Below are 71,725 nucleotides of genomic sequence, written 5' to 3' on the forward strand. Positions count from 1 at the left end.
CACACACTTTGACCTCACTGCCCGCTCTATGATGTCATACAGCCATGCTATGATGTCACAGCCTGCTCTCTGATGTCACACTGTCCCCTCTATCATGCCATAGCTGCTTGATGACCTCACACAACACGCTCTGTGATGTCATAGCCCAGTCTGTGACCTCACACAACCCACGCTGTGCTGTCACACAGCCCCTCTCTGACATCACAGCTGCTCTGTGCCTCCGTGACACAGCCACAGAGGCGCTGCTGTGACACAGCCCCCTCTGGGACACCCCACAGCCCCTGCCAGTGCTGAGCCCCTGTGAGCTCTGTCTGCGCCCTGCTCGTGTCCCTGCAATGCCCTGGCAGTGCCCCAGCCCTGCTGGGCTGTGCACAGGAGCTGCTCCTGGCCACAGCTGTCTCTCTTCAGCGCTGCCCTTGCCAGGAGCTGCCTCTGGGCCAGGAGCCCGGCCCAGCTCAGCAGCACAGACACAGCACCAGGACGTTAATGACCCTCTGGGGCTTTGGTGCTCTTTGCATCGGACCCAGACCTCAGAGTGTGCTCAAAGAACTTCTCAAGAACTCAAAGTCAGATTCAAAGCCCAGACTTTCTTTAACTTTTAATGGGTCCCACTGAGGGACACAACTCATGTGAAAGTGTCCCCGGGTTCCAGTTAGAGCAGAACACTGGAGGCAGTGATGACAGCTGGGGACAAACAAGGCAAAGGTGTCTCTGGTGCTGAGCAAACCTGGATATCACCATGGTGTCCTTGGACCTGCATTGTCACACTGACCCACGGTTCCATGAGGTTCCCCAGTGTCACCATGGCCACTGTCAGAGGCTGGATGAGATCAGTGTCCCGAGACACCTTGGGTTGAGCTGTCAATCAGTCCCACAGCTGGGACAGCGCTAACCCGGCTCTGAACGCCCGAGCAATCACAAATCCCAGCTGGGGGGAGGCCCACGAAGGCCCAGGGGCTTAAAACCAAGGAGCACAAGGTCAGCCCCTGCTATGGACTCTGCCTTCTCCTGGGGCTTGTGTCTCACCCACACTGGAACCCCAGGAGCTGGGAGCCACACGTGTGTCTTTCTGTGGAGCTTCTGTCTTTCTGTCTCTTTCCTCTCCTTCTAATGCTCTTTCTATGGAACATTTTTGGGTCCCTGAACAACTGAAGTGTTTAAGGCTGAGAGGTCCAGCTTGTTCTGGTGCTTTCCATGAACTGATTGAACTCTTGATTTATGAACCAATGCACTAGATGTGGAATCCTCTACACTGAACTCAGAAACACATGCCCTCTGTCAGAGCATTTTCATCTTCTAGATCACTTTCAAGATGCCCATGGGGATGTTGCAATGATTTTCACACAGCTCTCCATTTCTGGATGCAGGCTCTGCAGATTCTTTCTCTGCATTCAGTCAGGCTTGCATTCCCTGACAATTCCTGGTAGCCCGTCATGGTTTCTTAGGGCAGAACAGTAACAATGAAAACCTTACCAATGGCACAACTGCCCAGCCCACAAGGAAAAGAAAGAACAAGCTGTCAAGTTCTTCAAACATTTCTCCTGCTGTGCTGCAAGAGTTGAGCTGCACACAAGGTGTGGAAAGCCTAGAGAAGCTGCAGCTGGTGGCACATCTTGTGACAGAAGCTGCACCTCGTTCTCCAGGAAAGGTTCTTGGAAAGAGCAAACAGGAGTGTGGAGAAGATTCTGGGAAAACTGAAACAGCTTTTAAGAAATGAAATTAAAATGGAAAGAAACAACTGAAGATGTTTTTCTCTGTTTATTTTTATGCTCCTCTTTTCCATCTTGCACTACTGCTCCATCCCCTTAATCCAAATAGATCTCATCTCTAAGATCCATGACTTGGCGAATTTTAGACACTCTAAAATACCATGAGCTACACACAGTTTGCCTTCCCCGTTTGTTTTTTTGGGTTTTTTTGTGGTTTTTTTTTTTTTTTTTTAACCATTGCTGGAGATGTAAATGCAGTGCTTGGGTCAGATACAAATTCTGCACTCAGGGAATGTGCCCCGATAGGGTTTGATCCTCAGCGGGGACAATGCATGGCAGCGACCGAGGGGATTCCTGTTCCCCTGTGTAGGAGTCCAGACTCTGGGTCTGGGCTGAACAGGGCAAAGTTCCCGTGTTTGGACAGGCTCAGGGGCTGCCCCCGGGGAGCGGGGGGCTGGGCGCGGGGGGAGCGGGCAACGGAAAAACGGACACGGGGACAAACGGCCCCGGAGCTTCAGTTGCAGCGGCAGCAGCAGCGGCGGCAGTCGCAGCAGCGGCAGCGGCAGCGGCAGCTAAAGCACATACTCTATTGAGTCCCTCTTGCATCTCCTCTCCCTCTCCTGCTGTCCCGCACCCTCTCCCGCTCTCCCTTTCCCGTTGTCCCCTCCTCTCCCAGTCTCCCTCTCCCCCTGCCGGGCCATGTCCCCAGCCCGCCCCCGGCCCCCGGCGGGGCTGCCCCGTCCTCATCCCCGTCCCCGTCCCCGGCCGTCCCGCCGGGGTCTCGTCTCCGCCCGGCTCTGGCCGTGCTGGCGGTGGCGCTGCTGGGCGGGCATCAGTGCCTGGGGCTGGGGCGGCATCGCCGCCCTCTGGCTCCGCCTGGCCCGAGCCCGGCCCCGGCCCCGACGTGGGCTCCAGTCCCGGCCCCGGCCCCGGCTCCTCCCGGGCCCCGCGGAGGACACACGCGGCGCGGCCGCTCCCGCCGCCCCCGCTGCGGCTTCCCCGGCCCGAGCTCCGCCGCTGTCCCGTTCCAGGGACAGAACGCCTGGGGAGGGCCGGCCCGGGGCGCTCGGGGGGCGCTCGGGGGCCGCTCCTGGCCCCGGGCCGAGCGCTGACAGCCCCGTCCCGCCCGCAGGGAAGGCGCAGGAGGAGGCCCTGCAGGAGCGGTACCGGCTGGGTTCGCTGCTGGGCAGCGGCGGCTTCGGCAGCGTCTTCGCAGCCACGCGGCTCTCGGACGGTGCCCCGGTGAGCGGCGGGGCCGGCGGTGGGCGCAGGAGAAGGGGGCGGAGGAGGAGGAGGATTAGCAGGAGGAGGAGGGGGAAGGTGGAGGAGGAGGAGGTGGAGGGGGTGGAGGAGGAGGAGGATGGGGCCCGGCGGGGCGGGTGATGCGCTCAACCCACTGCTCTCCCTTGCTTGCAGGTGGCCATCAAAAGGGTGCCACGGAACCGCGTCCGGCACTGGGGCGAGCTGGTGAGTGAGCGGGGCCAGCGGCAGAAGCCGGGCCGTGCCGGGTGGCGAGGAGCCGGGGCCCGGCAGGGTGGGAGCCGCCGGGAGCCCTGCAGGGAGAGCGGGCATGGGCTGAGCGGGGCATGCAGAGCATCCCGGGCTGGCTGAGGGGTTCCCCAGCCCTGGCACGGCCTCAGCCCCACTGACGGCATCGCGCTCCTCCCGCAGCCCGACGGCACCAGCGCACCCCTGGAGGTCGTGCTGCTGGACAAGGTGTCCTCTGGCTGCACTGGTGTCATTCAGCTCCTGGAGTGGCTTGAGCTCCCTGACAGCGTCGTGCTGGTGCTGGAGCGTCCGGAGCGGTGCCAGGAGCTGTCGGGTTTCCTGGCGGAGCGGAGGTTCCTGCCAGAGGAGGAGGAGGCGCGGGGGCTGTTCCGCCAGGTGCTGGAGGCCGTGCGGCACTGCACCAGCTGCGGGGTCCTGCACAGGGACATCAAGCCTGAGAACATCCTGCTCGACCTGGCCACCGGGCAGCTGAAACTGATTGACTTTGGCTGTGGCGCCTTCCTCCAAGACACAGCCTACACCCAGTTTGCAGGTGAGCTCTGCCGGGGGATGCTCCTGGGCATCTCATGGCCCAGCTGGGGTGCAGCCCCAGGGCTCCCCCTATTGCAGCCGGGATGGGATTAATGCTGGAGCCAAGCTGATTTGGGTGGGGATGTGAGGGGGGCCAGCTCCAGCCCTGCCGACAGCCTTCAGCACCCACTGTGGCCTGGGCTAAGGCTGGAGCTGAGGCAGCCAGCCTGACAAAAACCCCAGTGGGGGTAGCAGAGAGGGGGGTCTGACCCTGTGCCCTGGATGGTTTGGTGTGCAGGCGAGAAGGGCTTGGACTGCTCTGCTCCCATTGTTTGCATTGACTGGTTAACATTTTTGGGGGGCCGTGCAGGCGGGGAGTAGAGCGGGCTTTCTCCACCACTGGATGAGTTTTGCTTTTGTGTGTCATGGTTGGGCCTTCCCAGGATTTCTGCTGCCCTCTTCCAACACCAGTGGCTTCTTTTCCAGCCCCAAGTCTGTACACAAGTCCCAGGTGGTGGCGAGAGGGCAGCGGTCACCCTGTGTGCCACTGGGGTGGCCCCCACACACCCAGGGATGCTGGGGCCAGGCTCTGGGAGCAGCAGCGTCCCCCTGATGAACTCTGTCTGTGTTCCACAGGAACCCTGTCCTACAGCCCACCAGAGTGGATCCACCCCCAACGCTACCACGGCGAGGCAGCAACAATCTGGTCCCTGGGCCTCCTGCTGTACCACCTGGTCATGGGGAAGCACCCGTTCAGGAGGGGCCAGGAGATCATCTGGGGGCGGATCTTGTTCCCACGACGGCTCTCTCAAGGTGGGTCCTCATCTCTGGCCATGGGGGCAATACCAGTGCTGGGAGACAGCAGCAGCTCATGAGCATCCTGCTCTGGCAGCTGCTGAGGAGGTGGCACATGTCCTGCTCTCCTGCTCTCCTCCAAACACAGAATCCATGGGGAAGTTTAGGCCCAGCTCTGGGCAAACCCAGCATGGCCTGGGCATGGGAACAGGGGGGCAACTTCTCCAACTGACTGGTGATTTCTGGTTTGTTTCCCCAGAGTGCCAGGATCTCATTAAGAGGTGTTTGTCCATGCAGCCCTTGGACAGGCCCTCCTTAGAAGAGCTTTTCCATGATCCATGGGTGCAGGGTGGTCTTCTGCCCTAGAAGATGGGAGAGATCAACGTGCACAGTTGGATCCAGGGGCCTGGCAGGTAACAGCTCCACACATGTCCTGGCAATCAGTGGCAAAGCCAACCAGACTGGTTTTGTCCTGCCTGTGTCACTGCCCAGGGGTCATCAGATGGGAACACGCAGCCCTTGTGCTGGAGCTGAGCTGCTCTGCCCAGCACTGCTGGCCACCATCCGAGCTGGTTTTGCTTGTCCTGGTTCCCTGACAGCTGGGGCCCTGGGCAGAACCCAGACAGCCTGGGCTCACCCCAGGGAAGGAGGAGGCGGCCCTGGAGAAGCTGTACCAGGTGGGGCTGCTGCTGCTGGGGACAGTGAGGACGACATCAAGGATGACAACCTCTTCCTCCACCTGGTCACCGGCAGCTGAAGATGATGGACTTTGATTCTGGCGCCTTCTCCAAAGCCAGGCTCCACAGGGAATTTGCAGGTGAGTCCACACGCAGGGGGATGCTCCCAGATTTGGGCATTGCACAGCCTGGCCGGGAACCAAAGGTTCCCCCATTGCTGGGGCAGATGCAGCTGATCCTTCAGTCGGCTGCCAGGCTGCTTTTGGCAGGGCTGGGGGGATGGGCTGGGGTGCTGATGAAATGGGAGTGGGCTCCTGGCCCTGCCAACAGCCCCAGCACCCACCGTGCCCCGGGCTGGGGCTGGGGCAGCCAGCCCGACACAAAGAAACCCCCATGGTGGGAGCAGAGGTGGGACTCCAGAACCTGTGCAGGGGCTGCTTTGCTTTGCAGGCAAGGAAGGGCTTGGGCTGCTCCACTGCCCCTGTTTGCTTTGGGATCACCGTTATTTTGGAGGGCAGTGCAGGGGGGAAGGGAGACAGCCTGGGCTTCCCTCACCTGTGGGTGGGTTTTTCCCGGGCATGCAGGGGTTGGGCCTTCCTTAAGCCCCTGACAGAGATAAGATTTTTGACCTTTTTTCTTGTTCCCCTTTTTGTCTGTAATCTATTTTCAATAATTTGTTGTGTGTTTTTCTAGAGGAAGCGTTCCAGGTGGGGTCCAGTTTGGATGGGGAAATGCTTGGGAGCAGCTGTGGCGTGGATTGGCCGTGCCTGGGAGAAGGATGAGGACATCGTTTGGGACCAGCTTTTCTTCCAGCGGAGGATCGTGTGAGGTGGGTCCTGTCTGCTTGGCATGGTGGGATCAGAGCTTTGGGGAGATGGCAGCGAGCACAGGAGCATCCTGCTCTAGGCAGCTGCTGAGGGCTGGATGTGCCGTGGCCGGCTGCAGGCTGGGCACATGTCCTGCCCTCCTGCTCTGCTCCCAAAGGCAGCAGGGATGGGCAGTTCTGGGCACAGCTCTGGGCACGGCCAGCATGGCCTGGGCACTGCGGGCGGCTGGGACAAGGGGACAGGAGCCTTCAGCTGACGGGCACTTTCTGGTTTCTCTCCTTGCAGCCAGGCTCTGCGGGTGCTGAGGCTGCTCTGGGCTCTGCCAGGGCTCTGCTGGAGCTCAGCACCGGGCTGCAATCAGCCAAAGAAGAAATGGGGTGACCTGCAGCACAGACCTGCTTGAGCATTTCAGCAACACAGCTCAAGTTTGCAGAGTGTACACCTCCAAGGGCAAACATGACACCACCCAAAAATTAAACTTTTTCAATAACTTCTGAAATGAAATCAATCTGGGATGGCCCCAAATGACATTTTGCAGCTTGCTCAAGCTGTAGCTCAGCCCTTCTCTGAACTGTTCTCTCCCCCACCTGCCTTTTACTTCCCAACTGCTCCCTCTTGTCCCCCAGTGAGTTCCCAGCCCATGGCAGTCTCCATCACACTGTTGCCTTCCTTGGTGCCCCTCACCATGAGGAAGGCCGAGCCCCAGGCTTAGGGACTCACCCTGTCACTGGCTGAGGAGCAGCAATGTCTCAGAGGTCCAGTGGGATTTTAGTGTCATTCAGAGCTCCTCTTCTGCCCTCAGCTCTCCTCACTGCTGAGTTCCCACTCCCTTTTCCTCGTCCTTGCAGCAGGATGAGCTCTGTGAATCCCCTTGAGCCTCCCACTCTTCCCAGCCCATGCACCCACCTCAGTTATGCTGAAGCTGCAGCTTCTCTGTCTCCTGTGGCACACCAGTCCAGTCCCCTGTGCGGGGAGCCCCAGCCCCAGAGCACAGCACTCAGCAGTGCACTCCGGGCTGGAGCAGCTGCCCTGCAGCCATGGCTTGGCTCTTTGTGGCAAGGGAATGCTCCCTGTTTGCAGCTGTCCCTGCAGGATGGCCCCAGGGCAGAGCCCAGCCGGGCTCCCACTGCAGCCCCTGAAGCATGGGGCAGACAGTGGTCCCAGAGCTGGGGTTCACGGGGAGCACCCGGAGCTGTGGCTTTCAGTCAGTGTTGGCAAATGTTGTGTTCTCATCTCCTGCAGCCTGTGGGGAAAGCAAGCTGTGTTGCCAGGCTTGTGTGTGCCAGGCCTGTGTGTGCCAGGGGCTCTTGGATGTCTCTGTACCCATGGACAGAAGGCTCTGTGTGTGCCAGGGGCTCTTGGATGTCTCTGTACCCATGGACAGAAGGCTCTGTGTGTGCCAGGGGCTCTTGGATGTCTCTGTACCCATGGACAGAAGGCTCTGTGTGTGCCAGGGGCTCTTGGATGTCTCTGTATCCAGGGACAGAAGGCTCTGTGTGTGCCAGGGGCTCTAGGATGTCTCTACCCATGGACAGAAGGCCCTGTCTGTGCCAGGGTTTCCATAATGTCTCTGTACCCATGGGTATGGAATAGCATGGACACTGAAAGTGTCAGTCCCGTTGCTTGCACGCTCCTTCCTTTGTGCACAAGACACATCCAGGCACACCCCCATGTACAGATACATTAAAAGGACAGGGAGGGACAGAGATTTCCCACAGTACTCTAACTTTGGCATAACTCACCTTTTAGCTGGTGGCCAGGGGATTTTTTTTCCCAGCTCTGTGTGAGAAGGTGTCCAGGAGCTGAAGCAGCAGCATTTAGAAGCAGTTTCAGGATTTCTAGGCAGGAAGTGGAGCTGACAACCATCCACGTAACTTGCCGTATTCATCAGGATGTGCTGCTGGTTCTTTGGGAATATGGCCCAATGGAGAGACGAGACTTGGAAAAATCCCAGCTCTCTGTGGGTTTGTGCAAAGGGGGAGCAGCAGAAACACTTTGTGTCTGCTTTGGGGACACAAGGTCCAAGGAGCTGCGGTGGCAGAGGGTGACCTGGGCTGGTGGCAGGTGAAGTCCTGGTTCATGGCATCCCAGAGTGGCACAGGACAAAGCTCCAAGCACTCCCAACCCCACTGATGAAGTCTTTGTGATGCTGCACATCCTATAGGAAAAGCTGCTGTCACACAATGCACTGGGATTTCTAAGTTTCATTTTAATTACTTTAGGTCCAAGTTTCAAACTGCAATGTTTTTGTTCTCAAGACACAGTCGTGCACAATCCATCTCTCATCCTCCTATTGCTTCAACACCAATTTAAAAAAATAAATCTTAATATTGGAAACAAAACCCAATGTCTTTAAAAAAAGAATGCTGGGGTCAGTCAGTAAGATGGATCCAGGCCATCAGAACAGGCACAAAGTAAATGAGTTCTCCTTTTAAAAAGATCAGTTACCTCTTAAATCCAAAGTTACAGAAGATTTCATTACACATTTGTTTCTTTTTGTTTTCTCTTTCATATTTTTCTCATTTTTAAAATTTTTTTCTATTTCTTTTTAAGTAGATAACACATCATGTAAAATAGGTAAGATTTTTCAGCAAAAATCAGATTTTTCAGCAAAAATAAGATTTACAGCAAAATAAGATACATTTCTGATAAACAATGAAAATATTTACTCCTCTGTTTAATTTTCTCTGGATACCCTGCGGTAAAAAATCTAGCAGATATGAGAAGAGGTGTCAAGTGTTTGCTTTGGACTAAGCTGGAGTTCAGCACTGCTGACATCCTGATCCAGCCAAGAGTTGCAGAATTCTTTTGCACATCCCGAATGTGTTTGCAGGCACAGCACCTGCAGTGCTGACACACCAGTGCACGTGAATAACTCTGTTACTCCCTCACAGAAGTTGGGCTCTGCCCCAGAGCGAGGTGCTCCAGCCCTTTGCTCCTGGTTCCCGTGGGGAGCAGCTCCCTTCCCTCTGGCTGAGCTGCTCAGGCAGAGCCCGGCAGCTCCTGGCCCTGCAGGGCTGAGGCTTTTCCCCGTTGCTGGGCACAGACTGATGGAGCAGCACTGCTGAACACGGGCACACACAGGGACCAGCAGCAGCTGCCTTTGGCCACCTGAGGCTCCAAGGCCCAAACTCAGAGCAGACAGGGCTGGAAGAGACTCACAGGCTCCCTGCTGGCTGTGCTGCCCCACTTGTGCCCACCTGGGAGCCCCCAGGGCCAGCAGGGACTTGAGATGGCAGCCCTGGGCTCCTGGAGCTTGTGCAAGGAGCGGGGCTGGGGACTCCCTGTCCATGGGGAGCTTCCAGATGGAAAAGGCTGCTGTGCCCAGGCAGCTCCAAGGGCACAGAAAGGAGGGTCTCAACCACGGGATCTGTGCCAGTCCCACAGTCCTGGGCAGCAGCCACCGAGCCCTCGGGGAGCAGAGGGCACAGCAAGAGGGACAAAAGCAGGCAAGGTCAGAGACTGGAGAGAGCCAGACCCGGCAGCAGGAACAGCTGCTCCATTGCACTCTTGGAGAAAGCTCTTGGCTGCTTCAAAGCGCTGAAAGGCGTGCAGGGCAGAGAGGAGGCCACACCAAACACTGCTCCTGTTTCCACAGCCTCCCCTCTCCGTGTCCCAGAAGGAATTGGATGGACTGTGCTCTTCTCTCCGAGTGTCTCGTTCAGCACGAGCGGCTGAGCGCCAGGAGCTGAAGGAGCTGAAGCCTCAGGCCTCAAGAGCTGGGCCTGAGGAGACTTTGTGAGCAAATGAATGCTGCTAACATGGACCTGGCTGAATGCAGCAGATGGAATCATGGAATCACAGAATCCTTTCTGTTGGAAAAGACCTCTGAGCTCATCCAGTCCAGCCGGTCACCCAGCAGTGTCGAGCCCAGCACTAAACCACGTCCCTGAAGTGCCAAGGCCTGGACAACAGCCCTGAGTGAGGCCCTGAGCCAAAGGTGGCCTCTGGATGAACCTTCCAACCAAAGGTTATCTTTGCATCTGCTCACTTGTCACTGTAGAGCAGGACGGGAACGAAAATGACTCCAAATCAAAGGCAAAGAGAATGAACTCCGATCTATTTCAAATGCACCGCTCCATTTATAGAGAACATCGTGTGGACTGATTTCATTGGTCTTAGAGTAAAAACATCTCACACCACTGGTGTGCAGTGAATGACGCACGGTGGCAGAACCCATCTATAAACAATGTGAACAACAAGATAGATTAGAGAATTATTTACATTCTTTCCCAACTGTCTCCCAGGCTCTCGCCTGGTTAGAAAACCTTCTCTTTTTCTCTCTGACTGAACTGAGAATATCCACACCCTGCTTTCTGGGATTTCTGGCCCTGCCTCCTGTCCCAGAGTTTGGCAATTCCCCTTGCACGGCGTGCTGAGCTCTCCATGACCAGCTCGAGAGGTTTCTCAGCTGTTGCGTCCTGTGGCATGGCACAAGAATCTGCCTCCAATTAGCTCGGGAGCGCAGCTCCAGACACATGGGTTTGGTTGAGTAAATGCTATTTGTTTGGTGGGTAATGATGTTTTTCTAAGCTTATGCTTTATTCATAGCATGAGTGACATTTCTGCAAGAGGTAGTGATGTGTCTCTGGGTCTTAGTTCTGTTCTGGTTTTGGAAAATACACTTCAAACAGCTATAGCATTACACATTAGATAACCGGCGTATGAGTAAAATTACAGTAATAACTAGGGGCTTATGAATTAAATGAAATAAATATAGACACTAGGTTTTAAAAACAACAGGCCTTTACTATGATGAAAGGAATAATTTCGATTCAAGGGTGGAATAGATCTTGGGTTTGAATTTAATTATATGTTACAGTTTTGCAATTATCATTGTTGGATTACTCATGGGATTAAAATGCACATCTTTTAAAATGAAAGGTAGAAATATAGCTTTTTAAACATTTCATTTCAAGATCATTAGGTACATTATTACCTCAGCTACAAGACAATTTCATTTTTGCTCTGATCCTCTTTGATTTCTAACAGATAGGAAACAGCCTTCAGTAGTCTCTCTTCATTGTGTTTCTTTTTCTGTATTCCCATGTCTCATCCTAAATTGCTTCTATTGAAGATCTGCAGTGGCCCAAATGACCATATTTGAGCTCTGAATTTGTTGTATCTCTCTTCCTGTTTTTTCTTTTGGCCTGTTTTCAGATTAATAATGTGAGACTAGATAAGCTTCACAAAAAAAAAAGAGTCTATTTCATCATGTTAACCCAATAATACTATCAGGCAGCATCAAACAAACAAGCTGTGTGTTTCTCCAGAGCCCTGAGATGAATACCTTTTTTGAAACATGGAGATTTATATTCCTGTGGGAATGTAAGTGATATCAAGGGCAGCAGATTTTGAGTGCAGCTGTAGTTACCATTAACAGAGGTAAGTATTTGAAGGAATTTTGATATTTCAGCCATGGTTTATTATCAAGGGTCTCTTGTGTGAAATATACCAACCAGAACATAGATGACCATTGATTGCTACATTTGGCTTCATTAAAAAAAAAAAAAAAAGGAAGAAATTTCTTAAATGCATTATGTTTTTTATATTTAAGAAGTAAGTTCATGGAAACCTGGAAACTCATACTCAGGTGCTGTGAATCACAAGAGTTTCTTGTGGAACAAAGCACAGCCATCTATACTGTGTGTGTATTTGAGTGTGCGTGGGTTACTTTTTTGTGAATCGTGAATCTTTTCTATCTTTAGATTGTTATTAATAGAAGAACTTTAAAATTCCTTTCACATTGATAGCCAGAATTTTGGATCAAATACATAGAAAGAAATACAGAAGTGTGGGCATTTCTGAGGTTCTAGAGTTCCCCATATGACCAAGCAGTAGAGTTTATAATCTCTGTATTTTAACTTTCCTTGTCCGGTAATATGGACTAGAAAAATAAGATTTGTATATAGAGTCTAAAAGCATAGAAGATTAATAGTTTGAAGTACTGCCTTCAGCTTTCACAAAATTCATGGAGAAGTGAAGACTAACAACATTAAGGAGGTGTTCAATAGCTCTGTGTGATTGACCAAAGCAGTTTCATTAGATTTTCTTTTCCCTCTTTTTTTTTTTTTAATAATTTAAGCTGTGCTTTTGCCAAATACCAGTCTCAGAACTTTGCACCCTACATTCTGACAAGAGGCAGCAGTATAAAAGAGGTGGGAAGAGAGGCTTTAGCAATATATTTTCTCCTTTTGCCATTCTCCCAAGGCAAAACCTGGAGTCTTTCTGAAGCCATTGGCCAGCATTTACTCTTAATCTCCAGCCTGTATCTACATATTAATTTTTTAAAAATTGTATTCAATGGATCATGTAAATAAGTCTGCTGTCCAGCAATTATTCATGTAAGATGCAATGCAACCAAATTGTATTGTGATTTTCCTATTGCAAAATCTTGTCCTTTTTAAAAAATTTACTAATATTTTATTTTTCTGAAGGCAGAGTGGATGCAGACAATGTACCTGCCAAAGTCAGAGAGATTGCAGACAGGGTTTCCAGCTTTTAAGTTTCCAGGGCTTTGTGTATTCAGATTCAGGCATTCTAACTTTGAACATGCAGCCATTTAATCTTGCAAAGACAAAGGTTGTATTGGCATGGAAGCAAATACAGAAATGCACTCTGTAAGGCCATGAAAGAATGTCACTGCATTACAGCAGCCTAACAAGGTATCATACATCAGCTGAAGCATTGTAATTGTCTGTCTGTGCACTTGAGCTTGCCCAGAGCGAGGTAAACATCCATATGCTCCAGGGATTACTCATTAAATGAAGCATTATGGTTTAGTACTGAGAAATCTCTGCTGTCCTTCCATTATTTTCTACTTAAATGATCATTTTCTTCTGCATAACAGTAAGTTTTAATTACGCGATTTGCTGTGTGTCTATGTTGGATGTTTTTCAGTTGCTCATGCAGACTGTAGACAAACACATACATGTGTGCAGACACAACATTTTCCCTGCTATAATTTGGTATTTCTGGCACTTTGCAATAGTAGGGTCAAAGCCAAACTGTAGCTACCTCTGGAAAATCTTACAAGTAGCTGTAATTGAAAAAGGCAGTATAACTTTTCTGTTTTAAAACCTAGTGGAGACTTTTTTTCAGAAAATTGAATGCTTTTCATCATTGCTTCAATGTGAGTTTTTGATGAAGTTATGGAACTTTTGAATGTGTGTATTTTTTGAAACAATTCTGAAACTCATTAGGCAGTAACAGAAATGCCATTACATTATTGTGATCCACTGCTAACTCAAAATTTGACTTTTGATAGATGTAGTAAAAAGAATGAAATTATTCTGAATTCTAAGTAAGTAAATACAACTAATTTGATCCTCCAGGATAATTACAGTTTATAATACTGAATTGAAAAGTTTATTGTGGTTGTAAAACAAAAGGAACTTTTTGATAGGGCTTACTGTTGTAGTTCTGTGAGATGCAATCCTTTTGGATATTTCCTACCCCTCATGATTCACTCTGTTGCTAATGAAGTTGCATTCTGACAGGCCTTTAAATTAATGCCTATGCCTGTATGAAGCACAAGTATGGAGTACATAAAGTACAATTGTTTTAAGTATTTATATTTGTCTACTGATGCACTAGAATCTAACAAACTCAAAGGAGGAATCCCTTTCACGAGCTGTAAATTTCAAAAGTTCTGACCTATTGACTTCATGAGAGCAAAAATTCTCCAGTGGGAGTAAGATGTTCATCATGCCTTAACATAAAGTCCAGGAGTCAGGGAAATGCCTGGCTGGAATAAACAAGCAGCTCATCCAGTCTGCCATTCTGGCACCAAGGGCGGGTAAGACCAGATGTTTCAACGGAAGGCATAAATCTTCACAATTTTACTGTTCTGTATTGCAAGATGATGTTTCTTACATCACTCACACCTTGAAACCTGAAGATTAAGAGAGCTTATAACTCTTACTTCCTCATAGTCAGTTTATAACATAAATCTTAAAGCACATTTCTTAAATTATTCAGTAATTTTGAAAGCAGATTTTGAAGATACATTATCAACTGGTGCAAAAGTAAAACGCTTCACCTCCATGCTGCCTTTATTAGAGTAAAAGTTGTGAATATGAGAAATCCTGGTCATTTCAGTAAACTAAAAGTGAATTTTACTGCAGCGTGAGAGAGGCAAAGGGCCTTGTCAAGGAGAGATGTGACAGATCTCCCCAGCTGCTGGGTGCTGGGATGCCTTTTCCATCCTACCTGCCTGCAGGTACTCACCAGTTCATGTGTGGGAACCCTTCTGCTACCAATCCTGAGCCACTGATGGCTGTGAAACTGAAGGGTTTGTCTTTCACTGATCTCAGCTCTGATTTTGCCCCATGTTTGCCAGCCTTGGCAAATGCTTACTCTGTTGAATTGAACTTAGTTTGTTCAAAGCTGATCCTGGATTCTCACCAAAGATTTAGTCGTGAAATATCTCGTCTTGTGCAGTGACCATAGCAAGATATTTCTCTTTGGCAGCAAACACTCATTAGAACTGATGACTACTATCACCTTCTTAACTTTCTCTTGACCAATTTTCACTTAATTTCCCACTCACTCCGTGAGACAATTATACAAAATAAATAATGAGGTAGCATGTGTCATGCAGCTAATGTTGAAACAGTTGGATGAGCATCAAACTAAATTCGAATTTTCCTTTTTTTATTGCCCAATGGGAGCTACTTTCTGGCTAATGTTATGAAGGTAGTGGTGTATGAGGGGAAATTAATACATTATCACATTGCACTATTGGTATTGGAAGTGGTTCTTCACACATTGGGTAGCAGACATATAAACTTGTTTGCCAGATGGTGTTGCAGATGCAAGAATTTTACAAGGGCTCAGAGGGATGCTGGACAAGTACTTGAAAGTGATATCTACTTGGGGGTTGCAAAATAGACAGGCCACAATAGGCTCAGGAAATCTCCTGAGCTGAAAATAGATGGAGAGGAGGGGGGCCACTAAGGGTAGGGAAATATCGTATATAAATGTTCTATATTTACTCTTCTTGCTGTTGAAAAGAGACCACTAGACTGGATGAGCCTTTAGTTTTGCCATTACAAACATTTTTATATTCTTATTTAAGTAACAAGTTGTTGTGTGAGAGGATTTTTCTGGAACAGGAAATTAATGTTGAAGGTGGAGAAAACCCAGAACTGCTTAAATGTAGAAAATCAGTAATATGTTTTGTGATCCATATTGCTAAGGAAAGAAAAATGAGAGACCACTTTAATGCTGAAAGAATATCAAATGTGAATACTTTCTCAGTTACTGACTGCCTAAGTTTGCAGTCTTGCCTTTTTAGCTTTTATATTTCACCTTATATTATTGTCAGGAATAGATCTTCATTGTTTTGTGGTGACTTCTACTGGTAGTTCACCAGGTACATATAGAAGGCATTTTCTGGTCTAGCTGTCTGTCTCCTTCATCCTACATGCTTCTTTCTGTGGTAGAACTTAAGTTCCGTAACTTGCACTACAGTACGCATATACTATTGATAAAGGAAAAAACGGCTGTAGCACTATGTCTGCTAAAGATATTCTTCTTTTTCAGAAAGCAGATCCTTATGTGGAACAATTAAAGGAGACATGGTCAAGTTATAGTTCATGGGTCAGTTTAGTGTCTCATGATACTGAAATTTTTTATGCACTTACTTTAATCTTGTTTTTTTCATTTGTCTCATCCTTCATTGGGGTTGGCCTTGCATGCTGAATTCTTTTCTTTTTATTGCATTATGGTTTTTAATGTCTGCACAAACTCCTCTGAAAAACAAGAGTGTGGTTGAGGTGCCTCTAAAGAAACAGAGATGCCAGGGCTTGAGTGGGCTTTTTGAATTCACTCACTCTGCATGTCCTGACTACCAGAGCTGGGTTATAACTTGTAAAAGTCACTAGAAACAGCTGACTTTCTTATCATCCATAAAATTTAAATTTGCATCTGGCAGACTTTTTGTTGCCAAAAAAGTTTAGGAAAAAAGTTACGGTTATCATTGTTACTATTGCCCTTCTTAATTTTATTAGGATTAATGATGATGGTGAAAATTATAACTGTCCTTACTCCCAGAATTTCTCTACTTGATATTAAGAAGGCCAAAACTCTGCTGCAGTGGTTTCTTTTGCCTGTTTTAATGTTTTACTGGGTAATATCAGCTACAGACTTTTATCAGCTATCTGAAGTTACTGCTTGCTGATCATTAGCATGACTACAACCCATGAGTTTATAGATATCCTGAAACCATTCAAGAATAAGTTCTGCGAGAAGGTATTTTTCCAGAAAATCTATCTGTAAGAAAAACTGCTTTTTGCATCCTGCCAGTGTATTAGTGGTGTGAGACAATAGCAATTTAACAGTCATTTTCTTGGTACAAGTTATTAGTCATCTTTGTTCTTTTGAGGAGATATTTTCAGTGGTTTGGGTTTGGGGTTTTTTGGGTTTGTTTTTTTTTTGGTTTTTTTTTTTTTTTTTTGCATTAATGGCACTTCTGTCACCATCTGGCTTAGTCAATTACAGATCTCCAGAATAACAAAACTCACAGTTTGCATGTATGTCTCTGTTTTTCTTGGGGTCCGGAGAAATGTGACTATTCTGCATTTCCTAGAAAGGGAGTTGTGAGACCTCAGCCCTCATTGCACATTACACAGAAAGAATCTGTAATGAGCTCTTTCTGTGCCTCAGGAGGAGCACAAAGCAGCTGGAGCGGGACTAAGAGTCCAGACAGCTGAGCTCAGTGGGGATGGAGGATGGTCAGCACTACAGAGAAAATGTTCGATAGCTTGTCAATTCATGACCCTGAGGTCCGAGAGGCTTCCATTCCCTCGGACAAATGCTGATCCCCATTAATATGAATGGTTGAACTTCATTTGACATCAGTCAGTCCAGGGTCTGAGTGCAAGTACATTATTCCCCGTGCCATTAATGCATGTCACATACCCCAGCTAGGCAGATAAGGGAAATAGAATTTTCAGTAGTCATTGTTGTTTTGCTTTGCAGTACTGTGTGGAGGTGGTCAACTCCTCATGCGTGATTATCTTCAAGATATTTGTTGCACTTTATAAAGTTCATCGGCAAACTTGTGCTTGCTTCTTAAAAGTAGTCTGCTGTGTCATGTAGCCCATTTGACTGGGTAGAAAGAAGCATGTCATGTTTAAGATAGTGACACTGATAATTAGCTGTTACTATCTAATTCCACTTCTTTTTTTCACTTCAATTCCTCCTAGAATATCTAGTGAGTACATTTAGCATCAGTTTCCCCAGCAGAAATAGTAGGCACACATTTTCTTTACAATGACTCCATGATGTATGTACTAGTTACTGTTATATTTTAAGTTGAATGTATGAAAGGTATTATATAAGTTTTGAAAACTACCTTAATAGTGTTTTATTCTTCTCTAGGCACAGGAATTTTGATTTTGTATTGTGATTTAAATAGACAATAACTAAAAATGAAGGCTTTAGTTTCTTAATTGGTTGTCACATATCTCATTTTAGGGGTGGTTACCATTTAGTTTGGTAAAGGATCTGAAGACTCAGATTCCTTTTGAACAGCTAATATCTAGTTTTTCTGATGATTTATTCATAGCAGTTAGGTTTTTGCAATTCCTGTGAGGAAATTGCCCTTCATAGGATCTGTCTATGTAAGGTTGTTGTATAATGCATGCTCATTTGCTTAGTTGTATTTGTAAGCTCCAGCTGTGCCCATCACTTGCTAAATCTGTCATTAAAGGATTTTGTTTCAAATTCTGCCTGGCTTTGTTTTCAGATGTCTCTGAATTCCTTCCTGTGTTGAGTCACAGCTGTGAAAAGAGAAATCTCCCTCTTTAATTCAAGGGGTCAGTGGTTTTAAAGCACTAAAGCCTGGTGGGGAACGGCTTAAGGAAGGTAGTTAATCATAGTGATCCCAAGACTTCATAAACTTACACAAGGCTCATCTGACAGGCAGAGTCCTGGATATCTTCAAGCCCTGGTTTCTTTGAGGAGTAACTGTTTTGCCAGGGAGTGGAATCCTCTATGGAACAAGCACCAGTGATGGGTCTTTGCCACCTGCTCAGCTGTGGCTATAGAAACACAGCTTAATCTTCTCCACCACATTTCTTTTTCTAGCTAAGCCAGCATGCAGCCCAATTCCTTTCTAGTAGTTTTTTTTCCCTGCAATGTTGAGAAATATTTAATGTGGTAACTACAATGGCTTCCACTTCCTGGTGTCACTGGGACATAATAGACTGGCAGGAAAGAGCTGCTGATCTGGATAGAAAAGAGAGGTCAGGAGGGAACACACAGATGGTCTTGTGTGCTGGGCGAGCAGAAGTCATTGGCGTGGTTTGGGTGTCAATAATTCATCCAGTGGCATTTTTCACCCAACTTCTTCAGACTCCAGTGGGGAAATCTTGGAATAAATCCCCCTCTTGTCTCCGTGCAGGCAAAAGCCTTATTTCACATACCATGTTAATAACTTTGACACTCAGCTGTGGCTTAGCTGTGGCTCAGCTGTGGGCTTAGTTTTCACGGGATGGGCAAACCAGGACCATGGGGGTGAACTGTACGTGGAAGCTGTGAGATACTGAATTAAGTGATACAGCTAATGCAGTGCCTGTACCTATGCTGTGTGTACTCCACTTGTCCTATGCACACATTGCTGTTCTTGGTACAGGGGTTGATTATCTGCCTATGGATCAGTTCTTGAATTGCTTCAGCTTTTGGACAGTGTTATAAAAGACAAGTGATCCTGTTTTCAGTCAGATTTTAATAGTGAAGTAGTTAATTCGTAAGCAGCTCAGGTAGACATTGCCCTTATCAGAAGAGTCTTTGGGAAGATAAGGTCACTAGAGAGTAGAAAAAGTCATTTGATGGCTGTCAGACATCCAAGTTTAAGTGGAAGGGTGTTGGATGTTGAGCAAGACCTTCAGTGTGTGATTCAGTTCAGTTATTAATTTGTCCATTAACTGCTAAAGGAAATAGTAGAAAAATTAGGATTGAAGGAGACATGAGGAAGTCATATGATTTTATTTGTATTTCGAAGGATGGATAACTTCAGCTTTGGATTAGATTGCTTAGAGCTATGTCCAGTCAAGCTTCAAATGTCTGCAAAGATGGAGAATCCACAATTTCTCTGAGCTCCTGTTCCAGTGTTGACAATCCTTTCATTCCCTGAGGAATGAAACCTCAGAAGTCCCTCAAGATTGAGATTGCCTCATCATCTTAGGGGACAAATGACTTAGGGGAAAAGGAAATGAGAAGTGTTTTACATCCTGCCTTTTTAATGTTGGACTTCTGGTTATGGAAACTAACTGGTTAACCATCTAAATTTTTTCCTTTTTTTCAGTGAAATACTGATTCATCCTTGCACACTGTGTCCTCACAAGACACAGGAAAGTTATTGTGATTTTAAACTAAAGTGGAAGTATTTCTGTGTTGAATGGAGGAGGTGATGCATGAATTCTTGGTTTCTTTTTCAGTAGGGCTGTTTCAGATTCCAGGAACTGTCATGATAGCACCCCTCATAAAGCAGCTTAAAAATAGCAAAACAACTGTTGCACCAAATATAAAGTGATTCCTGCTGTGTCACAAACAGAAAGGTTTTTGAAGCTCTGAATAGATAGCAGCATGTTGTAACCCTTGAAAATGGTAAAATTGATGATCAGAGGACACAGGGCTGTTAAAGCTTTGATGACCTGCTGTCTGATCCCATATTGGCAGTGTGTTTTTCCTTACACAGCTCTGTGAAGTTCTTTATAGAAAATGAAACTGTGATTGCTTGTAATTTTCTGCAGTTTGCACAAGCACTTAAATCACAAATAAAACACTGTAAAAAGTGGTATGTGAGTCATGGATCTCCCTGCAGGAGTTCCAAGTCTGTTGTCCCTGTGGAGAAGGTTGGCTGTGTGACTAGGGGGATGTGGGTACTGGTCCTGTCGGCTAGTGTGATGTTATCCAAGGGATGTCATCTCCTATGGCAGCATTAAAAGAAATCCAGCTACCTCTAACAAGGATAGAGGGTAGAGAATGGAGACATTAAAGCTTTTAAAGTGCTCAGATGCTGTGATGATGAGTACCTGAGGGAAACCCATCAAGAGGAGCAGGTCCCCATTGAGTCAATGACTTGTGTAAGCTCACAAGTGGGATTTTTTATAGAGACTCTGCTGATTCTCTGTCACATATACTCCAAATTTAAATGAAATCAAGTGTTTAAAAAAACCAGGAAGAAAGCAAATGTGTTCAGTCTAACAATAAAATAACTGGGTTATTGGGCCAACAGATGATCACTGCTGTGCAGTGTACACGTTCATATGTGTATCACTTTACATTTTAGCTGCACAAAATGTTGATCCAAAATTAGGTGGACAATGCATTAAAAAAACCCGTCTCCAGTAGACTTCAAGAATATAGTAATGATTTTTTAAATCAATTTGTTGAAAGTGGAAATTAAAATCCTTCCGGCATGTCTTTCCCTATAGTGTAGTTTATATATGAAATCCTGCAGACTGTGCTGCACAGAGTTCACTGACAGTGCATCAAATAATGAGGCCATACGTTGATGAAAGGAATTTTAGTAAAATATGCCATTGGATATACAGCAAACAGATTTGATCAAAGCCCAGCTGCCGTATGAAGTACACATTTTTTTAACCATTACTAAACTGCATTAGCCTGAATTATTTTGAAAGTTATGATTTGACTTCTACACAGCTGACAATAAACTAAATAGTACTGGCAGTTAAGGAAACATGCTTTCAGGATTTGTAAAATAGAAAAAATAAAAGAAAATTTTATTATATTAAGATGCCAACTACAACGTGCAGTTGCCTCTACTCAACATTTGTAACATTCTGTTTTTATCGGAGAGTCTCACAGACTTTAGATTTTTATTTTTTAATCATTGCTGGAGAGGTAAGTGCAGTGCTTGGGTCAGGTACAAATTCTGCACTCAGGGAATGTGCCCCGATAGGGTTTGATCCTCAGCGGGGACAATGCATGGCAGCGACCGAGGGGATTCCTGTTCCCCTGTGTAGGAGTCCAGACTCTGGGTCGGGGCTGACCAGGGCAAAGTTCCCGTGTTTGGACAGGCTCAGGGGCTGCCCCGGGGAGCGGGGGGCTGGGCGCGGGGGCGAGCGGGCAACGGAAAAACGGACACGGGGACAAACGGCCCCGGAGCTTCAGTTGCAGCAGCAGTAGCGGCAGCAGCAGCAGCAGCGGCGGCAGCAGCAGCAGCGGCAGCAGCGGCAGCAGAGAAACCAGATACTCTATCGAGTCCCACTCGCATCTCCTCTCCCTCTCCCGCTGTCCCGCACCCTCTCCTGCTCTCCCTTTCACGGTGTCCCCACCTCTCCCAGTCTCCCTCTCCCCTGCTGGCCTGGGCCATGTCCCCAGCCCGTCATCGGCCCCGTCCCCGCCCCGGTTCCCGTTCCCGTCCCCGTCCCCGGCCGTCCCGCCGGGGTCTCGTCTCCGCCCGGCTCTGGTCGTGCTGGCGGTGGCGCTGCTGGGCGGGCATCAGTGCCTGGGGCTCGGGCGGCACCGCCGCCCTCTGGCTCCGCCTGGCCCGAGCCCGGCCCCGGCCCCGACGTGGGCTCCAGTCCCGGCCCCGGCCCCGGCTCCTCCCGGGCCCCGCGGAGGACACACGCGGCGCGGCCGCTCCCGCCGCCCCCGCTGCGGCTTCCCCGGCCCGAGCTCCGCCGCTCGGCAGCGCGGCCGTCGGCCCCGAGCCGCCGCTGTCCCGTTCCAGGGACAGAACGCCTGGGAAGGGCCGGCCCGGGGCGCTCGGGGGGCGCTCGGGGGCCGCTCCTGGCCCCGGGCCGAGCGCTGACAGCCCCGTCCCGCCCGCAGGGAAGGCGCAGGAGGAGGCCCTGCAGGAGCCGTACCGGCTGGGTTCGCTGCTGGGCAGCGGCGGCTTCGGCAGCGTCTTCGCAGCCACGCGGCTCTCGGACGGCGCCCCGGTGAGCGGCGGGGCCGGCGGCGGGCGCAGGAGGAGGGGGCGGAGGAGGAGGAGGAGGAGGAGGAGGTGGAGGAGGAGGAGGGGGAGGGAAGGATGAGGGGGAGAAGCAGGAAGGGAAGGAGGATGAGGAGGACGGGTGGAGGGGAAGGAGGAGGAGGAGGAGGAGGAGGGGGAGGAGCAGGATGGGGCTGGGCAGGGCGGGTGGCGAGCTCAACCCACTGCTCTCTCTTGCTTGCAGGTGGCCATCAAAAGGGTGCCACGGAACCGCGTCCGGCACTGGGGCGAGCTGGTGAGTGAGCGGGGCCAGCGGCAGAAGCCGGGCCGTGCCGGGTGGCGAGGAGCCGGGGCCCGGCAGGGTGGGAGCCGCCGGGAGCCCTGCAGGGAGAGCGGGCATGGGCTGAGCGGGGCATGCAGAGCATCCCGGGCTGGCTGAGGGGTTCCCCAGCCCTGGCACGGCCTCAGCCCCACTGACGGCATCGCGCTCCTCCCGCAGCCCGACGGCACCAGCGCACCCCTGGAGGTCGTGCTGCTGGACAAGGTGTCCTCTGGCTGCACTGGTGTCATTCAGCTCCTGGAGTGGCTTGAGCTCCCTGACAGCATCGTGCTGGTGCTGGAGCGTCCGGAGCGGTGCCAGGAGCTGTCGGGTTTCCTGGCGGAGCGGAGGTTCCTGCCAGAGGAGGAGGCGCGGGGGCTGTTCCGCCAGGTGCTGGAGGCCGTGCGGCACTGCACCAGCTGCGGGGTCCTGCACAGGGACATCAAGCCTGAGAACATCCTGCTCGACCTGGCCACCGGGCAGCTGAAACTGATTGACTTTGGCTGTGGCACCTTCCTCCAAGACACAGCCTACACCCAGTTTGCAGGTGAGCTCTGCCGGGGGATGCTCCTGGGCATCTCATGGCCCAGCCGGGGTGCAGCCCCAGGGCTCCCCCTATTGCAGCCGGGATGGGATTAATGCTGGAGCCAAGCTGATTTGGGTGGGGGTGTCAGGGGGGCCAGCTCCAGCCCTGCCGACAGCCTTCAGCACCCACTGTGGCCTGGGCTAAGGCTGGAGCTGGGGCAGCCAGCCTGACAAAAACCCCAGTGGGGGTAGCAGAGAGGGGGGGTCTGACCCTGTGCCCTGGATGGTTTGGTGTGCAGGCGAGAAGGGCTTGGACTGCTCTGCTCCCATTGTTTGCCTTGACTGGTTAACATTTTTGGGGGGGCGTGCAGGCGGGGAGTAGAGCGGGCTTTCTCCACCATTGGGTGTGTTTTGCTTTTGTGTGTCATGGTTGGGCCTTCCCAGGATTTCTGCTGCCCTCTTCCAACACCAGTAGCTTCTTTTCCAGCCCCAAGTCTGTACACAAGTCCCAGTTGCTGGTGAGAGGGCAGTAGTCACCCTGTGTGCCACTGGGGCAGCCCCCACAGGCCATGGGGTGCTGGGGCCAGGCTCTGGGAGCGGCAGCGTCCCCCTGATGAACTCTGTGTTCCACAGGAACCCTGTCCTACAGCCCACCAGAGTGGATCCACCACCAACGCTACCACGGCGAGGCAGCGACGATCTGGTCCCTGGGCCTCCTGCTGTACCACCTGGTCATGGGGAAGCACCCGTTCAGGAGGGGCCAGGAGATCATCTGGGGGCGGATCTTGTTCCCACGACGGCTCTCTCATGGTGGGTCCTCATCTCTGGCCATGGGGGCAATACCAGTGCTGGGAGACAGCAGCAGCTCATGAGCATCCCTCTCTGGCAGCTGCTGAGGAGGTGGCACATGTCCTGCTCTCCTGCTCTCCTCCAAACACAGAATCCATGGGGAAGTTTAGGCCCAGCTCTGGGCACACCCAGCATGGCCTGGGCATGGGAACAGGGGGGCAACTTCTCCAACTGACTGGTGATTTCTGGTTTGTTTCCCCAGAGTGCCAGGATCTCATTAAGAGATGTTTGTCCATGCAGCCCTTGGACAGGCCATCCTTAGAAGAGCTTTTCCGTGATGCATGGGTGCAGGGTGGTCTTCTGCCCTAGAAGATGGGAGAGATCCACGTGCACAGTTGGATCCAGGGGCCTGGCAGGTAACAGCTCCACACATGTCCTGGCAATCAGTGGCAAAGCCAACCAGACTGGTTTTGTCCTGCCTGTGTCACTGCCCAGGGGGCATCAGATGGGAACACGCAGCCCTTGTGCTGGAGCTGAGCTGCTCTGCCCAGCACTGCTGGCCACCATCTGAGCTGGTTTTGCTTGTCCTGGTTCCCTGACAGCTGGGGCCCTGGGCAGAACCCAGACAGCCTGGGCTCCCCCCAGGGAAGGAGAAGAAGCCCCTGGAGAAGCTGTACCAGGTGGGGCTGCTGTTGCTGGGGACAGTGAGGACGACATCAAAAATGACAACCTCTTCCTCCACCTGGTCACCGGCAGCTGAGGATGATGGACTTTGATTCTGACACCTTCTCCAAAGCCAGGCTCCACAGGGAATTTGCAGGTGAGTCCACACGCAGGGGGATGCTCTCAGATTTGGGCATTGCACAGCCTGGCCGGGAACCAAAGGTTCCCCCATTGCTGGGGCAGATGCAGCTGATCCTTCAGTCGGCTGCCAGGCTGCTTTTGGCAGGGCTGGGGGGATGGGCTGGGGTGCTGATGAAATGGGAGTGGGCTCCTGGCCCTGCCAACAGCCCCAGCACCCACCGTGCCCCGGGCTGGGGCTGGGGCTGGGGCAGCCAGCCCGACACAAAGAAACCCCCATGGTGGGAGCAGAGGTGGGACTCCAGAACCTGTGCAGGGGCTGCTTTGCTTTGCAGGCAAGGAAGGGCTTGGGCTGCTCCACTGCCCCTGTTTGCTTTGGGGTCACCGTTATTTTGGAGGGCAGTGCAGGGGGGAAGGGAGACAGCCTGGGCTTCCCTCACCTGTGGGTGGGTTTTTCCCTGGCCTGCAGGGGTTGGGCCTTCCTTAGCCCCTGACAGAGATAAGATTTTTGACCTTTTTTCTTGTTCCCCTTTTTGTCTGTAATCTATTTTCAATAATTTGTTGTGTGTTTTTCTAGAGGAAGCGTTCCAGGTGGGGTCCAGTCTGGATGGGGAAGTGCTTGGGAGCAGCTGTGGCGTGGATGGGCCGTGCCCTTGGAGAAGGATGAGGACATCGTTTGGGACCAGCTTTTCTTCCAGCGAGGGATGGCGTGAGGTGGGTCCTGTCTGCTTGGCATGGTGGGATCAGAGCTTTGGGGAGATGGCAGCGAGCACAGGAGCATCCTGCTCTAGGCAGCTGCTGAGGGCTGGATGTGCCGTGGCCGGCTGCAGGCTGGGCACATGTCCTGCCCTCCTGCTCTGCTCCCAAAGGCAGCAGGGATGGGCAGCTCTGGGCACAGCTCTGGGCACGGCCAGCATGGCCTGGGCACCGCGGGCGGCTGGGACAAGGGGACAGGAGCCTTCAGCTGACGGGCGCTTTCTGGTTTCTCTCCTTGCAGCCAGGCTCTGCGGGTGCTGAGGCTGCTCTGGGCTCTGCCAGGGCTCTGCTGGAGCTCAGCACCGGGCCGCAATCAGCCAAAGAAGAAATGGGGTGACCTGCAGCACAGACCTGCTTGAGCATTTCAGCATCACAGCTCAAGTTTGCAGAGTGTACACCTCCAAGGGCAAACATGACACCACCCAAAAATTAAACTTGTTCAATAACTTCTGAAATGAAATCAATCTGGGATGACCCCAAATCACATTTTGCAGCTTGCTCAAGCTGTAGCTCAGCCCTTCTCTGAACTGTTTTCTCCCCCACCTGCCTTTTACTTCCCAACTGCTCCCTCTTGTCCCCCAGTGAGTTCCCAGCCCATGGCAGTCTCCATCACACTGTTGCCTTCCTTGGTGCCCCTCACCATGAGGAAGGCCGAGCCCCAGGCTTAGGGACTCGTCCTGTCACTGGCTGAGGAGCAGCAATGTCTCAGAGCTCCAGTGGGATTTTAGTGTCATTCAGAGCTGCTCTCCAGCCCTCAGCTCTCCTCACTGCTGAGTTCCCACTCCCTTTTCCTCGTCCTTGCAGAAGGATGAGCTCAGTGAATCCCCTTGAGCCTCCCCACTCTTCCCAGCCCACGCAACCACCTCAGTTAGGCTGAAGCTGCAGCTTCTCTGTCTCCTGTGGCACACCAGTCCAGTCCCCTGTGTGGGTAGCCCCAGCCCCAGAGCACAGCACTCAGCAGTGCACTCCGGGCTGGAGCAGCTCCCTGCCAGCCCCAGCCCAGGGACCCCTCCAGCCCCGGGGCTTGGGGCACCGTCAGCACCCGCTGCTCCAGCCACCGCTTCTGCTGGCCCTGACAGCAACACCCAAAGTGGGGCTGATCCCAAGGGAGCAGCAGCAGGGCCTGGATCTGATCCCTGACTCTGGGGCAGGGCTGGACAAATGACCCCCAGCAGCCGCAGCAGCACGTGGAGCTGACTTTCAGCACAGCCCCTGCCACTCTTGCCTCCCGTGTGCAGCGGTGTCACAGCAGCCTGAGGCACCTGGGAGCCCCCAGGGCCAGCAGGGACTTGAGATGGCAGCCCTGGGCTCCTGGAGCTTGTGCAAGGAGCGGGGCTGGGGACTCCCTGTCCATGGGGAGCTTCCAGATGGAAAAGGCTGCTGTGCCCAGCCAGCTCCAAGGGCAGAGAAAGGAGGGTCTCGACCACGGGATCTGTGCCAGTCCCACAGTCCTGGGCAGCAGCCACCGAGCCCTGGGGGAGCAGAGGGCACAGCAAGAGGGACAAAAGCAGGCAAGGTCAGAGACTGGAGAGAGCCAGACCCGGCAGCAGGAACAGCTGCTCCATTGCACTCTTGGAGAAAGCTCTTGGCTGCTTCAAAGCGCTGAAAGGCGTGCAGGGCAGAGAGGAGGCCACACCAAACACTGCTCCTGTTTGCACAGCCTCCCCTCTCCGTGTCCCAGAAGGAATTGGATGGACTGTGCTCTTCTCTCCGAGTGTCTCGTTCAGCACGAGCGGCTGAGCACCAGGAGCTGAAGGAGCTGAAGCCTCAGGCCTCAAGAGCTGGGCCTGAGTAGACTTTGTGAGCAAATGAATGCTGCTAACATGGACCTGGCTGAATGCAGCAGATGGAATCATGGAAACACAGAATCCTTTCTGTTGGAAAAGACCTCTGAGCTCATCCAGTCCAGCCGGTCACCCAGCAGTGTCGAGCCCAGCACTAAACCACGTCCCTGAAGTGCCAAGGCCTGGACAACAGCCCTGAGTGAGGCCCTGAGCCAAAGGTGGCCTCTGGATGAACCTTCCAACCAAAGGTTATCTTTGTATCTGCTCACTAATGAAATATGCATGGTCATTAGCGCTGTGATAGATGTATCCACTCATTAGTGAAACATGGATTGACCTTTCTGTGTTTAGAAGCCAGACAAGGCCATGAAATCTGACATCTGGCCTTGTCTGGGGCTGAATGGTCAAAGTCACCTCCCTTGGTTCCTCTTGGGCCCTGGCCAGGCTTTGGGAGGAACCCAGGAGGAGGATGAAACCAGATGTTCCCGCACCAGCAGCGCTGTCAGTTTGTTCATTCAGCGCTGTCAGAGCTGGGCCCTCTCCCAGCGAGGCTGGAGCCCCACCTGTGGCTGGAGGCACCTGCAGGAATTCCCAGTGTCCAGGAGTGGCTCTGCAGCCCTTGGCTGTGACAGCTTTCCCAGCTGCTGTGTGGATCTGGGGCATGGTAAAGCCTGAGGGTAACTGGGGCTGGATCTTTCTTAATCACTGCTGCAATCTCTGGTGCTGCTGGCTGGGTGCATTGCTGAGCTGCTCCTTTTGTGATTCTTTGCTGCTTTGAGCTATAGTCAATGACACTGAGTCCTTCAGTTGGTGTCTGTGTCTTTGGTGCTGACCCTGCCCACTGGGGAAACAAAACTGGCACAGTCTGGCCAGATCACAACAAAATGTCACTTTTTAAATGTAAATGTGAGCAATCAGTCCCATCAGAAATTCCCAGATGGGAAGCCTTTCCCTGGAGTTCCCTGCCTCTGGAGTGGGCTGAGGTCAGAGCACCCTGTGAGCAGTGAGGCACGCGGTTAATAGAGGCTGAACCCCTGGATGTCTTCAAATGCATCCCAAAATTGCATATGGAAGAAGGAAAAGAACTTGTGGGTTTGGGAAGATGAGGGAGAATTTTCTTAATGGCACATTGGAAACAGCACCAACAGAAGGAAGAATTGGTTTTGGAATGCTCCCACATGGAGGGACAGAGGAAGGTTTAAATCTTGGGCTCAGGTTCATTTGTGCAAGTGAAATATAACATTATTATTATTGTCATTAATAACAGTTATATAAAAAATATAACATGATTATACATTTTTTCAGATAGAATTAAAAATTGATACTGTGAAATAAAGGCTGACAATGCCAATATGTTAGTTTTGGCTGCTGAGTGTAACACTAAATACCCTACAGAAAAGGACTGGCCAAGACCCAAATGTCACAATTGAACTTTGTGAATTGTGTATCATGAAGAAAGGAGGAAGGGATGATGTGGAAACCCAGGACACCGGGAGTATTTCTCTGTCTGCCCTGTGTTAAGTATTTATTCTCTATCTATTGATATGATTGATAACATCTTCCACTTACTACCATACTGTAAAATAAGCAATTAAGGCTCGATCAGGATTTCAGTTTCTTCCCAGAAGTTACAGTGATTTTATTTTTCACAAGCCCACAAGATTTCAGGCGAGCTATGTTCAGTGTCCTAAAGATATCTTTTCTCCAAGGGCTATCCTTGAGGTCCAGTATTTTTTCTGGCTCCCATTAAAAAATACCAGAAGCCTTCTGCCTTGTTATTTACCTTCTTGCTTTCCACAGAGCAGTGACATTGCAGTAGGAAAGCCAGCACCAGCTGTATTCATGCTTTAAAATCTTTAGGAATTAATTGCATTTATATAAGTGCCAAGAAATTTTATTCTTAAGACTGTATTTTACTACCCTTTCTGCTGGAGCCAATCTTTGCACCCCACACGCACACACACAAGCCAAAACCCAGAAATGACTGTACTCAGCAACACAGCTACAAACCTCATCGGGAAAACCAAGTACATTATAAACATTAATTAATTTCAGCCACATGCCCTCCTCAGTGAAGTGGGTAATTACTACCCCCATTCAGCACAAGTGGGAAAACTAAAGGAGAATGATTTGCCCAGGTCAAACAAGGTGTATGGCACAGAACAGAGCGCCCATAACCCTAGCCAGCAGCCATCCTTTTCATCCTATAACCCACCTAACTAAATTCTTTCAGTCCAGTAGGCAAATTACCAGAAGTCCATATGATAAAAGCAAGGCTACTGTTTCTTCCTCAAATATAACTAATATGTCCATCTCCTCACTTGCCTACTTTAAGTATTCTCATGAATATTCACAGCAGAGTTTCCCCCTCAGAATGTTCTGGAGAAAGAAAAAAAGAGGAACGACCTACTTAAAAAAATCTATATCTAATGACCTACTGCAACCTGGAATCTTTAATTGGCTGTAAGGTGATTAACTGTGTATGCACAGCCTAAAAGGCAAAAACCAAAGTTTGTGGACTGGCCTGCAGTAAGTAGGCTTGAACTGGCAACCTGACAGAAGCTTAAGAGATTCACCTAATTTACATATATATTCGGATTTTTTGCTTTTCAGGGGGGCAGAGGGAGGGACAGGGTACATCATAAATAAGCCCAGTTTCCTTACCACAGCAATAGAAGCACTTTGTTAGCTGATTTCATCAGCAGTATAAACCTGCACCTAATTGTTTCTCTCTGCACCCTGGGCTTAAAGGAAATAAGTTAGCTGATGGGTTAATTCAGGAGAATTAACTCCCATAAACACAAAGAACAGTTGGGTTGGAAGGGACTTTAAAGATCACCTGGTTTCATACCATGCTTGCCACCCTGTTCCCTTCACAGTCTCCACTTCCCTTCAGCCTGTCTCAACTCCTTCATGGGTTAAAGTGGAGGGCACTAAAATTTTTTATAGGGCTGGGTGGAATAAAAAAAGCCCACAGTGCTCTCCAGAATCACTAGAAGAAGTCAGAGCCTGCTGTGCTGACTCTGCCACCAAGCTTTTTCCATCAGCCTCAGGAGCCCCACCTCACATCCTTTTATCACTACTTTCCATTTCCTTACCTCAGCAATTGTGTCAGATGTGAGCAAGGGATGTGGTGGTCACACTATCTCAGCTCATCAGTCCACCACTAATGCCTTCCTGTGTAAAGACATCCCTTGGTTACATAATATATCCTTGACACCATTTCTGTTTACATTAAATTAAAATTAATCAGCCAGGCACTTGCCACAGCAATCCATGTAACTCAGCTTGGCAGCTTGATATTATCAGTGGCTCAGCAACATTAGCTTTGTAGGGTTAGGATCTCCTGGGGACTCCTTCCACGAGAGGACTGCAGGTGTTGTAGTCATAAAACATTATGCTCCCTCCCAAGCATCTGTATGACAGTCTCTTCCAAGAACAGCAGAGAAAACTGCAAGGGCAGCTCAAACCTGATTTATTAGCCTGGGCATCACAGGTACACAAGTCCTTAAGCTATCAACTCACCCTCCAGCAAGAAATGCTACAGTTCATTAACCCTTTCAGTAGGTGTCCCAGTGCAGGTCTGCCTACTGTCAGACATCAGACTGAGTCACATCAGGGAGGCTTTAATCAAGTTGGCCTTTTCCTTACTTATTCTGCCCCCAAGATGTTCAGTTCTTCAGACTTTTGATGCAAATTATTCCCAAGTGTTTACTAGCATTTTAGTTCCTAACTACTGTAGGAGCAACCCTGCTTTGCTGTTGTCAGATCAGTTGCCCACGCTGAGCTGCTGGGTATCAGCTGGCAAGGGCAGACCACAACATCTTCTGGTGACCTGCTTATTTACTAGAAAGAAATATCTGTAAACATCCCTGAACCCATGCCAGAGTATTCAGATAAACCATTTTGGGACAAAACTAAACAAAAAAGACACCAATGCATGAAAAGAAACTCTTTAGAAACTAGGTTTTCGGTCTCTGCTGCTTTCTTAAAGATTGGCATGGTCATTTCAAAGCCTGTTAAGGATAGCATCAGAACAGTCAGGACAAACAGTGACAGTCTTTGCACCCAGACAAGCAGATTGTCCCAGCCAGAGGAAAGGCTGCCTAAAGGTACAGCTTCTGCCAGAAGAGAGAGCAGCTGTTGCACTGGAAACAGAATCAACTTCAGCATTAGATTACAACCAATGTGACAGGGTTTTGTTTTCCCTTTACATTTTCTGTTAGCCAAAGAACATTTCTGTGCTTAGGTTTCATCCCATCTAAAGGCAGGCTATTAACCAGGATGGTTTCCCAGGAAAAGGGCAAAACACACATACAAACAAACAACACTTTTTTTTCAAAAAAAGAACATTTTTCCTACTACTATTTTCAGTGCAGTGAATAACCCAAGCCAACCTATACATTAATAATTTTCCTAGAGACAGATATGCTTCACTCTTGACCTGCAATTGCTAACTTGTCTAGACACTTGTGCACATGTGTACATGCATGCAAAAACATTTATATAAATCTATACTTGTGTGTGAAAAAAGACTTGTTAAATCAATGCAAACCCCACTGACATCCCTCCTTTCCATGTTCATGGAAAAAAAAATAATTTTCCCATCTGAAACAATTCATTTCCCTGCCAGCACTGCAGTGATAATTTTTTTGTAGTTTTAAAGATAAAACTTTTTTGTTTTTCTGGTGTGGAGAGATTTAGAACAATTTGTCGAAACCTTAATTAACTTGAGAAACCATGGGAGTTGCCAGACAAAAACTATTCTTTTTAGAAAAAGCCAGGAAAATATGAATACTTTCTTCCAGCTTGGAAGTCTGCTGCTTCATTCTTTAATTAGTCATATTGCTGAAGGTTGGATTACTCATGGAATTACCTAAAAGGTGTCATAAAAAAGATTTGCAATTTTACTACTGAAGTAACACATAGGTTCTAAGATTTGAAGAACCTGACATTCATATCCATATATTATGATGCTGAGGAAAACTCGAGACAATACCTGCTACCTTTAAAAGGCTCCTATACCTGAAAAAGGAGGAAAAAAGATTGTTAAATTATGCTAAACCTAGCCAAAGAAGAAGGATGTTGAAAGTGAATTTTCAGTAAGATCTGAAGATGAGAGAAAAGGGCTAAACTCTGTGCTTATGAAGAACAAGCGGTTCACAGTCATTATTAGGCAGCAAAAAAATCCAGGGATTTCACAAAGATCTGATTCAATCACATTCAGTAGAAGTGCAGTGTTTTCACTGCTGCCTTTGCCACTCTGAGTGCACAGGTGGCTACAGGGGAACAGGCTGAGGCTACACTCTGACCTGAGATTTGTTTAAAATCTTCCCCAGTTTTGTTATTGTTACAACTGGACCCAGCCAGTCTGTTAACTGTGCTACTGAAATAAGGGTTTAGAGAAACAGAATCAAATCAAGCATGGGATATAAACCACTCTGCTTAAAAGCAAGTGCTTTTATTCTCACTGTTAGAGTCCTAGATCAATTCAGCAGATCTTTCAGACCCCCAGCAGGAATGGGCACAGCCACTTTTTGTGTGGTTTCATCGTAACACACACAGGATTTCAGTAGATCATCCGTAAACCTGAGCTGCCGAGAAAGAACCAAATGTGTCAATGCACAGTGCAGTGCCCAGGAAAGGTCAAAACGAGGGACCAAGGGCAGTGTGGACCATCAGCCATCATGAACCGTGCTGAGAACACTTTCTTTGCTTCTAGAGTACCTGCACCATGTTGGTCTTTCTTAGCCACAATAAGAAGAGATCAGAGGGATGAACATTAAAGTGCCCCCTTCTTTAGGAGTTCCAGCATTCTCTCAAGTATTTTCCTACAGCAATTATCAAGACAGCATCCTCTGCTGTCATGTTTTGTTATGGCTCTAAATCTGCATTCCACAACCAAACTGCTAGTACCAACAAGATCTCTGTGTGAGTGGCTGTGGGGGCGTGAGAGTTAAGGAATGGCAACAGAATCACCCAAAAAGAAAAGCTTTCCATTCTGCAGTCCCAACCTACCCACCACTGACTGTACCTGTTAAAAGCAATATAAACCAGTAAACTCAGTACCAGCAGACCACACTCCTGTAAAATACTAAAATAGCAATGCTGCAAGTACTAAAGACTAGAAGAGGATGTGAAACTGCCAGCAAACTGCATTTAAGCTGGAAGAGAAGAGACTTGTGTTTGTCCTTATTACTGTGAGGGAGAAAAAAATAACATATTCAATGTAGCACATCCAAAGCAACTCCATTTTATCATCTCAGGCTTCATCTTTGCAGACAAAGAAGGATTTCTGCTGATTGATTGAAAGCATTACCTAGAGTTTGTGCTATACTTTATTTATTTATTTGCAAGGAAGGAGTCTCAGCGCTCATTAGGTATTTATTCCATTGACCCGTCTTATCAAGGCTTTTGAAGTGCTATAAAACAGGCTAATCAGGTGAGCAACATTTATATTCATGGTCAGAGTGGCTACAAATGAATTGATCAGGTCCAAGGAAGCTTTCAATGGACGAGGTTTGAGGTTTTGCAGCCCAATACTCCGAGATGCTGAGGCTCTTCTAAACGTTACCTTAGGGATAATAACTGGGAACCTCCCTGTGTGAAAATGAACTGCTCAGCAAGTTTGGTTTTCCCCAGAGAGGGTGGCAAACTTTGAAGAGCATGATTCCAGTATCATGGAACTGGTACATCTCTAACCCACAAGTGGGAGGAGCAAATTTGTGTTTACAATAATGACAGGAGAGTCACTACAGCCACTGGGCACACCTGCAAGGACAAGGGTGACTAGCTTCAGACACGTTGTGGTATTTAGAAACATGTCCCTAAGAACACAGTGCAACTGCAAGAGCAGGAAAGAGCAAAGGCACCGTGCATGTCCAGCTGCCAGCTGGGATGGAACACGTCCAAAAAGGCATGGCAGTACTTCACTTGGTGTTTCCTTCCAGTACCCTGCAGTGTAAGGACAGCCAGCAGAATTTTTAAATTTTTATTTACAAAATAACGGCATCATTTTTTCATCCAGTGCTGAACCAAGCCATCTTGTGCTGTGCTTCAGGAACTGTTACCTTTCAGATCAGATGTAAAGCCAAGCTAATGCCCTAATCCCAAGAAGCATTAAAGATCACTCCTACTGCATTTTTTCATTAATGGTAATCCTGATGCCCTGGCCATATTCCCACCGAGATCATTGCTATTTACCTCTGCAAATTCCTCCCTTTGTTTCAACAGGGCCTAAGCAGACAAAAATCATCCCTATGTAACAGCACCAGCATGTTTATTCTGTTCTTCCCCCAGGTTCTCTGCTTGCTGTATTGGGAACATGGTGCACTCCTGTGTCTTTTAGCAGCAGCATTACCCTGTGTCATTTCAGCAGGGGATGGTGCAATGCCACATGCAGAGTGAAAAGAGGGCTTTTGTCAACACTAGACTGAATATCCTCCAGGTGCTAAGAATTTCCTGAGTAAGCTGAAGCAAACACACATTAGTCAATGTTAAGTTCGAATCTCCCCAAGGACAAGAAGGAAAAAAACCCAAGCCTGAGACCAATGTGACTTTTACCAGAGAGAGTACAGAAGACAAATCCTTGGTGAGGAGTGAGTGGCACTTGAGTGTGCAGACACCACACTGCACCATCCAGGACTCTGGCACCAAACCCCAGCTTCAAGGTTCAGGGAGATGGTACACTTGCATCTTCCGTCCTTCAGCCTCATTTTTAATGGCAATTATTTTATGTACAGGTAGGTTGTTATTCACTAAGGCGGAATTCATCTCTTGGAAATTAAGCTAAACTTCAGGAATGAAACCTGGTCATGTGGACATGACCAGGAAATTGGTGAGGCACTCCTAGAGGGAAAAGTCTATAAAGAAACATTTAAGACATTTCCTGGCTCACCGTTTGCAAGTTGCATCACCTCCTAGCAGGAGCTCAGGCACTAGTTTTTACAGTACAGACGTTTTTTCTTCCCTACTTTTAAACACAGAAGAGGTGTTTTACTTTAAAAAGGTATTTGTCCAGAGCAAGTGTAGCAGAGATTAATCTCTGCATTCTTCAGAGCTGGCAGCACAGTCCCTCCAACAAACATGAGAGATGTGGGAACTATTTAAAGGAACGCTCAGCCAGCTGCATGCAGCACACTGCATGAAACAATATTCCAATCATTAAATACACCCCATGGAACATCCTTTCCTTGACATTACTGTTTAATGGCACAAGGTAATAGCCATCAAGTTACTGTATGAAATCCCAAAATATTCAAAACAGAGGGAAGGGACAAGGGGGTAAACCTATTAACTGTGGCCTGTTAATGGGGTGTTGGCTTCTGCTCAGGTTCCAATAATCCATGGGCACAGGGGGTTCACTTTTTACCCCCTTAAGCTGGCATAGGCCAGAGAGACCATGCCCTCCTTCGTGGGTCACCAGGCTGCAGGTGCCAAATACTTTTTATTTTCTGGGCAAGCAGCAGGTCTCGAATCTGCACATGGCATACTCAAGACTGCTCAATGCATATTAAAGTACCTTCTTTTTGCAACCTCATCTCTCCCTTAGGCAAAGCATGGACAATTTTAAGGAGCAATTTTCAGATTTTTTCTCTCACTGCTGAGCTAGCACAGCCAATAGATCATCACTCCCATTTTCCTCCTTCCATCATGGCTTGTCAGTCACAATTAGAACCATTGCTCAGCTCCTGGATTGCTGCCTATGAACAAAGGCAACTTTGAAAAACAAAAAAAAGTCAACTTCAAACCATCTGATCTCTGCTTTCATCCCTAGCCAACAGCAAACAACACTAAAACACAACAAATCCAGATGTTCATGCATTCAACAGAAATGATCAGAACATGTCACTGTCCTAATCCAAGCATTAAAAATGCAACAATCAAAATGAGGTATTAACAAGGGACAAAAGGATTTAGAGAGTACCCAGTGGCGTTCCTATCATTACCCAGAAATTATTTTTACAGTTACTGTGCTTTTTGAAAGTTTTGTAACAGATCATTAATTTGACACAGAGCAGAAACTTCCCAAAAACAGTCCTAGTTTTTGAGCGGCACTAATCCAGCTGTACAATTTGTCAAAATTTTATCCAAATTTATGAAAACAAATTCTTTACTATATTCCAGAAGATGAAAAACACTCTGCAGATGGAATGCTGGATATAATTCAGTCAGTAAAGACAGTCATGTTCATCAGAAATCAAAGGTATTAAATGAGGTTCAGCTTTGCACAGGATGTGCAGAAAAACATCACCTGCCTCATGGGAATTGTGTAGCTAACGCTCCACCCAAAAACACTTATAATTTGAACACAACATGACAACTTGCTTTTCATCACTTCCCACGAGCCTTCTGGCTGATGAGACTCTCCAGGATTTGCAGCAGAGACTGATGGCAATACCTGGCCATGGCTTAAGGTTGGCATTGGAGAGACACGTTGTAGTTTAACTTCTGTTTTAGAAAGAACATCCAACGCTGGACTAGAGCTACTAGAACCTAACTTCTTAAACCAAAGCAGGACAAAGCTCTACTCCTGGTGCACACACTGTGTCTGTGTTTCCACAGCAGGGGCATTAAATTCAGCAGTTGGTTCTGGTGGATGTTGGGTATAAGGTCACAATTCAAGATTCAGCCCATAGGTTGCTGTTCTCCTTCCCCTTCATCCTCACCAAAACTAGTTCATCCAGGTCTTAGACATGGTCTCCCAGTTCAGAGAAAAATTTAGGAAAGAAACTGTCAGGAAAAAATTTTCCTCCTATCCCAACAAACTGGTACTAAGACCTGAGGGATATAAAACCCATGACCACACATTAGTGATAACTGGCACATCTACAAATTCAAGATTGCAAATATTTACTATCTCATTTCAAAATAAGGAGAGCACCCAAACAATGCCAAGGGAAAAGGGAAAGGAAACCCTTCCACAAGCTCCCTGAGAGCAATTGGTGTCACAAGGACTAAAATGTTGGGAAAACTTCTGTGTTGATGGGAAAACAACATCAGAGGTCAGAGATGCTCTGTATGCATGTCACTACCTGCAGCACCATTTCACTGCAGCTGACATGTCTAGAGAAAGGATTTCCAGCTGCCGATGTTTACTGAGCTGAAAAAGGTCAAAGAAATAGAAGTGACCTTTTCATGTGAGCCCGCTGGGTAAACATGAGGCATTGCTAGGCTTGAAAATGGATTAAAGGGGGCAGAAGGGGAGAAAAGCTCTTGAAAGAGCCTCCATGGATAACATCCAGCAGTGCTTCCCTGCTCCATCTAGTGAGATCTCAGCAGTCATATGGGCTTCACTTTGTTGCATTTTCAGAGTAGGGGCTTTTGGCCAAGTGTCACATCTGACAGCATATAAAGACTGGAAAGCTCTCCTGCTCAGTCACCTAGGAAGGCAGACCCAAATGAGGCTGCAGGTGCACCCTGTGCTTTACTGCTATCACCACTTGAGAGACACAGAAACAATTGCATGAAATCTTGATTTCCCCATGGTCCTTCATTTAGGGAAAAGGCAGCACTTTGTCTCTTTAGGCCAGGGACAGAAGCTGCCTTAGCTTTGCACAGCCAGTATTTCAGCAGTGGTCTCCTCTCACACCCCAGCTCTTCAGCAGTAAGAGCTAGCCAGGCCCTCGCTCTCACTTCAACACACAGCACCACCTTATCTCTTCTGTCACTGCTACTAAGACTTCTTTAAAAAGTGTCAATAGAACAGGATTGCAAAGAGCTCTATTTACCAGACACACTGAACATGCATGATCCAACATCAGCATGCTGCTTCAGCAGCATGCACAGGAAACACTGAGCAACTCCAAAAAGCTCAAATTGCATGAAGGCAAGCTTAGTCCAACCCTCAGTATTTTTTAAAAAAATCTCAGACCAAGAGCTGACATCCAGTTTTCAAGAAAAAAGTATTCACAATGTTAAAGACTGCATGCAGGATGAGAGCAACTGCAGGGCTTTGTCCTCCTCTGGAGATCCTGACAGCAGTGAGATACTGGGGAAAAGCACAGCACCAGGACAGCCTGGCTTTTGGATACAAGACAGTGTTCCTCTGTGGTTTCAGATCTTGTCTCACTGCTTCCAGACTGTGGAGGACATGCACAGAGTAGAACTAAGGTCCTTATAGAAACCCAGAAACAGCAATAACTCCTGTGAAGGGGCAGGTTAAGCGCTGAGCAAACACAAACCCTGCACTTTTGAAACCATAGTGAAATTTGTAGAAGTACAACTACTCAACTTGCTCTGGTCATATCAGCACGAAGCTGCTCTTGTGAAGTCATGAATAAAAATGGACAGCAGCCAACAATATGAAAGCTTCATAATTCCTTGGTTTTTAATATAGCAAAGCATTGTCTCAAAAAGCATATTTGTCCTAACTGTAGCATTCTTCCATATCATGTTAAAATTCAACATTTTGGTGACTTAAAACCCTGCTGAGGCAAGTGACTATCACCATGTGAAATGGACATGAAAAGAAACAAGCAGGAAAAGAAATACAGCCTGACCAGTATCACATTTAGAACAGTCCTGCCATTTGAAGAGAACACGTCATTTCACAAGACAGAGCAGTATTTCCCTTTGTGTGCATTCTTTTTTGTATTTTACTTTTGTCCTAGAACATTCAAGTGCATCTTTAATGTATTATTCAAACAGAAGCCATGATTAATTAATCAAAACTCCGTTGTATAGGGAGAAGAAAACTGGGCTCTTGTGCAACACCCGGCCAGATGCTCCAACTTAAAGGGAATCATAAGGGAGGATGTGTCAGCAAAAGTGCTTAATTATGCAGTAAAAAACGATGGAATTTCAGAGACAGCTTTTAGGGTTTTCGCAGCATCTCTTTTCAGTGCTTCTCTTGACCATACATAAACCATGTGCCCCTGTGCATATCCCATCTACCAGAGACACTGCAAAGAGTCTTGATCCAATCTCACGGAAACCGGCTCACACGGAACCACGAGCAGCTGGATTCAAAACTGACCAATGTCTCTAAATTATGCTGCTTTAAATGACAAGTGTCCCTGGTGAGAAGCTCAGTACTTCTTAGGTAAGGAAGATGGTCTGTGTAACAAACCAGGAATCAAATCTGGAGTTAAGAAGGCTCTTCTCTGCTTTTGGCTTTGTTGAGCTGTATAAGCCTGCTCAGTTCTTGGTGCTTCTCTTTCCTTTCCCACACTGCATCTTCTTAAAGCTGAGTATTCAGCCCACAAAGAAAAAAGGAATTTAGAATTGTTTCAAATGCTTTAATTTCATCCTAATATATTATCCTAATCCCATATAGGATGGGTTTGAGCAGGGCTGTTTCAAAAAGGGAACAAATTTCTTTTCAGGTTTGTCATGGGCAGGAGAGGAATCAAAACCTGCAGTACCTACAAAGAAAATGCAAACTGAGTATTAAGAGAAAAGTTCCTGACAGCAATAGCAATGATGTGTGAGAACAGGTTCCTGAAATTTTCTATTCTCAGTAGCCCAGACCTTCTGAAGCATAGGCTGGATACATTTCTGTCCCAAATAGTTCAGGTTGAGTTGCTCTTGCCACAGGGAAGAAATCAGCAATAGAAGCTCTCATGATGTCTTCCAGCTCTACTTTTCTACAATTCCACATTTTTTAATATCAGAAATTTAAAAGTTTCAAATCAGCATATCTTTATCAAAGGACTGAGCTCTTCACTGTTTCCATTCATCAAAATATTTGTATTTGTCCTAATTCAACTATACATAAGAAATAGGTTCATCTTTTTTGTTTTTTTAGTGTTTTGCACAACATAACATTTTTGCCTCTGGTTAATACACCAGATCAGAAGCTACAGGAAAACATCAGCCCAAATAACTGATTTTTTCCCCAGTCATTTAAAGCACAAAGTAAGGTTTTAAGAGATTAAAAATAATGTAACAAAAACATGGAATGAACCAACTATTCACTACTCATCAGTCCTGGAGCTCAAAGACATCCAATTTTGTTTCCAACCAGTGTTATTTCTCTTGAGAATCACTATCTGAAGCCCATAAGACAGAAAAAAAAACCAAACCAAAACAAAAAAAAACCCACCCAAAAAAACATAAAACAACACCAAAAAAATACCCCCCCAAAAAACAAAACCAAAACCAAAAAAAGACCAGCTAGATGTACATAGACGGTGCACATGCATACAAAATCTCAAGGCAGAAAATGTGTCATTTTGAAGATTGATATTTACTCACAATTCTTTATTGTCCCCTCAACTCCGTATTTCTTTCCCTATCCTACTGCATCCTTCTCAAGGTCACACTTTTCCACTTTCACAATCACATGCATTATCAAACTGCAATGTCGTGACATGGTAAGGATGCAAACAGCAATGGCAGCAGACTCAAGAAGAGTTATCCACGAGGAAGAGTCCACCACAGCAATTCTTCCTCAGCCACACAGTTAAACTTTCTGATTTGACTACCTAAACAGGCAATATGGGTTTTGCTTTTCCCAAGAAAACACATACCAGTATGCAGAACACAACCACCAAAAATTTAATGCCAAATTAATTACTCACAAATATGCAATATGAGCAAAGACAAGTGCTTGCTGGATACTTCTCCTAGGTGAGAAGTAACTGGCAGATGCACCTGTCCATCCTGAATTTAAAGAAACCGCTATGCTTAGGTCCCTTAGAACAATCAGTCTGTAAAAAAGTGAAGCCAATTACTCGTTGTTTGTTCTTTTTCTGAAAGCTGACAATTGCTAGGGGCAAAGCTCCACGATACACAGGTATCTGAACCCACTCTGCTTCAATTAGCCATTATGTCCAAATGGCCTCAGGTGAAACCAAGGGGCCTGAGGAGGCCCCTGGAAGGCAGGTAGCCCTTCTGCACAACTCTTGAGCTAATTAGCCCTTTCAAGAAACAGGAATAATTAGTGTAATTTGAGTCCCTTGCTACAAAGGGCACATTCCCTGCAGGTCCCTCTGCCTGGTGCTGCAGCAGGCAGACCTTGAAAGCTGGACAGCTGTGCTTCTGCCAGAGCTGTGTCTATAACATATTGATGCTAGCAAATCCTTCTCAAAAAATTCATTTCCATGCTTACTTCTACTCCTTCTCCATTTTGTTGTTAAAGATTAATTTTTTTCAGACCTATGTCCCTGGGGCTGTGGCTAGTTTCATTTTTAGCACTTACATTCACATGGATGATAAAAAATGGGTTGTTAATGGGTATACTATGGTGCAAAATGGGTTTGTTACATCATCTTTCTTTTGATCAGTAATAGTTAATACTAGTTATGACAAAAGATAACCTACAGGTTTCCCTATCACCTGATTTGTTTTCAAATCACTGAATCAGAAATAACTGGTGAGCAAGTGCCAGCAAGACTGGTCCTTTCATTGGTTGGGAACACTAATGTATCTTAATCCAGCTGGCCTAAACGCTTCCCAAAACATTGTGCACCATTAGCATCAGAGTCCAGACAACCCTCAAACTAATAAGGACAGTCCCAAGAAGCAGCTTGAGCTGATTTTCTTTGCCCTAGTCAGTATGTACAGCTCTTTTTACATTTGCTCAACCATTCTGTGAGGTGTATGACCAGGAGGTATCTGTCTCACTCCACTTTGTGAGCAGCTCAGGAAGGAAAAAAAAGCAACTCACACACTTGTTCTCCCTTTTCCAATAGAGCAGAGCAGTTAAAAAGAATCAGCAATTAGCCATTATAAACCCAAGCCTTGCTTTCCACATTTGCACATCAAATGTGGTGATGAAGATGGTCACAGTAACAAGAAGACAGAGTGGCAGTGCTACAGATGCCCTGAGGAATTCAGTCCATGTTTGGCATCCTTTAAGGGAGATGAAAAAAATGAACTCTTGCTTTTTTCTTCATTGGCAATGGAGCAAAGCTATTTAATTTTAGAACAAAGCCATCTCATGTCTTTCTTCTAAGGACAAGCAAAGGAAGGTTGGAAAGCCACAAATCCACAGGCAAAGCCATGGCTGTGTCACTGCTCATCACCAAGGAGTGGGGACAGGTGACAGGTCTGGAGTTGAATCCACCTCCACCATGCCAGATATATCCCCAGCGTGATGGCACCCTCAGGCTTGCTCCCTTGGCCAACATGATCCTAAAACTGCCAGAACAGGCAGCCAGGGGGGAGCTTTGCTCTGGTTCACCCTTGACTTACTGCACACACATCAGTCAGTGAGGAATGACTTTGCACTTGAGTTCAGATTCCTGTTGAAACTCCTGCTTTGGACACAAACCCATGTAACTGTCTCCAGATGCAAGGGTCACAGCTGTACAGTCATGCTGCCAGATGTCTACCATGGCCAGTTACCAACCACTGATTGATTCTCTTAATTCAAGTGCCAGATCCCTCCTATTACAGCTCCTCTCCCCCTTGATGCCTTGCATCACAGCCAGCAGACTATCCTTCATCCTGAGGATCTAGGGTGCTCTTTGCCAGCTGCATCCAATCTTGCATCTATTCTTCATCTCCATTGCCACTACCAAATTACTGTGAGATAGCTCTTCATGCAGATGAAGGCTGAATGTTAATTAACAGTGTTAATATCTGCCAATGTGTTTCCTTATCATCTCCACCAAGCTCTTTTACCAAGACATAATCAGGCTGTTTTACTTCTATCCTGGCTCTTATCCTCTGTCTGCATCTCTTGTTACCAGCCAGTCCTTCTACATCAGGTAAGTCCAAAATCTCCAATAGAACAAAACCAACACTCTTTCTCAAAAAGATCATGTTTCTCTCTTTGCATGAAATCAATCCAGCTATCTGCATCTAAAAGAGTGAAATATTCTTTTCCTTCTAGAGTGACTTTTTAGCCAGTCCTGGATCTTAAACCACTATTAAAACCTATTATTTGGATTGTACTGCCCCAATGCACAAACCTCACCTTCTCCCACATTTCCCCCTGCCTGCTCTTTCATGTCTCTAGGCCATGTCCCAAAAACTTAGCTTTCTAACACAATCATATTATTCTTCTCCAACAGCAACTTCCATTTGCTGCCCCATCCCTATATTTTCCAATCAACATCTCAGCACACAGTTTTCCAGCCTTATCCCCTCCCAGTTTTACTAGGTCTTCTCTCATTCTCCACTTCACATTGCCCCACAAAGAGAAAAGCTTCCTACCTGGTTAGAACACATTTCTACCCCAGTACTGGTTCTTCAGTGGTAGAAAACATTTCAGACCACAGCAGATTTTCTTTCAATTGAGATAGCTCAACATCAGCTTCTCAAAGCTTACCAACAACCAAGGCTCAGCTTCTCTGCTGCAAGAAACTCAGCAGACTACTTCAAGCTTCACAAACTTCTGCAAAAGACCCTCAGCTCTCTACACATCCCTCATATCCCTTCCTGGTCATTAATCACTCCTTCCACCTGAGAGGGCAGGAAATTGCAGACAGATGGGTCCCTTTCAAGGGCCTCTTGACACCCTGAGAGCTTCCCTCATCTTCCTTCAAATTGCCTTCTTCTGCTTCTCCCCATACCCTAAAATCAGTGCTCATCTCCTGTGTTTGTGCCCATCTGTATCTTCTTCATCCTTTTTTTTTTTCTTCCTTTCAAAAGTTAATTGTCTAAATCACAAAAAACCTTTACTTGGCTGAATGGAGTGATCGCATAATCAATGGATCTGTAAACCCCGTGTTTCTGCTGCTCCTTATCGCCTGTTCACACCTTTAAAACAGCAGCAAACATCCACCCTACCTCCTCCCTGAGCGGGGCCACTGCAATCCCGTTATCTGACTCCTACATAAAGCACTCCAGAGCATTCCTTGAGACACCTTCTGCCTCCCAGGTCATGGCTGAAACAGTTCTTTAAACCAGGAATCAAACATTTCTCTTTAAAGCATTTCAGTGCTTGATAGAGAAACATCGTACATCGATTGCAATTAACAGGGAGGAGACATCTCCTTGCTCCACACGGAAACGTTGTCAGCCATTAACACCTTCAGGAGGCTCTGCTCGAGTGGAAATAGTGCACCTTGTGATCTCGGCTATCAATCTGCTCAGCAGGGGAAGGGGTCAGAGTGGTGAAAAAACAGCTATTTGGGCCTTCAAAACAGTTTCTCTTGCAATTCATTCTCCCCTTGAGTTTCTGTTCTAGTTAACAAATGGTGAAGCTGCCACACTTCTGAATTTCCACAGAGCTATCCTCAGTAAAAGCTAAGACCGTTTCAGGAACAAAAAGCAGTATCTGATATTCAAGTTCCCTTCACCGTACCTTTACAGCAGCCAATGAAGATCATCTTATGGCAAAATATTGCCAAGATTAATTTTAAAACCACTTTCCTAGCTACATTCTCCATCTAAATGTGTCAGAAGCCAGCATTTCTGTTCTGAGGAATTCAGACAGGCTTGGTTTCAGTCCCAAGAGGGAAAGACAAGATCATTAAATTTCCCATGAGTATCAGTAAATATTTTTCACCTGATAGTCAATAACACTAAAGCATTTCCTCTCTATAATGTCAGAACATTAAACATTAATTTCAAACATATAGAGAGATGTCACTTTGGACACTTCAATGATTATCAGTGATAAAATCCCCATAATTGGTTCTGAAAGGAAAACATTTGTGCCTTTGAGGCACACTTGCCTCCCTGCAGCACCTTCAGTACCCCAAGAACCTCAGCAAAAATCCTACGGTAATGCCCTCCATGCAACTGAGGAGACTCAGCAAAGAGGAGAGACATGGAACCCAAATCTCTCCAGGACAGAAAAATACCACTTTGAACAGACAGGGCCCAGGAATACACAGGGCCCATTACCAGAAGTGAGGGTCAAAGAGGACAGAGGAACAAGGAACTTTTACACTTCTTGTTCTACATTTGGTATAGAATATGTGTCCACCATGTTGTCATTATCTTGGTGCCAAAGCAAGTCAGTTGGCAAGGATTCTCATCACAGCCTTTGACACTATCAGAATGCAGACAATTTTGGTTGATATTTTAGTGTAGAAAATGTCACTGAAAATGACATATCTCCAAGAAACTTTCTGATTTTGACTAACTGTATTTTCTAACAGAAAATTCTTCTGACAACTTTCTTCCCCCTGACAACTTTCTTTCCCCAAGTGGCTCTAATATTAGTATTTCATGACTTATGTGTCTCAGTGGTGTTTTCAGTTTACTGACGTCATCTGTCCTGTGTAAACTCAACACAGAGGGTGAATATTTATGTGTCATCCATCTTCTTCTGTCCTTATTGCACTACTGCATTCATTCCCCATCCTTCATTATACCATGTATTGCTACAATGAAATATTTTCATCTCCTAGCAGCTGCTACTGCATCATGTATTTCTGGATCATCCGAGTAGCTTGTTAGCAGGAAAATTTACTAATGAGTTAAAATTTAATTTGTCTTGTGTCATCCCAGTTCAGACATCAACTACACAATACCATATATTTAAGCAGAAACCCAAAATTACAGACATCTCTTCTCTTCTTTGAACTCTCTCCAGCAACAATCTCCACATATGTCCTTAATTTAACAAAATGATCTCTATATGAAGGATTAAGTGCAGGTTTCCTGAATGACATTTTGTAATGAGATGCTGATTCTTTTGTACAATATTCTCTGCTCCTCATAAAATTTCTCAAAGGATTTCTTTCCCCTACTTGCTCATAAAGGTTTGTTTCACACCAAAATTCACCTTGCCAAATGCAGGATTTCTCAGAAATTACTCTTTCTGTCCGGCCTTTCAATACCTCAGTGTCAAAAAGGAATAGAGATGGATTCTTCTTCTGCTTGCCTCAAAGCAGTTCTTGGCTTAGATCAATACTGATTTATGTGAGTGGAAAAGGCACAGACTCCACATTTCTCCTCAACTACTTCATCCCGAGAGAGTGCCAGGTGCAATGGAGATAGGAGATATGGGAAGGATAGAGAAAGGCAGGCAATGAAATTTTCTGAACTTCCCCCCTTCTTCCATCTAAATCTCCACCTGTTTCCTCAAGCCCCTGCTCCCCCCTCACCCCACATCAGGGGCACCTCAGCACGGCTGCCCTGAGCATGTGCCCCGCATGGCAGCACAGGGGAGTCCAGAGGCAGCTCCAACAGCCAGTGTGCACTCACAAGAGAACACTCCTCCACTGAGGGACACGATGGGAGGTTAAATTAAGTTCTTACACACCCTCTGAAAGGAAGAAATTACATTTTAGGACACATCCTAAATTATCCTGCTCCTTCTGAAAGTACTTTTCTTTCATGTTCCCCAAGGAGAGAAAGTACAGTACTGAGTAAAAGTGTTATTGTGTTACCAGCACTGAGAATTAGGGATTAAGGGGTCTTACATTAACTGTTGTTTGATTTAAGATATAGCCAAAAAAAATTCCAAGTGGCTCAAAAATCATTTTACTGCATCAACTTTTATATGCATTGAAAATTCCAAAATACTTACTTTATCACCCAGTGCTGCCATTTGAATTGGAATCAAGGTCCATTTTCATTTAACACAGAAATGTCAATTAGAGCTGAGGGAGTCATTGATTTTTTTTGTTTGCTGGCCAGGTAGAAAAAAATAATTGAGGAAAAAAAGCACCTTGTGTCAGTCTTAATTTTTTTCCTCCTTGGAAATGCAAACCTGAATGCAGCTTTGCATCTGGATGAACAGGATCCAGTACACACAGCTTTTAAGATAACAGCAGTTACCTAAACAGTTTGAGATGCTGTGCAATTCCCATAAAAACAGTTTGAGATGCTGTGCAATTCCCATACCTGGACATCAGGCAGGACACGTTTCCCACAGGAGGCCCTTACTCTGTGAAGCAGCAGCCAGAAGTAATGCCATCTCAGGTGTCCAGCACACTGAATCAAGGTTTTTGTATCACGGGATCATTTTAAAATGTAGAATATAAGAATCAGAAATCCGTTCCAAAAATGTTGCCTGATTCAAAACAAAAAATGTTGCATTTAAACTTTCATGATTTGGGCTTGTTGAGGGCTATTTCTCAGGAGCCTTGGAATCAAAGGAAAATCAATATGAACCTACAAAATGCTCTGGCCAAGCTACAATAGCATTTTCCAGAGAAAGAAGTCTTTAATGGGGCAGTTTCATTCCCCTCGCTGGAGCTCTGCACAACGCGAGCGTTGTATTCACTCGGCTGTGGTATGAAAGGCCCAGAGGGTGTGAGATTGTCCAAGGCCAATGCTGGCTTGCAGCCTTTCATACGTAAAGCTGTGTCACAACTCAATAGGTCTCTAACCCCTCCAGAATGAATTAAGGACTTCTGATCTCCTTGCTTCTCCCTCTGGACTGACTTCACTGTGGTTGCCACATTAGGGAAATACAGACATCTTATCTGAAGTCAGGAGGAAAGGGAGAAACCCATTTTCTATTACAAAGTACCGTATTAGGAAGATGGAAAGCTATAACCTGTCACCCTGATTTTTTAAGATTTTCTAAAGCCTTCTGAGTTTTCATCCTTGTAGAGAACTTTCTCACGCAACTTTCTGTAAACAACCTATTGTTTTACATTCTTTCATAGAGGCGGAGAAATTTGCTGTACTGGTAGTTTGTCCAGTGTCGTTGGAGAGTTGGCATGTTCTCCCTCCAATCCACTGGCACCTTTTGAGAACTATAAATGATTGGAGCCAGAGGAAATAAATTAGTCTCTTCATGGTGACCAAAGATGTGGTGCGTCATTTTTTTTCCCGGTGTCCTCTGGTGACATCTGGGAGCCGCCGGAGCGTACTACAGCTTAGATCGGGTCAGAGTGTGCTCACCCCCCCTCCTCTTTGGCGTTTTGCCTGCTGTGTTAGTGATGGAAACCTCTATGGGTTTCGGGATGGAATCTCTGATGTTGGATCTCTGGAGGGATGTCCTGGAGAGGAAACGTGATTCCGTCTCCTGGAGTGATTTTGAAAGGCTGTTCTTGTGGGCGAGGCAGCAGGGGTTCTTTTCCGACCCTAGGGAGGCGCTGTCCCGAGAGATGTGGTCTCAAGTGAGCTGAGCCCAGGGGCTGTTGGCCAAGGCCGAGGCCCAGCGAGCATTTCTCAGCTGGCAGGGCGGCCGGAGAAGGTGGAGGCAGGGGAATAATTCACGCCCTCAGTGTGCTCCCAGTCGCTCCCAGTATTTCCATGTCCGTGCCCCAAGTGCTGCTCCCAGCCCTGATCCCTGGGGATGGGAATGTCCCGCTCCCTTGCCGGGGCAGGGTCACACCTGAGCCAAGTGTGCAGGGCAGGCCCTTGCCCTGACCCCCAGCACTGTCCCAGCTGCAGGATCTGCTTCCCACCGGCCTCTTCCTCCTGCGGCCCCGAGCCCAGCTTGGTGCTGAACAAAGGGGCTGGGCCGGGGCCATTCCCCGGCGGGGGCTGCACACCCCCCTGCCCCCTCCCCAAATTCCCTCTGGGGGAGCAGGAGCTGGGGCTGGAGCCCTGTGGGGAGGGACAAGGGGGTGACAATGGGATGGGGGGTGTCACACACGCTCTGAGGGGACACACACGGCCCCGGGGACCCCCCCATATCTTCTGCAGAGCCAGGACGATGAACCCCAACATGGAGCCACTGACCTCTGGCAGTATCTTGGGGGGTGGGGTCTGGTGGCAGCTTTGGGAGTCTGGGGGAGTCACAACCACCCAAAAACGCCCTCCCAGCCCAACAGCCACTCCCAGACTCCTCCAACCACCCCACAGCTCCCAGCCAGGACCCCCCCCCTCCCCCCCAACTACTCCCTGCAAGATAAATGACCCCAAGAAGCACCAAAACCCGTTTCCATCTCCCCCAGGACCCACCCAAATTCTCGGCAAGCCACACAGCCCTGTCAGGGACCCAAATCTCCCTCATAGACCCTGCCAAGCCCCCTCCCAGCACCACAAATGCCCACAGGATTGACAGAAGCCCTTCCCAGTCCCCCCAGGAGCCCCTAAACTCCCACCTCCCATGGCACTGACCAAGAGAGGTTGGTGGACAGGAACATTTACAGCCAGGATCAGCTCGGGCACTTCAGCAGTGATTTGGGCACTTTGGGGGAACATCCCGGATAGGGAGACCCAGGCCAGGGACTGGGACAGACAATTAGAATTCTTGGAGAACAGGCAGGCTCAGGTGGACACCTTTTGCCGGCACACCTATGAGATTGTGGACATGTCCCCTGCCTTTGATAGCTTCAGAACACCCAAATCCTCCCAAATATTCTATTGAACCAACCCCAAATTCACCCCCAAATCCTGGTAAATGGTGCAGCTTTAGATCTCTTTGCTCAATTTCTTTATTTTCACCCCAATTTTGGTTGTTTAGACAGGGTGAGGAAAGAAATTATTGAAATGGAAAAGTCCTCCAAGATCATGCAGCACTGCTTGATGCCACCAGAAGAAATAACTGGACAGAGCGGGTGAGATTTTTTGGGGTGTGAAGTCAAGAGATCACTTCCTCCCAATGAATCTCCAGTTTAGATCAGAGTCCTGATGGATGTTCCTGCCCCTGTGTTCATCCAGGTGCCTATGGGGATCCAGGAGGATGTGGAGACCACCTTCCAGGTGTCTTCTCAGCAGGGATCACTGGGAATGTGGGTCACCAGGGCTCTGACCAAAGTGGGTCCTCCCATGAGGGATGGAGTTGGAGCAGGGCACAAAGCTCTTCCCACAGCTGAGGCATTTGCAGGATTTCCCTTACCGGTGCCTCCGTTGGTGTTGGGTCAAGATAGAGCTCCTGGAGAAGCTCTTCCCACACTGGGGGACACTCGTAGGGCCTCTCTCCAGTGTGGATGCGCTGGTGGGTGACGAGGTGGGACTTTTGTTTGAAGCCCTTCCCACAGTTGGTGCAGCGGAAAGGCCTCTCCTCGTGTGAATCCGCTGGTGCCTGAGGAGACTGGAGCTGGTCTGAAACCTCTTCTGACACTGGGGACACTCGTAGGGCCTCTCCCCAGTGTGCATGCCTTGGTGGGTGACGAGGTGGGAGCTGCAGCTGAAGCCCTTCCCACACTCCCCACACTCCTAGGGCCATTCCCTGGTGTGGATCATCTGGTGCTGGATCAGGTGGGAGCTCTGCCTGAAGCTCTTCCCACACTCCAAGCACTTGTAGGGCTTCTCCCCATGGTGAACCTGCTCATGGCCCACCAGCTCCGAGCTCTGGCTGAAGCTCTGTCCGCCTTCCTGGCACAGGATGCCAGGGCTTTTTGGGCTCCCAGGGTCCCTTCTCTCCTCCTTCTCTGCTTTGGGCTGCAGGGGCTCCAAGGAGTCCCCCCTGCCCCTCTCCAGGCTGTTGAGGGTCCCGCCAATGACGGCGCTCCCCCCTCTCTGAGCTCCCAACTTTGGGCTCCTGGGGGACACAGGGCTCTGCTCCTCCAGGCTGCCTCTGCTGTCAGCTGCCATCGGTGTCCCCCAGTGTCCCCCCAAGGGGCCTTTTCCGCTCGGCTTTGCAGTTCTTCATTCTCCAAACATCCCCCCAAAAAACCCAACCCAGGGACCCCCCCAGGATATCTGGGCCAAGCTCCCCATCCCCGGTCACCCATGGGATGAGGGGGTGATGGTCCCAGGGGGCCTGCGAATTCAGGGAGGGCTCCACCTCATGGTTCCTTTTTCTTTCCCTGATCCTCATTTGTCCCTCCTCTTCCTCTTCGTCCCATGCCTCCTCTTCCCTCCCTCCTCCTCCTTCCCCAGGAGCAGCGACACCCTCGGTGCCCCGTTCCCGCAGCCCTGGCAGCCCGCGGCAGGAGCGGGGATGGAGCCGGGACAGGTCGGGATGGACAACGCGGGGCTCTCGGCTGCTCCCACCCGCTGGGGGCGGGGGGAACCCGGCCCAGGCAAAAGGAGAGGCAAACTGGGAAAACTGGGGGCTGCACATCCAAACTGGGCCTTGCTGGGGACCCTGCCAGGGGACTGCCAGCCCTTGGGGCTCCTCTCGGGAGATTCGGGAGGGGGGAACGCAGAGAGGGCTGGGGGATCCCAGGAATGGCAGCACTGGGAGTGACTTTTTTATACTGGGATCATACTGGGATCATACTGGGAGCAGCTGGGCCCATGCTGGGGCAGACTGTGGTCACACCGAGGGAGACTGGGATCATATTGGGATCATATTGGGATCATACTGGGATCACACTGGGACAGAGTAGGAGCCTGCAGCGGGCAATTGAGACCATGCAGGCGCAAATAGGATACACTGGGAGTGACTGGGATCATTCTGAGTTTGACTGGGAGCAACTGTGAGCAACTGGGATCATGCTATGAGCAAGTGGGAGGAACTGGGAGTCACTGGGTGCATGCTGGCGGTGACTGGAAACAACTGGGCTTATAATGGGATCAATTGGGATCATGCTGGAGGTGACAGGGATCATATTGGCAGTGAGTGCAACTACACTGAGGCTGACTGGGAGTGGTTGTGAACAAATGGGATCATGCTGGAAGGAACTGGGAGTGACTGGGAGTATGCTGGAAGGAACACTGGGAGAGACTGGGAGTGACTGGAACAAAAGTGAGGGTGAAAGGGAGCAACTGGAACCATGTGGGGCACAACTGGTTCATACTGGCAGGGACTGGGAGCACACTGGGCTCATCTCTGGACCATACTGAAAGGACTGGACTAATACTGGGAGTGTCTGAGAGTGACTGGGAACACACCAGGCACATCATCCCCCATACTGGGTGTGATAGGGAGCAACTGGGAACACACTGGATGAAAGTGGGAGCAACAAGGACTGTGCTCGTGCAATATGTATCATAATGGGGAACGACTGGCAGCAACTGGGCTCCTGCTGGGAGCAGCCCCTGGTGGCCCCGGGAGCCCCGCACCCCTTTCCCGGCCATGCTGCCCCTCCAGCCCCAGCACCCCCCATTGCCGGGGTGCCGGCACTGCCAGGGGTCCCCCCCTCTCGGGATCCCCGCTGGGGCTTCTGGGGCTCTCCTCTCTCTGGGCTCCCGCTCAGGGCAGCCGCGGCTCACCCGGGGCTCCCCAAAACCAGTGTCCCCCCGCCGGGGCTCTGCTGCCCTCACCGCCCAACGGGACCCCCGGAAAACACCTCCCGGGGATCCACCGATGTCCCCCCCGAGGGCCAGCTGCGGCTCGGCTTTGGAGCCCTGCCAGCTCCAAACATCCCTCCCAAAAACCCCAAACCCAGGGAGCCCCGGGATATTTGGGCCGAGCTCCCCCTCCCCGGGCACCTGCGGGATGGGGGCGATGCTCCCGGGGTGCTGCGAGCTCAGGCAGCGCCAGGGCCACGCGATTCCTTCTCTCCTCTCCTCCGGCTGCTCCCTGCTGCCGCTGCGCCTCTTCCTCCCTCCCTCCTCCTCCTCCCCTGTTCCCGAAGCCCCCGCAGCCGCGGGAGGGGCGGGGATGGAGCCGGGACAGGTCGGAACGCAGAGAGGGCTGGGGGGGATTCCAGGAGTGGCAGTGCCTGGGCTGTACTGGGATCATACTGGGAGCGGCTCCTGGGTGACCGAGTTCTACTGGGATCATACTGGGATCGTACTGGGAGTGAGGAGGAGCAGCGCGATGGCTCCAGCGCTGGGGCTGGGGGCGCTCCTGGGGCCCCGGGGGGGCAGCGAGAGGTGAGGGGGACCCCCGGCACCGGGACTCTTTGGTCGCCCATTCCGGAGCACCGAGGGGCCCCTGAACCCCCATTCCCGGGCGCCGCCATTCCCCGCACCCCCATTCCCGGCCGCGATTCCACACCGCACCCCCTTATCCGGCACCGGCAACCCCCACACCCCTTTCCCGGCCATGCCGCCCCTCCAGCCCCCAGAGCGCACTTTTCCTTCACCCAGAGACCCGCTGGACCCCTATTCCTGCCTTTCCCGGCGCCCAGACCCTCCTTTCCTCAACACCGAGGACATCCGGGACCCCTATTCCCAGCCAGCCCGGGTTTTCCCACCTTTTGCAGGGAATGTGGACACCGGGGACCCTTGGAGTCCCCTTTCCTGACGATAGTGACACAATTTAATTGCAATTTCATGGGGTTTATTGGGACTTTCAGGGGTTTAAAACCAGATGTTGGTGCCTCTCGGCTCTTCCCCACACCCTGGGACAACTCCAAAGCCCCCCAAAATTCCACTAAAACCCCCCAAAATCCCCCAAAAATCCCAATTAAAAACTCCTAAACACCAAAGAATCCCACAAAATCCCAATGGAACCCACCAAAAAATAAAAAAAACAAAACAAAAAAAAAAACAAAAAAACGCCCAAAAATTTCAATAAACCCCCCAAAAAATAACCACCCCAAAACCCTAAAAAAATCCCTAAAATCCAAAATCCTCAAAACCCACAAAACCCCCATAACCCCACAAACCCAGTAATTCTCTCCAAAATCCAATAATTCCCCCTAATCTCCCAACAAAATCCCCCAAAGCCCATACATGCCATCAAAATCCCCCCAAAATCCCCCCAGAGCCCCCCAGACTCACCGGGGGCCGTCCTGGATCAGGGGCCACCAGCCGGTGAACAGGTGCGACTTCAGGGGGCCCGCGGAGCTTTTTGGGGAGGGGGGCACCATGGGAAAACTCCCAAAAATGGGGGAGGGGAACCCCTGTGGTACCCCCCTCCCCAGAAAGCCCTCTCCCCCGGTTCAGGAATAGCCAAACTCAAGAAAATGTAAACCAGGCTTGACTTTCCAGAAATTATTTTTGGCCGGGTTTAGCTGCACCCTCCAGGCTCAGGATCACCGGTGTATTTGCAGGTTTTGCTCTGCATCATCAGCCTGCCCAGACTCTGCTCGGTGTTTCACAAATGGAGAAGACAATGGATAATGTGCCAAGCTTCCTTGCAAACAGCAACACCTGCATCAGCATGACAGAAAAGAAGGGAAAAAAAAAAAAAAAAAGAAAATATTCACCGGTTAGAACAGAGCCAGTGTCCCACCATCTTCCCCTCCACTGTTATTACAGAGGCAAACCTGGGCCTAAAGCTTCCACCTCTCAGTTCCTGATGCTGTTTGACTTCAGCCTTGACTCCCCCTGATCTACCTGACTGCCGTCCAAGTGGGGCTGGGGATGCTCAGCCTGGAAAGAGGAGACACTGGGGAGGCCTCACTGCAGCTCTGCAGGACTGGAAGGGTCCCACAGGAAAGACGGGGACAGTGTTCAGCCGAGCCCGTGGCAACAGGACAAGGGGGGATGGCTTTCAACTGCAGGAGGCTGATTGAAGTTGGATCTGAGGGAGCTGCTCTTTTACACGGAGGCTGCTGAGGCACTGGCCCAGGCTGTGGATGCCCCATCCTTGGCAACAGGGCTGTGAGCAGCATGGGCTGGGGAAGATTGCTCAGCTCGGAACAAGATGCTCTTTAGATCCACTGTGATGTCACAGATGTGATGTTCCAGCAGGAACTTCCAGCGTCCAGCAAAGAGCACAACACAACCACTGGCCCTTGTGTCAGCCCACCCTGTGCCAGCCCTCGTGCCAGCTCACCCTTCACCATGCTCCCTGTCACTCTTCTCGTCACCTGCGCCCTGATACTCCCATCAGTCCTGAAAGCTCTCTGTTGCCTGGATTTTGTCATCCGTCCCTGCAGGCTGCTCACATTTGTCCTGAGGAAGGTACGGTGCCATTCCATGGAGGTGGACACCCCCCGGCTGCCCGGCTGGGCTGGAGTTCTGTGGGGATGGGGTGGGACAGGGACCCCACTCTGAGGTGTTGCTATCTCTGCAGGCTGTCACCGAGAGAGAGGACGAGATGGAGGTGGACATGCAGGCTGATACAGAGGAGAAGATGGAAGTGGATGGAGAAGAGAGTGGAGAGGAAGAGATGGAGGTGGACATGCAGATGGATCCAGAGGAGGAGATGGAAGTGGATGGAGAAGAGAGTGGAGAGGAAGAGATGGAGGTGGACATGCAGATGGATACGGAGGAGGATATGGAAGTGGATGAAGAAGAGACTGGAGAGGAAGAGATGGAGGTAGATGTGGAAGAGGAGATGGACGTGGAAATGGAAGAGTACCTTGAGGACATGGACATTGATGAAAAAGATGAGGAAGAGGCCATGATCTTGGGATGAAGAGCAATACCAGCAGCAGGACAGGCATGTGGTCCCCACAGGCAGAGCGGGTCCCCTGCTGCCAGGCTGGGACTGGGCTGGGTGGTCCCTGCTCAGGGATGTGGGACCCAGTGCATTGGGTTCTGGTGGCCATCCCCAGCCTGTGCTGCGCTTGCTGGGCCAGCCTGGGGGCACATGGAAGAGCCCTCTCTGCCTGATTGGAGTGACTGTGCCTCTTGCTTTTCCTCAAGGACCGATGGAGATCCCGGACAGAGACGCCACCCTTTTGTACATACGTTGTAGAGTTTGTTGTTGTCTTTAGGCCATAGGTTTCAGGGCTTCTTTTTGTCTTCTGTAAATATGTTTCATTGACTTTTGTTGGATATGCTGTTGTGGTTTGACATGGAAGTGAATTCTTTCAGGAAGTTGGGTCAAACCAATCAGTAGTCAAGTTTGGATATTGGCACTTTAAGTGGCCACTAAAGGTGTGGGATACGCCTCTGAGAAGACAGGGGGTTAAAAGCAGGAACTCCCAAGAGCTCGCTCTCTTTGGTTCCGGTCAGGGTGCAGTGCAGATCTCCCCTGCCCAGCCATGGGGCTGGGTGGGGGAGGGGAAGCCATGTGGTCTGGTCGAGGTGAGCTGAGGGGGCTGAAGGATTGGAACCGAGCCAGCTCCTGTGGACAGAAGGGTGGAGAGAAGCAGAGATGCCTTTGTCGTTCCCTCGCCAAGAGGGAAGAGACAGAGAGTCCAGACGGCACCTGTAACTTTGCCGGCGCGGAGGAGAAGGAGGGGTGGGGGAATGCACCCAGCCTTGGCCTTGGGAATCGGCTGCTGGGCAGAGATATCAGCCCTCCAGGGAGTCTGAGCTTTTAACCCTTTCCTGAGAAATGAAGGCTTTGTAAAATATTACTTCTCCTTGATTTGAAGTAGAAGAGAGACAGTCTGGGATCCGAGATGATGGAAGAAGAAATTCTTGAGTTGGAAGGAGATGATGGAGTGGCTTGTGGCTGGACTTTTCTTGTTAGCCATAGACTGAACCAAATTCTCCTGACAGAAGCTGCACTTAGGGGGGTGGTTTGGTGAGCCAAGAGACTTGTATTAGTGATTACCAGCAGAGGATTAGAGAGAACAGAGGAGAGTTGGAGGAGAAAGTGTGGAGAAGCCCTCTATCTTCAAGGAAGAAGAAGAGGAGAAGAAGACCTCTGTTCTTGGACCCTCAGCCCCAGGGGAAAATGGGGGGGACTGTAGTCCCGCAATGAGAAACTGAACTGTTGTCTCTTTTGGTCCATGGCAAAGCATCCTTAAAGGAGCCCTATGAGCAGTCTGTCCATGCACGGTGGTGAGAGCACTGTGACATGGAGAGGAGAGTGTCACCACGGCAGATTTTCTCTGGGCAGTTGCCATGTGTGACATGGAAACACAAGGGTGGCAATTGTGTTTCCTGGGGGGTCTGTGGCACAGGAGAGACTCCTGTCTCCCTTGAAAGATTGAGTATTTGAATATCTGAAGGGTGGCAACTTGATCAGGATCCCGGGTGGTATCTCACTGTGGTTCTATTTGGAAATTAGGTGGGAATTAGTTGGGAGGAGGAAGAGTGTTTTGGAAGGTCTTCGTCCAGGATTGAGTGTCTGTGTTTTTATAGTAGTAGTAGTTTAATAAAGTTCTTTTCTTTGTTATTAAGCTTGAGCCTGCTCTGCTCTGTTCCTGATCACATCTCACAGCAATTATTTAAAAAAGTGCATTTTCATGGGAGCGCTGGCATCGCGCCAGCATCAAACCATGACATATGTTCTTAGGTATATACGTTCTATAGATTGTTGTTGTTACAAATATTCTTACAATGTAAATGTGTTCTGTGTTTTCATTGCTGTTTTTCTGAAAAGAAACAAGCTTTTTTTTTCACACCCCAGTTCTCTTTCCATTTGCATTAGGCACAGGATCCCGAGAGGATCTGGGGGTACCCGGGTGATGCCGATGATGGTGATGGGGATCCCGTGCTGGGTATAAATTTCATGATGAATTCCTGGGGAGGGTTTTGTCTATATCCAGGGTTTTTGCGGTCCCGGTGGATTTTTGGGGGTTCCCAGGGGGGTTTTCAGGATTCCCAAAGGGGGCGATCGGGCGATCCCAGGGGGAACCCAAGGCTGGTTTGGGGTACCTGCTGGTGACAGAGATGGGGACCCTCTGCCATGTAAGAACCTTCTCAGGGGCATCTGGGGGTGCTGGGAGCTCTTGTGGGAATTTTGATGTCCTGGGATGGTTTGGGGGGTGTCTGTGTGGGGTTTTTGTGGTCCTGGGGAGTTTTTGGAGGGCCCAGGGATGATTTTGGGGTCCCGGGGAGGTCGGGGTGTCCAGGGGGGTTTGGGGGTTCCCGGGAGGGTTTGGGGGTTCATGGGCAATGCTGATGACAGAGCTGGGACCCCGTGCCGGGTATGAACCTTCTCACAGCGCACGGGCAGTGTCAGCGTGTTCAGGGAGATCCTGGGGGGCCCGGAGGTCACCCCAAAACCCAGGGGACCCCAAATCCTCAGGGACTCCCCCAAACTCCCCTCCCCGCTGGATCTGCTGCAGGCAGGGGGGCGCCAGCACTCGGCTCCCACCCCCACCATCACAGGGGGCTGTGGAAGAAATCTGGGGGTGCACGGACAGGTCGAGGGGACCCCCAAAGTCCTGGGAAAGGGGGAACACAGGGGAACTCCCAGGAATCCCCACTGGGGGCTTAGGGGAGATCCAGGAGGAGTTTGGGTGAGCATAATTGTGTCACTACCATCAGGAAAGGGGACTCCAAGTGTCCCCGGTGTCCCCATACCCTGCAAAAGGTGGGAAAACCCGGGCTGGCTGGGAATAGGGGTCCCAGGTGTCCTCGGTGTTGAGGAAAGGAGGGTCTGGGCGCTGGGAAAGGCAGGAATAGGGGTCCAGGGGGTCTCTGGGTGAAAGAAAAGGGGGCTCTGGGGGTCGGGAGAGGCGGCATGGCCGGGAAAGGGGTGCGGGGGTTGCCGGTGCCGGATAAAGGGGGTGCGGGGTGGAATCCCGGCCAGGAATGGGGGTGTGTGGGGGGATGGTGGTGCCCGGGAATGGGGGTTCAGGGGCCCCTCGGTGCTCCGGAATGGGCGACCAAGGAGTCCCGGTGCCGGGGGTCCCCCTCACCTCTCGCTGCCCCCCCGGGGCCCCAGGAGCGCCCCCAGCTCCAGCGCTGGAGCCATCGCGCTGCTCCTCCTCACTCCCAGTACGATCCCAGTATGATCCCAGTAGAACTCGGTCACCCAGGAGCCGCTCCCAGTATGATCCCAGGACAGCCCAGGCACTGCCACTCCTGGCATCCCCCCCAGCCCTCTCTGCGTTCCGACCTGTCCCGGCTCCATCCCCGCCCCTCCCGCGGCTGCGGGGGCTTCGGGAGCGGGGGAGGAGGAGGAGGGAGGGAGGAAGAGGCGCAGCGGCAGCAGGGAGCAGCCGGAGGAGAGGAGAGAAGGAATTGCGTGGCCCTGGCGCTGCCTGAGCTCGCAGCACCCCGGGAGCATCGCCCCCATCCCGCAGGTGCCCGGGGAGGGGGAGCTCGGCCCAAATATCCCGGGGCTCCCTGGGTTTGGGTTTTTTTGGGGGGATGTTTGGAGCTGGTAGGGCTCCAAAGCCGAGCCACAGCTGGCCCTCGGGGGGACATCGGTGGATCCCCGGGAGATGTTTTCCGGGGGACCCGGTAGGCGGTGAGGGCAGCAGAGCCCCGTCGGGGGGACACCGGTTTTGGGGAGCCCCAGGTGAGCCACGGCTGCCCTGAGCTGGAGCCCAGAGAGAGAAGAGCCCCAGAAGCCCCAGCGGGGAACCCGAGAGGGGGGGACCCCTGGCAGTGCCGGCACCCCGGCAATGGGGGGTGCTGGGGCTGGAGGGGCGGCATGGCCGGGAAAGGGGTGCGGGGCTCCCGGGGCCGCCAGGGGCTGCTCCCAGCAGGAGCCCAGTTGCTGCCAGTCATTCCCTGTTATGATACAATTTGCCCCCAGCATAGTCCCTGTTGCTCCCACTTTCATCCAGTGTGTTCCCAGTTGCTCCCAGTCACACCCAGTATGGGGGATGATGTGCCTGGTGTGTTCCCAGTCACTCTCAGACACTCCCAATATTAGTCCAGTCCTTCCCAGTATGGTCCAGAGATGAGACCAGTGTGCTCCCAGTCACTGCCAGTATGAACCAGTTGTGCCCCACATGGTTCCAGTTGCTCCCTTTCACCCTCACTTTTGTTCCAGTCACTCCCAGTCTCTCCCAGTGTACCCCAGTTCCTTCCAGCATACTCCCAGTCACTCCCAGTTCCTTCCAGCATGATCCCATTTGTTCACAACCACTCCCAGTCAGCCTCAGTGTAGTTGCACTCACTGCCAATATGATCCCTGTCACCTCCAGCATGATCCCAATTGATCCCAGTATAAGCCCAGTTGTTTCCAGTCACCGCCAGCATGCACCCAGTGACTCCCAGTTCCTCCCACTTGCTCATAGCATGATCCCAGTTGCTCACAGTTGCTCCCAGTCAAACTCAGAATGATCCCAGTCACTCCCAGTGTATCCTATTTGCGCCAGCATGGTCTCAATTGCCCGCTGCAGGCTCCTACTCTGTCCCAGTGTGATCCCAGTATGATCCCAATATGATCCCAGTCTCCCTCAGTGTGACCGCAGTCTGCCCCAGCATGGGCCCAGCTGCTCCCAGTATGATCCAAGTGCGATCCCAGTATAAAAAAGTCACTCCCAGTGCTGCTATTCCTGGGATCTCCCAGCCCTCTCTGCGTTCCCCCCTCCCGGATCTCCTGAGAGGAGCTCCAAGTGCTGGCAGTCCCCTGGCAGGGTCCCCAGCAAGGCCCAGTTTGGATGTGCAGCCCCCAGTTTTCCCAGTTTGCCTCTCCTTTTGCCCGGGCCGGGTTCCCCCCGCCCCCAGCGGGTGGGAGCAGCCGTGAGCCCCGTGCTGCCCATCCCGACCTGTCCCGGCTCCATCCCCGCTCCTGCCGCAGGCTGTCAGGGCTACGGGAACGGGGCACCGAGGGTGTCACTGCTCCTGGGGGAGGAGGAGGAGGGAGGGAAGAAGAGGGATGGAGGAGGAGAGCCAGAAGGGATGGAAGTAGGAGAAGGAGGTGGGCTTAGGGAGGAGGAGGAGGGATGGAAGAGGAGGACTGGGATGAAGAGGAAGAGGAGGGACAAAGGAGGATAAGGAAAAGAAAAAGGAACCACGAGGTTGAGCCCTTCCTGAATTCACAGCCCCCCTGGGACCATCAGCCCCAATCCCATGGGTGACCAGGGATGGGGAGCTTGGCCCAGATATCCTGGGGGGGTCCCTGGGTTGGGTTTTTTGAGGGGATGTTTGGAGAATGAAGAACTGCAAAGCTGAGTGGAAAAGGCCCCTTGGGGGGACACTGGGGGGTCCCAGTGGCAGCTGCCGGCAGAGGCAGCCTGGAGGAGCAGAGCCCTGTGTCCCCCAGGAGCCCAAAGTGGGGAGCCCAGAGAGGGGGGAGTGCCGTCATTGGCGGGACCCTCAACAGCCTGGAGAGGGGCAGGGGGGACTCCTTGGAGCCCCTGCAGCCCAAAGCAGAGAAGGAGGGGAGAAGGGACCCCGGGAGCCCAAAAAGCCCTGGCATCCTGTGCCAGGAAGCTGGACAGAGCTTCAGCCAGAGCTCGGAGCTGGTGGGCCATGAGCAGGTTCACCATGGGGAGAAGCCCTACAAGTGCTTGGAGTGTGGGAAGAGCTTCAGGCAGAGCTCCCACCTGATCCAGCACCAGATGATCCACACCGGGGAATGGCCCTAGGAGTGTGGGGAGTGTGGGAAGGGCTTCAGCTGCAGCTCTCACCTCGTCACCCACCAACGCATGCACACTGGGGAGAGGCCCTACGAGTGTCCCGAGTGTCAGAAGAGGTTTCAGACCAGCTCCAGTCTCCTCAGGCACCAGTGGATTCACACGGAGGAGAGGCCTTTCCGCTGCACCAACTGCGGGAAGGGCTTCAAACAAAAGTCCCACCTCGTCACCCACCAGCGCATCCACACTGGGGAGAGGCCCTAAGAGTGTCCCCAGTGTGGGAAGAGCTTCTCCAGGAGCTCTACCTTGACCCAACACCAACGGAGGCACCGGTAAGGGAAGCCCTGCAAATGCCTCAGCTGTGGGAAGAGCTTTGTGCCCTGCTCCAACTCCATCCCCCATGGGAGGACCCACTTTGGTCAGAGCCCTGGTGACCCACATTCCCAGTGATCCCTGCTGAGAAGACACCTGGAAGGTGGTCTCCATGTCCTCCTGGATCCCCATAGGCACCTGTATGAACACAGAGGCAGGAAAATCCATCAGGACTCTGATCTAAACTGGAAATTCACTGGCAGAAAGCGATTTGTTGACTTTACACCCCAAAGAAATTTCACCCGCTCTGTCCAGTTATTTTTTCTGGTGGCATCAAGCAGTGCTGCATGATCTTGGAGGTCTTTTCCATTTCAATAATTTCTTTCCTCACACTGTCTAAACAACCAAAACTGGGGTGAAAATAAAGAAATTGAGCAAAGAGATCTAAAGCTGCACCATTTACCAGGATTTGGGGGTGAATTTGGGGTTGGTTCAATAGAATATTTGGGAGGATTTGGGTGTTCTGAAGCTATCAAAGGCAGGGGACATGTCCACAATCTCATAGGTGTGCCGGCAAAAGGTGTCCACCTGAGCCCGCCTGTTCTCCAAGAATTCTAATTGTCTGTCCCAGTCCCTGGCCTGGGTCTCCCTATCCGGGATGTTCCCCCAAAGTGCCCAAATCACTGCTGAAGTGCCCGAGCTGATCCTGGCTGTAAATGTTCCTGTCCACCAACCTCTCCTGGTCAGTGCCATGGGAGGTGGGCGTTTAGGGGCTCCTGGGGGGACTGGGAAGGGCTTCTGTCAATCCTGTGGGCATTTGTGGTGCTGGGAGGGGGCTTGGCAGGGTCTATGAGGGAGATTTGGGTCCCTGACAGGGCTGTGTGGCTTGCAGAGAATTTGGGTGGGTCCTGGGGGAGATGGAAACGGGTTTTGGTGGTTCTTGGGGTCATTTATCTTGCAGGGAGTAGTTGGGGGGGGGGGGGGGTCCTGGCTGGGAGCTGTGGGGTGGTTGGAGGAGTCTGGGAGTGGCTGTGGGGCTGGGAGGGCATTTTTGGGTGGTTGTGACTCCCCCAGACTCCCAAAGCTGCCACCAGACCCCACCCTCAAGATACTGCCAGAGCTCAGTGGCTCCATGTTGGGGTTCATCGTCCTGGCTCTGCAGAAGATATGGGGGGGTCCCCGGGGCCGTGTGTGTCCCCCCAGAGCGTGTGTGACACCCCCCATCCCATTGTCACCCCCTTGTCCCTCCCCACAGGGCTCCAGCCCCAGCTCCTGCTCCCCCAGAGGGAATTTGGGGAGGGGGCAGGGGGGTGTGCAGCCCCCGCCGGGGAATGGCCCCGGCCCAGCCCCTTTGTTCAGCACCAAGCTGGGCTCGGGGCCGCAGGAGGAAGAGGCCGGTGGGAAGCAGATCCTGCAGCTGGGACAGTGCTGGGGGTCAGGGCAAGGGCCTGCCCTGCACACCTGGCTCAGGTGTGACCCTGCCCCGGCAAGGGAGCGGGACATTCCCATCCCCACGGATCAGGGCTGGGAGCAGCACTTGGGGCACGGACATGGAAATACTGGGAGCGACTGGGAGCACGCTGAGGGCGTGAATTATTCCCCTGCCTCCACCTTCTCCGGCCGCCCTGCCAGCTGAGAAATGCTCGCTGGGCCTCGGCCTTGGCCAACAGCCCCTGGGCTCAGCTCCTTGGAGCTCATCACAAACACTGTCTGCTCCAGGCACTGCTACTGCCCTGCCAGCTCCTGGCTGCTTTAGGAGCAGCCCCGGGAAGTGTTTTTGTTCCCTCGGTGGCACAACAGTCCTGTTCTCACCCTGCCAAAGAAAGCTGTGGATGCCAAGTGCGGCCAGGATGAAACATTGCTGGCACTGAAGCCCCTCTCTTGGGGCCCTACAGACAGCGCTCCAAAAGGAGCCCCTTGGAGCTCTCCTGGGCCAGCGACTCCCTCGGAGTGGGGCCTCTCCGAGCCGGGAACTCTCCCGTTTGCTGCACTCGGGGATCCCCAACAACGAGGGAGCCTGGGCCGATCCCCCCACTCCTCCAGGCTCAACCCTTCCCCCGCTGGGGAGATGCCAAAGCATCAGCAGGGAGCATTTCCCTGCCCTCAGGGGAATTTCTCACAGGTGCCTTGCACTGACTCTTTGTGTCTGTGTGCACACAGGAGTGCCTGTGCTCGGGAAATGTGGCAGAAATGCTGCTCTCTGAGGGGTCTGAGTGCCTTGGAGAGCTGAGCCAGTCAGGCCTGTCAGTAGGGTTAAATCACAAGGTCTAAGCTAAGTTAATTTGTGCTAAGAGTTGTTCTTTGCTAAGTTGTTAGGTTTAAAATATAAGCCAAGTTGAATATTGTTAAATGTTATTTCTCAGTTAAATTGCAAAGTCATAGGTTATAAGTTAGGTTAAATACTGTAAAGTGCTGTTCTTTTGCTAAATTGTGAAGTTGAAGGTGGAAGTTAAGTTTAAGGTATAAGTTAAGTCCTGTTAAGTTTGAGCTCTGTAAGCTCTTGGGCCTGTATTCCTTTTATCCTTGCCCTCATTTCCTTGTGTCTCACACTCACACAGGGACAGTTCTTGGTTCATTTCTGGTTTGATTGCCTGGATTCTGTTTGGTTTTGTTGTTGCTTTGTTTCCTTGGTGTGCCTGAAGTGTCCAGTCAGGAGCAGAGTGACTCTTGCCAAGGAACTTTGTGGTGCTGTTGCTCAATATTAAATCTGGTTTTTGCTGCTCCCTTGCTGGGGATTTTTTCAGCGCTCTCAAGCCCTCGTTGGTAACAGGGTGAAGGAGCCCTGGGCCAGGCTCTGGCCCTGGGGGACACGGGGACGCTGCCGGGGGGTCCCTGTCCCCTGTCCCGCCCCCCATGGCCCTGTGTCAGGCTCTGGGCTCCATCTCGTGGAACATCCTCTGGGGGAGGCTGCGGCGCCGGGGGCGGGGGGACCTGGGGGGACAGGGGACCCCGCTGTGCACGAGCAGCGTTGGACTTCTCTGGGGGAACTGGGAGGGGGGGCTGGGGCAGAGTCACCTCCCCAGTGACCTCACACAGCCCCTGTGATGTCACACAGCCCCTGTGATGTCACAGAGACAACTCTGAGATGTCACCCTGTGATGTCAGACAACTGCTCTGTGATGTCACAGAAGACTCTGATAAGTCACCCTGCAATCTCACTGTTTGTTCTTTGATGTCACAGCCTGCTCTATGAAGTTACACAGCCACCCGGTGATGTCACAACCCACACTCTGATGTCACAGAGCCACCCTCCATGACAGCAGAATCTGCTCTATGGCCTAATACCCGACTCTATGATGTCACAGTCCACTCTCTGATGTCACAAAACCCTCCCTGTGATGTCATACTGCCACTCTGTGATGTCACAGCACACACTTTGACCTCACAGCCCGCTCTATGATGTCATACAGCCATGCCATGATGTCACAGCCTGCTCTGTGATGTCACACTGTCCCCTCTATCATGCCTTAGCTGCTTGATGACCTCACACAACAAACTCTGTGATGCCATAGCCCAATCTGTGACAGCAGCACCTCTGTGGCTTTGTCATGGAGGCACAGAGCAGCTGTGATGTCAGAGAGGGGCTGTGTGACAGCACAGCGTGGGTTGTGTGAGGTCACAGATTGGGCTGTGACATCACAGAGCTTGTTGCATGAGGTCATCCTCACGAGGGGATCCTGCGGCCCGAGCATAGCATTCCTTTGCACTGCGCTGGCCGCCAAACGAGCCCACTTGGCCTCAAAAACCTCAAACTGCACAGAGTCAAAAAGAGCATGTGCCACAGAACGGATGTCGGAAGGTGTCAGCAACTCAGCAACGAGCATTCCGATCGTCCGCATAACTTCAGCAGACCCGACACCACGCAGGGCAACGGTGTCACGGATTTCTTTCACCATCTTAAACGATAAAGGCTGATGGGTGCTGTGAGTAACGCCCCTAAGCACAGGGAAAGCCTTGGGACCCCCTGGCAAGGTCGCATCACCTGCCGTGTCCCGTCCCGTGGGCTCCACAGGGACAGCAGCAGCCGCCTGACTGCGAGGCAGCGCAGCATCACTTGACACCACGCTCCCCGCAGCATCAGCAGAGCCAGAGGAGCCTCCTCCGCGATCCTGCAGGCGCTGCGAGGAGGCAGAGTCGCACATCTCCTCAGCCTTACCCAGGACCTCCTGCCAAAACCGCCCGCGGTGCCTCGGACGCACGGTCACCTGGCAGGCGGGGAGGGTCCACAAAGCCGACGGGGAGGGTCCGCGGCCACGGGAACCCACCGGCCTCCCGCCGGCCGCGTCAGCAGCCGCGCTCAAGGTAAACAGCCCCGCGCCCCGCCGCAGCCTCAGCCCCCGCGGCAGGCGGGGGAGCGGGGCCGAAGCAGCCGGCAGCTCGGCGGTGCCGCCCGCCGCAGCGCTGGCAGAGGGCACCGCGGCGGACACAGGCACCGGCGCGGAACGCAGACCCGGCGCGGCGCCCCCCGCCCCCGGCGCGGGGCAGGGATGGGGCGCAGAGAGAGACGCGGTGTGCGGAGCCGCGGCACCGCGGGCCGACACGAGGGAGCCCGGCACGGCCCAAGGAGCGGCGGAGCCGTGCCGCGGAGCCGCGCAGCGGGCACCGCCCCCGCCGGGCGGAGCGGGGCGGGCTGCCCGCCTGCTGGGCCGGGGCCCGACGGAACAGCGGCCAGCGCCCCGGCTCCGGCGGCTCCCAGTGCCGCCGCACGCCCAGCAGGCTGCGCAGGCTCGGGAACGGGAGACGCCGCTGCCCCGCAGGACGAGCCCGGGGTCGGAGCGGGCAAGCCCGCTCCCGCCGCCACCAGGGGTATGTCGTGGAAACATTGACATGACAGCTTTTACTGAGGATAGCTCTGTGGAAAATCAGAAGTGTGGCAGCTTCACCATTTGTTAACTAGAACAGAAACTCAAGGGGAGAATGACTTGCAAGAGAAACTGTTTTGAAGGCCCAAATAGCTGTTTTTTCACCACTCTGACCCCTTCCCCTGCTGAGCAGATTGATAGCCGAGATCACAAGGTGCACTATTTCCACTCGAGCAGAGCCTCCTGAAGGTGTTAATGGCTGACAACGTTTTCGTGTGGAGCAAGGAGATGTCTCCTCCCTGTTAATTGCAATCGATGTACGATGTTTCTCTATCAAGCACTGAAATGCTTTAAAGAGAAGTGTTTGATTCCTGGTTTAAAGAACTGTTTCAGCCATCCCAGACACCTTCTGGGAGGCAGAAGGTGTCTCAAGGAATGCTCTGGAGTGCTTTATGTAGGAGTCAGATAACGGGATTGCAGTGGCCCCGCTCAGGGAGGAGGTAGGGTGGATGTTTGCTGCTGTTTTAAAGGTGTGAACAGGCGATAAGGAGCAGCAGAAACACGGGGTTTACAGATCCATTGATTATGCGATCACTCCATTCAGCCAAGTAAAGGTTTTTGTGATTTAGACAATTTACCTTTGAAAGGAAGAAAAAAAATAAAGGTTGAAGAAGATACAGATGGGCACAAACACAGGAGATGAGCACTGATTTTAGGGTATGGGGAGAAGCAGAAGAAGGCAGTTTGAAGGAAGATGAGGGAAGCTCTCAGGGTGTCAAGAGGCCCTTGAAAGGGACCCATCTGTCTGCAATTTCCTGCCCTCTCAGGTGGAAGGAGTGATTAATGACCAGGAAAGGATATGAGGGATGTGTAGAGAGCTGAGGGTCTTTTGCAGAAGTTTGTGAAGCTTGAAGTAGTCTGCTGAGTTTCTTGCAGCAGAGAAGCTGAGCCTTGGTTGTTGGTAAGCTTTGAGAAGCTGATGTTGAGCTATCTCAATTGAAAGAAAATCTACTGTGGTCTGAAATGTTTTCTACCACTGAAGAACCAGTACTGGGGTAGAAATGTGTTCTAACCAGGTAGGAAGCTTTTCTTTTTGTGGGGCAATGTGAAGTGGAGAATGAGAGAAGACCTAGTAAAACTGGGAGGGGATAAGGCTGGAAAACTGTGTGCTGAGATGTTGATTGGAAAATACAGGGATGGGGCAGCAAATGGAAGTTGCTGTTGGAGAAGAATAATATGATTGTGTTAGAAAGCTAAGTTTTTGGGACATGGCCTAGAGAAATGAAAGAGCAGGCAGGGGGAAATGTGGGAGAAGGTGAGGTTTGTGCATTGGGGCAGTACAATCAAAATAATAGGTTTTAATAGTGGTTTAAGATCCAGGACTGGCTAAAAAGTCACTCTAGAAGAAAAAGAACATTTCACTCTTTTAGATGCAAATAGCTGGATTGATTTCATGCAAAGAGAGAAATATGATCTTTTTGAGAAAGAGTGTTGGTTTTGTTCTATTGGGGATTTTGGACTTACCTGATGTAGAAGGACTGGCTGGTAACAAGAGATGCAGACAGAGGATCAGAGCCAGGATAGAAGTAAAACAGGCTGATTATGTCTTGGTAAAAGAGCTTGGTGGAGATGATAAGGAAACACATTGGCAGATATTAACACTATTAATTAACATTCAGCCTTCATCTGCATGAAGAGCTATCTCACAGTAATTTGGTAGTGGCAATGGAGATGAAGAATAGATGCAAGATTGGATGCAGCTGGCAAAGAGCACCCTAGATCCTCAGGATGAAGGATAGTCTGCTGGCTGTGATGCAAGGCATCAAGGGGGAGAGGAGCTGTAATAGGAGGGATCTGGCACTTGAATTAAGAGAATCAATCAGTGGTTGGTAACTGGCCATGGTAGACATCTGGCAGCATGACTGTACAGCTGTGACCCTTGCATCTGGAGACAGTTACATGGGTTTGTGTCCAAAGCAGGAGTTTCAACAGGAATCTGAACTCGAGTGCAAAGTCATTCCTCACTGACTGATGTGTGTGCAGTAAGACAAGGGTGCACCAGAGCAAAGCTCCCCCCTGGCTGCCTGTTCTGGCAGTTTTAGGATCATGTTGGCCAAGGGAGCAAGCCTGAGGGTGCCATCACACTGGGGATATATCTGGCATGGTGGAGGTGGATTCAACTCCAGACCTGTCACCTGTCCCCACTCCTTGGTGATGAGCAGTGACACAGCCATGGCTTTGCCTGTGGATTTGTGGCTTTCCAACCTTCCTTTGCTTGTCCTTAGAAGAAAGACATGAGATGGCTTTGTTCTAAAATTAAATAGCTTTGTTCCATTGCCAGTGAAGAAAAAAGCAAGAGTTCATTTTTTTCATCTCCCTTAAAGGATGCCAAACATGGACTGAATTCCTCAGGGCATCTGTAGCATTGCCACTCTGTCTTCTTGTTACTCTGACCATCTTCATCTCTGCAGAGAGCGCGGGACTCCAGGACGGTTTGGATGGATGAGAGTTCTCTGAAGTCAGGTCTTGGAAGATGTGGTTTATTAAAAGGGGTCAAAGGCCCTGCTTGGAGTTGCCAGGCCCAACTCGTGGCAGGCCCAGGGAGAGGGAGAGAGCGAGGGTTCCAGGTGAGGGTCCCAGGGGAAGGTCCAAGAGAGCATCCAGTCCCTTGGGCACACCTTATCAGGGGGCTTCAAGGTGGGCTGGAACAGGTCTTGGGCCAATGGGGTCACAGATACCTGATACTTCAGGGGAGGGTCACAGGTGTGGGATGAACCATACATTGGGGGTGAGACAGAGCATTCCATTTGACCTTTGGACCTATCTGCAGGTAAAGGGCGTTGTTTAATCAGAAGGGGGGGTTGCTTTCAGCCTGGCTATACTATTATTTTCTAGTTATTCAGTAGTCAAGGTTTGTTATTTCAAATCTAGTTCTCATCTCAATGTCTGTATTTTCCAAATCTTTTGCCAGGCAATCATATTTATAAGGTTTTCCTATTTCATCTTCCCCAACAAGTGACCCCAAAACCTGAGGGACTGAGGGGACTTGTGGGATTTCAGAGAGGTTTTATGGGATTTTAGTGAGAACTTAAGGGATTTTAGTGAGAACTTAAGGGATTTTAATGGAATCTTATGGGATTTTAATGAGGTTTGATAAGATTTTTTTGGGTATTTGATGGGATTTTAATGGGATTTAAGGGATTTGGATTAGGGACCAATTCCCGTCTGAGCCCTTGAGTCCAGACATATGGGATTTTATGGGCGGAATATTTATGGGAGGTTTTCACTGGAATTTTTGGGAGGGTTTATTGGGGATTGTGAGGAGGATTTTGGAGGATTTTTGCAGGAATTTTTTTGAGTGATCTTTGTGGGATTTTTGGGGTGGATTTTGTGAGATTTTGTTGGGGTTTGGTGGGATTTTGAGGGAAGTTTTTGTAGGGATTTTTTGGTTGGATTTTCTCAGACTTTGGGTGGGATTTGAAGGGACTTGGGAGCATTTTTGGGGGATTTGAGAGGGGTTTGGTGGGATTTTGGTGCAGATTTTTTGAGTGGATTTTTGGTGGAGTTTGGGGGGTTTCTGGGGAAATTTTTGTGGGATATTTTGGGTGATTTGGAGGGATGTTATGTGTGGATTTTGTGTGCTTTGGAGATTTTTGGGGGGATTTTTGTGCAGATTTTTCTGTGTGGATTCTGTGGGATTTTCACGGGGATTTAGTGGGACTTTTTGAGAGATTTTTCTGTGGGATTTAGGGGGGATTTTGGGTGTGATTTTTGTTGGGATTTTGAAGGATTTGTGTGGGCTTTGGGGCGATTCTTGTGGGGATTTTTAGTGGGAGGATTCTATGGGGGATTTTGGGGCACTTTTGTGGAATTTTGGTGGGGCTTTACCTGGAATTTTGGGTGGATTTTGTGGGATTTTTGAGGATTCTTTGTGAAAGTTTTGCGGGCATTTGAGGGGATTTTTGTGGAATTTTGTTGTGAATTTTTTAGTGGGATTTTTGATGGGATTTTTGGTGAGTATTTTGAGGAGATTTTTATTGGATTTAGGTGGGGTTTCTGTGGGGTTTGGGAAAGACTTTTGTGGGATTTTGGGGTGATTTTTTTGGTTTTTTTTGGGATTTTGGGCGATTTTTGTGGGTGTTTTTTTTAGGATTTTGGGGGATTTTGGACAGATTTTTTTGGTGTGTATCCAGAGTGACTTTGGGCAGATTTTGGGCCTGATTGGGGCAGCTTTGGGGCTGATTTTGGGGTTTTTCTCCCGTTTCCCCCAGCTGTGGGAAGCCCCGAAGCACATCCTGTTCCTGCCCGAGCTCCCTGAGCAGCCCCAGGAGCTGATGCTCTCCGTGCTCCTCAGCCAGTGAGGTCTGGGGCAGTCCCGGCATTCCGGGCATTCCGGGGATTCCGGCCGGGCTTTAGGGCACTTGGGGATTTTGGGGCTCGGGGGGGAGAGAGGATGAGGGGGGCTTGGGGCTGGATGTTTTGGGAAAATATCGGGATTTTTGGGGGGAATATCTGGTTTTTAGAGGGGAATTTCTGGATTTTGGGGGGAAAATACCAAATTTGAGGGGGGGGAAGGAAATACTGGACTTCTTAGGGGGGAATTTCTAAGGTTTTGATGGGGGAGTTACTAGTTTTTGGGGAGGGATTTCTGGATTTTTTTCAAGGGGGAATTTCTGGATTTTTTGGGGAATGTTTCTGGATGGGGAACAAGGTTTGGTTTGGATTCTTTGGGGGGGAATAATTCTCGATTTTCTGGAGGAATTTCCTAGTTTGTTGGGAATGTTCCCGGATTTTTTGGAGCATCATTTCTGGATTTCTTTGGGGAAAATTTCTGAATTTCTGGGAGACTATTTCAGGATATTGGTTTTTTTTTTTTGGGAGCATTTCTGGATTTGGGGGGAACATTCCCAGGTTTCTGGGGGAACATTCCCGGGTGTCTCGGGGAACATTCCTGGGTTTTTGGGGAACATTCCCAGGTTTCTGGGGGAACATTCCCAGGTGTCTGGGGAACATTCCCAGGTTTCTGGGGGAACATTCCCAGGTGTCTGGGGAACATTCCCAGGTATCTGGGGGAACATTCCAAAATAACTCCAAAATAACCCCAAACTAAAAAAAAACGGGCCTGAAATACCCAAAAATCACAAAAAACTGCATCAAACCCACCCCTAAATACCCAAAAACCGCCGCAAAACACCCAAAATCCCACCAAACCACCCCAAAATCCCATAGAAATGTCCTGAAATCCCACCAAACCACCCCAAAACCCCTCAAAATTGCCCCTGAATACCCTAAAGCTGCCCCAAATCCTTCAAGCTGCCCCAAAATCCCATAGAAACACCCTAAAGACCCTCCAGACCAGCCCAAAATCCCATAGAAACACCTGAAAATCCCTCAAAACCACCCCAACACACCATAAATCCCATCAAACTGTCCCCAAATGCCATAGACCTGCCCCCAAATCCCATCGAAATATTTCAAAATCCCAGAAAACTGCCCCAAAAATGGTCCTGACCCTGCCCCAAACCCCCCTGCACGCCCCCACTCCCCCAGGTAAGTTCAGTTCATCCGAAATCCTCCTTTTTTGTACTTAATTCTCCTTTTTTTATCCCAAATCCTTCTTTTTTTATCTCAAGTTCTCCTTTGTTATCCTAAATCCTCCCTTGTTTATCCCAAATCCTCCCTTTTTTGTCCCAAATCTTCCTTTTTTCAACCTCAAAATATCTTTTCATCCCAAAGCTCCTTTTTTGATCTCAAATCCTTCTTTGTGCAACCCAAATTTCATTTTCCCACCACAAATTCTCCTTTTTCCACCCCAGATCCTTTGTGTGTCCCCAAATCCCTTTTCCCATCCCAAAATCTCCCTTTTCCACCCCAAATATTTCTTTGTGCATGCCAAATCTTCTTTACCACCCCAATTCCCCTTTCCCCACCCCAATCCCCTTCTCCCACCCCAAATCTCTTTTTCAACCCCAAATCCCCTTTTCCCACCCAGGATCTTTCCCCATCCTGAATCCCCCAATTCCCACCCCAATCCCCTTTTTTTCCCCAGCGTTGGACCC

The sequence above is a fragment of the Anomalospiza imberbis genome, unplaced genomic scaffold, assembly GCF_031753505.1.
Source record: "Anomalospiza imberbis isolate Cuckoo-Finch-1a 21T00152 unplaced genomic scaffold, ASM3175350v1 scaffold_84, whole genome shotgun sequence".
NCBI classification, from domain to species: domain Eukaryota; kingdom Metazoa; phylum Chordata; class Aves; order Passeriformes; family Viduidae; genus Anomalospiza; species Anomalospiza imberbis.